Source organism: Tursiops truncatus, chromosome 3 (genome assembly GCF_011762595.2).
Source record: "Tursiops truncatus isolate mTurTru1 chromosome 3, mTurTru1.mat.Y, whole genome shotgun sequence".
Classification (NCBI taxonomy): domain Eukaryota; kingdom Metazoa; phylum Chordata; class Mammalia; order Artiodactyla; family Delphinidae; genus Tursiops; species Tursiops truncatus.
The window spans coordinates 117,241,024-117,313,112 of NC_047036.1; the positions used below are offsets into that span (position 1 = coordinate 117,241,024).

At 41.8% G+C, this 72,089-nt stretch overlaps 1 protein-coding gene across 1 annotated transcript; it reads left to right on the plus strand.

The window, feature by feature from the left end:
* The first annotated feature begins 1,386 nt into the window (after positions 1–1,386).
* Positions 1,387–46,117, plus strand: PCDHAC2 (protocadherin alpha subfamily C, 2). The gene is made up of 4 exons (XM_019924565.3): positions 1,387–4,384; positions 12,883–12,941; positions 15,902–15,990; positions 43,448–46,117. The coding sequence occupies exons 1-4, from the start codon at positions 1,829–1,831 to the stop codon at positions 43,756–43,758; spliced, it is 3,015 nt and encodes a 1,004-aa protein (XP_019780124.1). The 5' UTR covers positions 1,387–1,828; the 3' UTR covers positions 43,759–46,117.
* The last annotated feature ends 25,972 nt before the right edge of the window (positions 46,118–72,089 follow it).

Consider the following 72,089-nt stretch of genomic DNA (forward strand, 5'->3'; position numbering starts at 1 on the left):
GTTGTGGAGTTGTCAGCTGCTGTACTTGGTAGGTGGGAGGAAGAGATGTGCTAGTCCAGGCCTTTGAAACCTGGGTGCCTTGGCCCCTTCAACTATGCCCTGAAGGAGGGAAGCGTGCCAAATGTCAGGTCTCCTTCTAGTTTTGTTCCAGTTCATAGCTAGAAAATGACAGCAGAAGATCTAGGGGTGAGAGGATGCTGAGAGAAAGAAGGAGAAAGAACACTTTAGTGAGTGCTTTTGTACAAGTGGGACAATGAATTTTAAACTCTTGTGGAATAGATGGGAGGGCCTGGGAACAGTGGATGTTCAAAACAGAGAAACAGAGGCAATGACACAGAACAGAAAGGCTTCCTCTGATCCTTCTGCCTTCTTGTTCACTGACAATTGGTTATCCTTTTGTTGCCTCTGCAGCAATACAAGGGGGAAGTCTTAGGGGAACAGAGACCCGGAGGGGTAAAGGAAACTTATATTTATGTAAGATGAGCTGCAGCCATTGAAATTGCTGGCTATGGTGAGATAAATCCCAGCCTTCCACATTTTGCTTAGTAACAGCAGACTTTTCACTGCAAGGCATCAATGGAGTCCAAATTCCAGCCAGGCTTGGGGAATCAAGAGTAACTCTCTTGATGTAATGGTTTTGCAGGCTCTTGAAGACATTGTCATCCGTTAAAGAAAAAAAATTAAATCACTCTTGAAAGAAAGAAAATGTCTTGGGTGATAAATGAAAAAATTTTTGAAGTAAAATGAGGAAAAGCTCGAGGGAAGAATCTCTTTAAAATTTTACCAGATTCTCCCCACTATGATCAAAAGGGGTTAAATAAGAGCTTAGCCTGCAGCTTCATGGAACCAATTTTTTAAAGAAAGAATATTAAAACCTGAAATATTGGTTATTTGCCAAGGCACACACTGGAAGTAAAAGCCACTTGGCTAGGAGCAGAATTGAGTGTTGGATCGCAGGATGCTAATTTTAGGCTTGCTCCGCGAAAGATGACAGCACTTGCCACCCCCCCTCCCTCCGCCCTAGAAGTTTCCGCAGTATTTAGGAGTATTCAGGGAAAATGTTGGTGTCAGGGAAATAATCCCCATCATCAGTAACCCCAGAGCGCCTCACTTGCGTTTGTTTCTTTGAACGTGGAGCCGCCGCCCAGATATCCGTAGTTAGCCAAGGCCCTCGGTGTATTTTCTTGACTTGCGCTTGGAAATCTTTTTCTGGGAGCTGAAAGCCCGAGTCCTAGAGACTTAACTGCTTTTCCTAGAATAATCTCCTTACAAGACCAGTTCAGCAGCCGAGGGACCGTGGAGACTGGCTGAACAGGACAGTGGGGGCAGGGAAAAAGGGAGTGGCCGTGTTCCCGGGGTCTGCTGGGATCCGGCCGGTCCGGGGCGAAGGAGCTGGGGCTGGAGTGGCTGGAGCGACTGGACAGTCCGGGTCGCCGTCCGCCACCTCGGTGCGGAATCGGAGCCGGACTTGCTGAGCATTCCTCCCCCTCCTCTTCTGCTTCCTCTTCCCTCCTCCTGGACCAGCGGCGGCGGCGGCGGCGGCGGCGGCGGCGGCGGCGGCGGCAGGAAACGAAGCCGGGCTGAGCGACTCCGAGGCGAGCGGAGGAGCTGGGATATGGGGAATCAGAGCGGGCGGCGGGGCCAGGAGCCCTCCGGAGGGCCCACGAGGGGAACGGCCCCGGTGTTTGCTCGCTCGTGAGGCGTGGGGGAGCGGGCGCAGGGCGGCACGAGCGGAGGCGGAGGCGGAGGCGCGGCCCCGGCGTGGAGCACGGCTGGGGAAGCTGCTGCCTCCGGCCCTGCCCGGCTGCCTCCGCTGCGGCCGGCGGCTATGGAGCTGGCGGGCACCAGACCTGGGGCGACAGAGCATCCCCGTTTCCGGACGCCCATGTTCTGGCTGCTGCTGCTTTCCCTGCTGCTACTGCTGCTGCCGGGCCCAGCGGCCTCCCAGCTGCGATACTCGGTGCCGGAGGAGCAGACACCTGGCGCGCTTGTGGGCAACGTGGCTCGCGCACTGGGGCTGGAGCTGCGGCGCTTGGGGCCGGGCTGCCTGCGTATCAACCACCTGGGTGCGCCCAGCCCGCGCTACCTGGAGCTGGACCTGACCAGTGGAGCTCTCTTCGTCAACGAGCGCATTGACCGGGAGGCGCTGTGTGAGCAGCGGCCTCGCTGCCTGCTCAGCCTGGAAGTGCTGGCGCACAGCCCCGTGGCGGTGAGTGCCGTGGAGGTGGAGGTACTGGACATAAACGACAACTCGCCGCGCTTCCCGCGGCCCGACTACCAGCTTCAGGTAAGCGAATCGGTGGCACCTGGAGCGCGCTTTCACATAGAGAGCGCGCAGGACCCCGACGTGGGCACCAACTCGGTGCAGACCTACGAGCTCAGCCCCAGCGAGCACTTCGAGCTGGACCTGAAACCCCTGCAGGAGAACAGTAAGGTGCTGGAGCTGGTGCTGCGTAAGGGCCTAGACCGCGAGCAGGCAGTCTTGCACCACCTGGTTCTCACAGCTGTGGACGGGGGCAGCCCAGCCCGCTCAGGCACCGCGCAGATCTCTGTGCTTGTCCTGGACACTAACGACAATTCTCCCGCCTTCGACCAGTCCACCTACCGCGTCCAGCTTCGGGAGGACGCTCCCCCAGGCACATTGGTGGTGAAGCTGAATGCCTCAGACCCGGATGAGGGCTCCAATGGCGAACTCACGTACTCCTTGAGCAGCTACACGTCGGACCGGGAGAGGCAGCTCTTCAGCATCGATGCCAGCACGGGGGAAGTGCGGGTAAGTGGAGAGCTGGATTATGAGGAGGCCTCTTCCTACCAGATCTATGTGCAGGCAACAGACCGGGGTCCAGTGCCCATGGTGGGTCACTGCAAGGTGCTGGTGGACATCGTGGATGTGAATGATAACGCACCAGAGGTGGTGCTCACGGACCTGTACAGCCCAGTGCCTGAAGATGCTGCGCCCAACACCGTTGTGGCCCTTCTCAGTGTCAATGACCAAGATTCAGGTCCCAACCGGAAAGTGAGCCTGGGCCTGGAGGCCACACTGCCTTTCCGACTGAATGGCTTTGGAAACTCCTACACACTGGTGGTGAGTGGGCCCCTGGACAGGGAGCAGGTGGCTGCCTACAACATCACAGTGACAGCCACTGATGGGGGAGTACCACAGCTCACATCCCAGCGGACACTGCAGGTTGAGATCTCTGACATCAATGACAATCCACCCAGCTTCCTGAAGGACTCCTACTCCATTTACATCGAGGAAAACAACTTGCCAGGGGTGTTGCTCTGCACTGTGCAAGCCACAGACCCAGATGAAAAGGAGAATTCGGAGGTGACCTACTCCCTCATGGAGAGGGAGATTCAAGGGCTGCCAGTCACCTCCTATGTCTCCATTAACAGTGCCAGTGGCAGCCTTTATGCTGTCAACTCCTTTGATTATGAGAAATTTCGGGAGTTCTTTGTGACTGTGGAGGCCCGGGACAAGGGGAGCCCACCACTGAGCAGCACTGTGACCACCAACGTGTATGTAGTGGACGTGAATGACCATGCCCCTCACATCCTATACCCTACCTCAACCAATTCGTCAGCAGCCATTGAAATGGTGCCTCGAACTGCCCCTGCTGGCTACCTGGTCACTAAAGTCATAGCCATGGACTCAGACTCTGGGCAGAATGCTTGGCTCTTTTACCATCTGGCCCAGATTTCTGACCTGGACCTCTTTAAGGTAGAGCTACATACAGGAGAAATTAGGACTACCAGGAAGATGGGAGATGAGAGTGGAACCACTTTCAACCTGACCGTGGTGGTCCGAGACAATGGAGAGCCATCGCTGTCAGCCTCTGTGGCCATTACAGTAGCTGTAGTGGATAGGGTTTCCAGAATCCTCCCTGACACTCAGAGACATGTGAGAAGTCCTCGGACATACTCTGAAATTACACTTTATCTAATAATAGCATTAAGCACAGTGTCTTTTATATTTCTTTTGACAATCATTGTTTTGAGCATCATCAAGTGCTACCGCTACACTGCTTATGGCACTGCGTGCTGTGGAGGCTTCTGTGGAGTGAGGGAGAGGTGCCCTGCAGAACTCTACAAACAGGCCAACAACAATATTGATGCCAGGTTACCACACGGCCTCAAAGTGCAGCCTCACTTCATTGAAGTGCGAGGGAACGGCTCCCTCACCAAGACCTACTGCTACAAGGCCTGTCTGACAGCAGGCTCAGGGAGTGACACTTTCATGTTTTACAACACAGGGGCGCAGACAGGACTGGGACCTGGGGGAGCCCAAGCAGCAGCAGGTGACAGCAGGCACCTCACAGGCCAAAGTGGGCAGAGTGCTGGGAACCTGATTATTCTAAAAAACGAAGCTGTTTCTCAAAATGAGGTGAGATAGTAGTCAAGGGGTCTTCCACAAAGTCATGCATTTTTCACATTCCCCCCGGCCCCCTCCCGGTATCATGTAGTTGGCTTTCTCGAGTTATTAACAATGACAAGGGTTATCTGGTAAACTGAGTGTGTGTGTGTGTGTGTGTGTGTGTGTGTGTGTGTGTGTGTGTGTGTGTGTGTGTGTGTGTATTACCTGTGATTGGATTATAATCTGCTATGTTTCCTCTCTAGAAAAATAGGACTAGAGAATTGTTTTACTTTCCATTTTCTTTTCAGATATATGAAACCTTGACCATAAAATTGTTTGAGAAATGAGGATTTGTCTTAATTATGTGGTGTTAAAGCACAGCTCTATAGAGAAATAGAATAGGCTTGAGAATAAGATGATGCTATAGAGGGTAACATTATGAGATTCAAGGAGAAATGGCCTGTGCTGTATCATCTACAGGGAAGGTTCCCTTTTGAAATCCTACAGGAGTGTTGTTTTTCAAAAGCTCTGAAACCTCTCGGGGCTGTAGTGGTCACCTCTGTATGCTGTCCCTGTTTATACCATGGACTATCTACAATGAAATGTATCCAGTTAATATTTCTGGTAATTGCATTGAACTAATATGATGAGATCTGCTAGAAATTCATGTCAGAGGTGATAAAGCCATAGAATGTGGACCTCACTCTGAAGACAAAGTTTGATTTGGCTGTTTGCTGTGGTAACTATTCTGTTGGGGCTGTCGGAGGAGATGAATGATGGCATCCAAGAACCAATTTGTCTGCTTGGGCCAGGGAGATGGTAGAATGAGTGGATTAGGGATGTGGGGGATATGGTGAAGACCAGGACAAGCTGGGGTTGGGGAGAAAGAATTCTACCACTAGTTATCTTTTTTGGCCTTGTGTGAACTCCTTGTAAGAGGATTTCCCTGCGTTTAGCATAAATGTAATCTTCTGATTTCCTCTTGAGAATTCCTAAGGTTTTGATGAGACGTGAAGCAGCCTCTTCAAGCCCTTCATGTCCTTAAGTTAAATGACAGTACTTTAAATGGTACTTCAACATGCTCCAAAGCACGCATTTAATTTCTGGATCTAGCTACAAAAGCCTTGGAAAGTGGATGGCTTACTGTACATGAGAGACAGAGAGACAGGTGTTAGTAGAGACACTGGTTTTAAGTAGGTGTAAGGCCAGTTTGCTCAGTATATGAAGGATGTATATAAATTGTTGGACACAGTGCCTGTGTTTGTGTAGTGTGTTTGTCTCCATATGCATGCTTGAAATAATAGAACCCTGCTTTGTGATACTTTAAACTTGGATTTCAGAAGCCAAAATTTTGTCCCATAAAAAGTGATGAGTTGTTTCTTCCCAAACAACTACTTTGTAGCTAGGACTTTCAGAGGTCCTACAAAATGAGTTAATAATATTTGTCCCTCCTATATTTTTGTGATGTGTTTTCACTGACATATTGTTGTCTTTTTATTAACGTCCATAGTTTCACATTCTAAATTCATGCTCATCTTCAGGAAATTAATGCATAAGCACAGAAAAGAACAGAGATGGATTGAGAGAATTTCCATGTACATTGTAGGTAGATTTATCAGAAGAGCCTGATGTTAGTCAATGCTGAGCAGCCGCGGGAGGCAGATTGCAGATTAAGAAGAACGGGGTGGGGGAGGGGAAATCAAAGAGCTTCCAGAATTCTTTAGATCATAGCTTTTGGCAGCATGTAGAAAGGCTTAATTTTAAATAAGGATGCTGTAGACATTTGCTGAACAAATTACTGTTAAGTCCTTTTGGGCCTGGGGTGGGCTGCAGGTGGTAAAGAGGCACAGAGAGCAGGCCAGGCAAGCTTGCAACCAGCTGTGAGCCGGAAGCGCAGGCGAGTGACACTCACCCTCTCTCTCCTGACTCAAAGCTTGGGACAATTTGATACGTGAACTATTTCTGTCTTATACTGACCTGTGTGTTAATATGTGCTTTGGTTCACAAACCTTTAATTTAGGGAGAAAATTATGTCAGAAAAGGGCTTGCTTTTGTGGGATTTTGCCAGGAGAGTACATGATTTTAATAAAGGCAGATTTTTGCCAGACACTTTTGGAAATCCAGTGAAGAGAGCCCTAAGATCCACAGCTCCTGGAATTATTGCGGTTATAGGTAGAGAGTGAGTCACGTTGTCATAGCATGGCAAAATGGGGACAAAAATCACTCAACTCTGAAAGTCATCACTGCTAGATCAACCTGTTAAATTCTCACGTTAGGCTTTCTTTCTTCCCTACCCACTCACTGCACATGACAGGAGAATCCTGGGGTGCAATTGATTCCATGTGCCTACATTAAAATTAGATGGGGATCGGAAAGGATGAGTAAGGGAATTTGCGCTCACCGACCACCCTGCTATACAAAAATATTCTGCACTGCAATATATGTATGGTTTCATTACCTGTAAGTCATACATTAAATATTTATCAACAACTAGCACACGAGGAAACAAGCTCAGAGAGGTTAAGTAACACACACAGTCACTCTGCTAGTGGTATTTTAAGTCATATCTGTCTGACTCCAAAGACTGTGCTTCTGAAACAGTATGAGTAGATAGAAATCCCAATGTTTATATTCCTTTTGATATGGGATACTCAGGCATTCAGGCTACCACTGATTCACCTAGTGGTGTCAATTAACTGCTCTGGAAAAAGAGGAATTCTTTGCATAGAAGTAGGTCACCAATGGGAGGATCAATGAGTAAAAACGTTACCACCAAGATAGGATATTTTTATTTGTTCTACCATTGGCCAAACCTGTTCAGATCTTATATCTTTGTTCTCTCTCTAATTTCTCTCTTGTTGCTTATTAAATATCAGTATTTAACATCAGGCTAATCTTTTGGTAAATTTTACCCCCAATGAGTTTATTTCATGCGCCACTTGTGCAGTGAGGTTTTTGAAGTAACTGTTTAGCAGTGGGGCAGAATTTCTCTTTGGAGACTTCTGAAAACCTGGTGTTGAATGTGGTTGGCACCCTCTTCAGAATCTCCAAGAAAAGGAACCAAATCTTAAGGTGGTTTCTGTGCATCTGTGGTCCTGTGACTGCTGATGAGTCACTTTGAGTGCTCTGGGCAGATTTGTCCAACTGCACCTCAGTGGGACCAGTTAGCACAAGATGTGGAAATCACAAAAGGGTATAGCAGAAATGAGTTAAGTTTACATTCACTTCACTTATTTTAAAGCAAGTTGTAGTCACCAAATCTTCAGTTATTTTTGCCACTGTGTGTACATACTCACTCTAATTCCACTTGTGGTAACTTCGAAGGGTGAACCCTTCTTTCAGTGGCACCTAATTTATTTCTTGCAGGACTGACTTTTCTAGCTGGTGACTGACTCTGTCCTGGATCAGAACTTAACACTTAGTGTAAAGTGCTATCATGGTGAATTGATAAAAACTGCACAGTGGTCAGAATAGGCAAAGAAATTGTATCTGAACTTCCAGCCTCTGATGGTCACTTTTGAATGGGTGGGGCTCTTTTGTTTTGCCATTTCTGTATTGGTTATAGGACTGTTCTTTTGAGAAAAGGTTTATTTCATTTGGTCTGAGAATACATTAATTTCTTCAAATTACCCCCTTCCTCCCCTCTTCTACAGATCTGCTGAGCCAGATGGAATAATGGCTGAGCTCCTCTCTGTCTCTTTATCTTGCACATATTCTGACTGATGGAGAAAGCTATTTATTGTAGCTTGAATGTCATTGGCCTACCCTTTGGTCTGACCCAGGACTGAGCCTGCACATGGGCATCTGGTCTGACTCAGAACACTCTGCAGGGACACAGCCTGGCATATTACAAATTGTCTACTGGCATGCTGTTTGCTTGACAGAATAGCAGAGTTGGTTCTGGATACTTGCCTTGGTTGGCCACCAATTTTTGCTCTCAATGAGAGGTCAGGATGCTGTCTGTTTGCAAACGTTTGATGAAAAATTACCATCATCAAGCCCAGAGGTTTAGCTGAATTGAATGGGGATTTACAGGTGTCTTTGAATATGAGTTTTGTAAATTTCACCTGGCTCCGTGTTCCTGGGCATATTACAGTATGAATATAAATTTGGCTTATTCGTATGATAATATTTTGAGTACTCTAAAAGCATGATTTCAAAAATCAAAGGTCAAGAGAATTCCTTAGCAGTGTTTTAAATCTGCTAGCCTAAAAATTACACAAGTTTTTGTCTTTCGAGGATTTGAACTTGACAAATGCAGAGAAATCTCCAACATGGCGAAAATCGAAGAAAAATGTTAGTCCCTTGGCACATAAGCAACATCAGTTGCTTTCTGGCCTTGCAGGGTCAGAACTCTGGGCTCCAGGGAAGTAAAACTGTGGGGGAGAGAGTAACTGCTGCACTAGCAGGCTGTGCATCCAGAATTAAGCAAACCTAGCATTTTCTGTTGTACCAGAGCCCATTAGGTGTGTTTTAAAGTTATGCGTATTTTATTTTACTGCTCTGTGGATTTAGGATTATAAATGACTGTTTTTAGAAGTAAGTGTTCACCTAGACTTCTCATATTTATCATCTTTTCATTTTGATTTACTAGAAGACTAACATGTAACATAACAATGATTATTTTAAATGTTAGATTCCTTTTTGCCTTCATGACCCACAGTTTATGTGTTCATTTTCTATTGCTTTGTAACAAATCACCACAAATTAGTGGTTAAAAACAACACTCGTTTATTACCTGCACACTGTGACTGGATTCTCTGCTCAGGTTTTCCGCAAGGCTGAAATCAACATGCTGGCCAGGCTGAGTTCTCTCTTGGAGGCTCTGGGGAAGAATCTGCTTTCAAGTTCATTCAAGCTGTTGGCAGAATCCAGTTCCATGAGGACTGAGCTCCCCGTTTTCTTACTTACTGTTGGCTGGAGGTCACTCTCAGCTCCTAGAAGTTGCTCTCAGGTCCTTACCAGTATTTTAACAGTGGAGAATATTTTCTCACATGGAATTCCTCTCATGCTTCAGATCTCTCTGATTTCTGTCTCTGACCTCTAGACCCAGATTTAAAAGACTCGTATAATTAGGTCATTCCCACCCAGATAATCTCCCTTTTTCAAAGCCAGCTGTGCCGTATAATATAACTTAATCATGGAGTAAGACCCATCATATTTGGAGATTATACAGGGCATTTACAGTAGGGTATAGGGATCTTGAAGGCCATTTTAGGATTTTGCCTATCATAATTTATATCAGTGTTCACAAAATATCACTGAAAAATTTGCAGTGGATACATCTTTAATAGATTCCTACTAGGAAGGAAAAGGAGATGCCACACGTAGTCTTGTTTCTCAGAGGATCATTTATTGATAGCTTCATGGATTTCCATGATAAGAAGATAGCATATTACTTCACTGAGTAGTCCTGTGATTTTATGAATGACATAGGGTATTTTAAACCTATTTTATTTCAAATTTGTCTTGGAAGAGGTGATTCACCCTTTTGTAGCTCAAATATTCCATAGTATAAATAATACCATTACAGAATAAATCAAGTCTTAGCTATAATTTTGATAGAAACAAATGGATTCTTGTTCTTCAATAATACTACATCACCCACGTGGACTACCTAATTCAGTTTTTCCACATCTGGAATTTCATGACTTATTCTACTGAAGGACTATGCTTTGAAACAACAGAACATACTGGGCTTTTCACCAACAGAAATTAAGCAAAGCCCAGGGATGTACCATCCAAGTACTAGAGAACTAAACGTATGTCTCATTATATTAGGTATATCAGCAGTCAACCTGTCAGCTTCAATTTTTCCAAGTTTAATCAGTTTTTCCAAGTTCACATGAAACCCACGTACATTTTATTACATTTAATTTTGTATCACTTTAAAATAAATCAATCTGGGAAAGTCAGAAGTAAAAAAGAGAAAAATATATATCTGTCATTCCATGCAAATTTATTTAAAACACAGACTTTCGCGTTAGGGGTACCTAAACATGACTCTCAGGCAAACCTACCTATCAGGCAGGTAATCTAATCTCTCTAAAGTTCCAGATTTCTAATTTTTGTAATTTAAGTACGATAGTATTACCCTTGCACGGTAGTTAATTTATTCGAAAGCCTTTAAAAAACCTATCAAATACCTGAACCCTGCTAGCTTCTGAAGCTATAGCTATGTATTATGAATATTTGAGAATATCAGTATGTTTTATAAACAAAATATAATCCCTTTCATAAAGTTTATGGTCTAACAAAGGTGTTAGGATAAATGCAGTAATATGTATAAAGTGCTTATTCCATTGCCTAGTATTGTGTGGCTACATAAAACATATTAATTACTTTCTTCCTTACCTTTTCCCTGCCTGATCTCACTGCCATAAGATGTCTCATAACTATGATTTTGGCAAATAAATCTCAGGAGCATCTTGTTGCTGAGGGACTATTATAGAAAATAGCAGCATGACAAATTACGTGTCGTTGAGGAAGTGAGATTATGTAATGGACTGAGTTTCCTGGTCAGTCCTGCTAGAACTGTGCCTTTCTGCAAAATAGAGTTGGTGATTTCATTCACCAGATCAAGTTGCAGCAGTTTTCATTATGGATGTTACCCAGTCATAGAAAAATTGGCAGCATTTGCTCAACAGACGTCAGAGTCTTTCTTGAAGGAGGGTTCTTACAGCTAACAAGCTGACACCAATGCTGCTGATGATATGATTAATAAAAAGTATTTCAGTCATATTTTCAGGTTTACCAAATGGTTTGCAAATATTTTCTCTTTTGCTCCCTCTACTACCCCTGATAGAAAATGGGAGCCCCTTCATTTCATCTGTAGATAGTTTTATGGTACTTTATGAGGAACATCAATAGCATTTTGTGAATTTGAGAACCAAGGATGAAGCAGCTTGTATGTTCATATCTTGCCAACAGAATGGAAGGGACCGGAGAGAGCAGTTAGTGTATGGGGACATTTGAGGTAAAGTATCCTAGAGTTGTAGCTTTTTCTGGGCCTTGACTCGGCTAAATTGTTGAATATCATCTAACCATCCCAAAGTCTGTCTGGAAGTTGAGATGCTGATCACTTCTTCTCTGGATCTTGTGAAGAAGTATGTTTATGAAATACTGTGCATCCCTTGAATGAACTATAAGAATGACAGGAACAAACTTATTGACATTTTGAAATGTCAATTGGCATTACAGTAATTGGCATTACTGTGGCCTTGTGTCTACCAAATATGATAATTATAGTCCAGAGGAAAATGCAGAATACAACCTCCATCTCTTCATCTTTCCATTCAAATAGGCCTCAATATTCAGTGACAGGACCACTTTAATCTCTGCCCATGAAAACACATCGAGAGGAACATCTGTCATGGGTTTTTCGTAATAACATTTTTGCTAATTGATAACAAGATAGTGATGGTGATTGATTTTGTCCCCAGTGATTCCTGAGTAGCTTCTACTCTGCACATAACTTCCAGAACAGTGTCTAGGTGCCCACATTTCCCTTGGCGTCCCCTCCACTTTGAATTGAGTTTGAAGACACAGGGCAATGCATCTTTCCAACACATAGGTGGTGCAAGTCAGGTTCTTCTTAGGTTTCAGCTGCTCCCTGTTAAACAGAGCTTAGCAAACAGTAATTGAATAAGAAGGCAAAGCCCTCAGAGGAGCAGGAAACAAGTACAATTTTATGAAAAGGATTATGCAGCACAACAAGGTCAAACCCAGCGGTGGTTTGTTTTCCTCTCCCTTGTATTCCTCTTCAATCAGCAGAAGAGGTTGTTATCAGTTGCTGGCATTATGACTGGGCACATCCGCCCAGAGTCAAACATGCTGCAGTCTGCAAAGTCAGCAGCAGATTGCAGTGCTCTGCAGTCCAGCCAGAACAGCAGAATTTGTGTAGCTGTGTTCCCTGTTATAGCTAGAATACCAAATTGGGGATGTTCCCTTAAAGGGGCATTTGAGGGCAAAAACAATGAAAGCTTTTCCTGTTTCAGAATAGACTGTCCTTCCACTAGTGCTGCTTTAGGAACATAGACCTGTTTTGTTTTGTTTTTTAATTGAAGTATAGTTGATTTACAATATTGTGTTGGTTTCAGGGGTACAGAGATTCAGTTATATATATTCTTTTTCAGATTCTTTTCCATAGTAGGTTGTTACAAGATACTGAATAGAGTTCCTTTGTGCTATATAGTAAGCCCTTGTTTATGTACTTCATATATAGTAGTGTGTATCTTAATACATAGACCTGTTTTGAGCAAGGCAAGCCAAAGCCGGTCCTCACAGCATCATTAAACCCAGTTTTCCATGGTATTTAATCTGTGCAAGGACCCTGATGAGCTAATTTAATTTTCTCCTGAAGTGCTATATATATGTGAACATCATCTTAGAGATGCATATGAAATGGCTTCTTCCATACTTTTAATAGCTACATGGAAATATTTAAGAAACAACTCATCGGTGAACATCGTCACTAGGAGATCATCGTTTTTGCCATATTAACAAAAACTCCCTTTGTGATTTTGCAGCCCCGACAACCCAACCCTGACTGGCGTTACTCTGCCTCCCTGAGAGCAGGAATGCACAGGTATGGCTTTCCCTCCTCATTTCACTCAGAAGTTACTGCAACTGTTTGACTCAGATAAACTGTCTTCATAGGCCGGAAGCAGCTGTCAAAACTGAGAAGCTTAGATACTTTGCCAGGGGAATGCAGTTGTTTATATGTCTCCGTGTCTATTCCTTGAAACATTAGAAGTGGTCAGTGCCAAATGCTTATCAAGTGCCGGCAAATAAGAATCTCCTGTAAAATCACAGATACAGGCGACTGTTTACTTTCTCTCATTAAAATTTCCTTAAGGAAGTAGCTTCAACTTCTTTCATCCCTTCCCCATCTGTACTTTCTGTCCTTCCCTTAAAATTATAATGAATACTGATGCTTTCAGACTTGAGTACATTGTGTAATATATATGCACTTGTTGTCTACCTTGGTTTTCCATCACACATTGACTGTTATATCCTGTTAACCACAGTAATTGTTGTTCATGTTCACCCCTATTAGAGTCTCCTTATCTTTTCCATCTTGTTGCTATCTTATTGCCTGCCCTCAGTGGCAAGAGTTGTTCAGAGGATGAGCCATGTGAAGGGCTTTTATTGAATATCTGGAGACCAAATCTAGCTTACTTTTAAATTAACCTAGAGCAATAACATTACTTTAAAACTCAGATTAAATATAATTTTGCCTTCTCTATTTTGTCTCTTTGACAGTAATTGATTAACTACCATTATTCCCAGACCTGATCTAGTATTCATGCCACCGGGCCAAATAAAAGATTCATTGTTTGTGAGTGTCTTTGGGAAACCAAATGGAGAGAGCCAAGCAACTAGTGTTCACTACCACCAAAATAACTTAGTTTTAAAGAAGAAATAAACTCCAGACTTAAGCCCCTCAAAATATCTGGGCAACTCTTGAGTAGATCGTCACCAAACCTTGATCAATTTCTAAAGAGAGAGCTTACAGAGTATGTATTGAGTTAATGAAAAATTAGTTTTAGCCTGTTAAAAACACATTAAATCAAAATAAATCAACATATTCCCAAACATTACATTACAAATTGAGCAGAAATCATTATAATGGATGCTCTTTCTGAACGAGAAGCAATCAGTGAAAACTGAAGATCAGTAGTTGGCTTGGTGGGACATCACATTGGAATCTGGTCATAACTTTAGGCCAGAAACACTTATGCAGATGCCAGAATACTAGGTTTCAGAAAGATTCTTCTTATTTGTTAGAAACCAGCTTATGGTTTTGCCTGCACCTGAGCTATTGTGGTGGACTATATGATAGGAAAAAATATGGTTTACAATACCAACTTCTTTTGTCACAGTTGAATTAGTGCTTTACTTGAAAAGTACCAAAGCTATAAGATGCACCTTTAAAACTATATTAAAATAAAATACTAAACTATATCAGTTCCTTATTCCATTTTCAAATGAAAAAAAAAGAAGCCACATGTGTTTCTATTCAGGATTCAATTAAGATATTATGAGATTCAAGTAGGATAAGAAATGAAACAAAAATTAAAACTAAATGTTATTTATTCCTCACAGTGTAGTACATGGAACATATGTTAAAGTTGTGAACTTAAACAACACTCATCTTTTTCACACATACGCTTGGCTTCTTGGCCTTTCTAGCCTCAGATATCACGTGCCTGTTCCTTTGAAAATTCTGCTTTGAGCTGAGCTGGTTCCTAGGGTAGTTCCATCTTCAGAGTGAATCTAATTGAACCCATACAATTTGCTGGTAGAATCCACCAACACCCGAAGGATATTAATATTTGGAAAAAAGAGAAGATTCTAGGGTGTAGATGAAGGAAAGAACAGCAGTAGGGCAGAGCTTAATGAGTGAATTTCCACTAGATATGTTGTTTGAAGTCAAAGAGTAAGAGGATATTGGGAATTCCCTGGCAGTCCAGTGGTTCGGACTCTGTGCTTTCACTGACAAGGGTGCGGGTTCAATCCCTGGTCCGGGAACTAAGATCCCATAAGCCTTCTGGCACGGGCAAAAAAAAAAAAAAGAGTAAGAGAATATTGAACTTAGAGATGACCTTCCCCCACAATATTTCAAGTTTTCCTGCTCTGTTGAGTCACATGACTCCTTCAGGCAGTAGTACTCTAAGTTTTACTTTAGTAATTTAACTTCCGAGATGAACCAATGCCTAATTTCAAAGAGTCCTCTTATTTTGGTGAGGGTTTTCTTGGGTGATATTTACTCTTAGGGTCCCATTTGTTCCTTTCTTCATCCAGAAAATATTGAGGGTCTCATATCTGCTAACATTACACATACATAAAGAATATGATGTTCTCTCTGCCCTTGAACAATTTACGTTCTATCTCTACTTGCCTCTAAGGATCTCCCAGTTCATGTCTCACTCTCTGCAATATTTCATGATGAATTAATCTCTTCTGAACTGGGATCCATGAGTGCTGGTGATAAACTTCCTCTAGTCCCAGGAAATGTAGGGTGGGTTATCTATGAGGAAAAGATACAGAAAGAGTAAAACAGAAAATAAAGTTAAGAATTAATTGGGCCAAACTGGAATAATACTACAGTTACCAGCAAATGATGTTCGTGCTTTCCTCTTTCCTATGAGAACCCAGAAATAAGAGATCTAGCAAAAGAGGCTTAGGGCTTTTGAGAACAAGCTCTCCTCATCTGCTTTGACATTAAGACGATAAAATGTCATTAGCCTTCTGATGGGCTTCCTGTTAGATTTAATGAACACCACACAGCATTACTGAAAACCAAAATTGCTATAAAGATAAAACATGTTTATCGCCTGCATGGTGTAGCAGACAAGTAAGTCAGCAATGCTTTTACAGTTGATGTAAGGTGACTGCTCAGTGGTAATTGCTTCAGTTCAAGCATGAGTAAAAAGTGTTAGCTGCAGCCCTGCCTCCAGAGATGTGAGCACTTTCTGAGGGTGGAAGGAGAGCTGGAAAGGCATTTATGGTCTAACTATTATTTGGGTCTATGTGTTTACTCAGTTCTGTGCACCTGGAAGAGGCTGGCATTCTACGAGCTGGTCCAGGAGGGCCTGATCAGCAGTGGCCAACAGTATCCAGTGCGACACCAGGTAAAGACCCAGGGTCTCTCCCTTCTTGCTTGGATTCTGGAAAGCCATGAGATGACCTGTTTTTGTAAGACCAGGAATGTCAGTGGCTCTCTTTTTATTCTTACTTCTTTTTCTTACATGTGTGACTTCCTTGCTTACATGATTATGCAGGAGTATTTTGATTTTCCACTTAATGTACTTCAGCAGTTGAAAACAGATAACATAAGGGTGTGTGTGTGTGTGTGTGTGTGTGTGTGTGTGTGTGTGTGTGTAAAGTTATTTTCTGAAATAACTGGGTACATTTCAAATGCTTAGGCTGTCCGAACTACAACAGGCAAGATCTGGTGGCCTCATGCACAGAGATGACACTGTTAGCAAAGATCTTTTGGTTAAAGGTGATGGAAATCCACTCAAAGTAGTAAGCAGAAGGGAGACTGATAGATTGATTAACAGATAGATCGATGAAATGGAGTTTCTCATGGAAGTGGAAAAGTTGTCAGAACCAGGGCACCACTCTGGTTGACTTCAAGTCACAGTCAGGCCTCCTCCTTCCCTGACATGTACATCATTCTGCAGACTGAATTTTATTGCCTTGACATGCACATTGCCAAACATGACCAGTCTTGCAGTTTCTTAGTTCAGAGGACCAATGGGAACTGATTCCTAATCCAAACTTTCAAGAAAGAGAATCTGCCAGATTAAATCAAGAACCCAATGGCTGGGTGAGCATAAAAAACTTGCCTAAACTCATATTTCCTTATTCTTGCCCAATCACTGAAGCAGTGTCATATAATACAAATATGGCTTTGGAGGCCCATCCCTGTGGCAGTTATCAGAAAGGAAGGATTATAGAGACTGCAAATGTTGTCTACCATAATCCTCTATTAATAGAACATGATGATGATGGTAATAGTTACTAATAATTGAGCCACAATGTACCCAGACACTGTGCCTTGTGTGATCTCATTTATTCCTTGAGACAATCTTGCAAGGGATTTATTATCTCTATTTTACATGTGAGGAGCTAGAGACACAGAGAGACTAAGAAACATACCCAAGTTCACATAGTTTGTAAGTGGCAGAGGTAGGATTCAAACCCAAGTGTGTCTAGTTCCAAATCCAAGTGTATCTAGCTCTTATATTCATAGCATGGCTGGCTTGCAAGAATCCACCCAAATCCAAATGCATACATATATGCATACATAACAGATTACATAAGCGTATGTGTAAAAAGTTCTTTCCAAAAATAAGCTGGTGCCTTTCAAGTGATTAGGCTATGCAAGTAACATGTGCAGCTAAGGGCCCATTTTCGCTGGCAGCTCTAAGGGTTTTCGTTGATTCTAATCAGCCAGTATTTGCTATTTATGAATATTGTATAATTCAACTAAAAGTCACATTTGTTAAAAAAAAAACAAATGCTCGAGTTAAAGCAATTCATTAGAGAGCTAATATTGCCAGATGGCAAGGGGAAAAACATAAAATAGTTCATTGACAAATCTGCAACCCTAATGCCAGTGATGGTGTGAAGGAGCGATGGAGGAGGAAGTGGTTTTAGACTACCAAGTGCTGCAGGATGGGAGGCATCTGAAAGGTGAGAACTACTCAATCCTAGCAGCCCCATGAAATCATGCCCTCCTACCCTGCCTCCATTTCAGGGTTTTTTCTTGTTCTTATAGAGACTTTGTAGGTCAGGCTGGTGAGCCCAAAATTAACTTTGAATACATTCTCCCTTTCATCAGTGTTGCTGGTTGGTGTGTATTCCTAGGCCAGTGGGAAATAGGAACTGTTTACTGATTATTTTTATCTGCATCTGGCCCAGGGACTCTCCTTCAAATTCAAAAGAATGTTAAGAACACATCTTTTTAAAAAAATTTATTGAAGTATAATTGATTTACAATGTTGTGTTAGTTTTTGCTGTACAGCAAAGTGATTCAGATATATGTGTGTGTATATATACATATATACACTTATTCTTTTTTATATTCTTTTCCATTCTGGTTTATCATAGGACATTGAATACAGTTCCCTGTGCTACACAGTAGGACCTTGTTGTGTATCCATTCTCTATATAATAGTTTGCATCTGCTAATCCCAAACGTCCAATCCTTCCCTCCCCCACTCCCACTCCCCCTTGGCAACCACAGGTCTGTTCTCTTTGTCTATGAGTCTATATCTGTTTCATGGATGGGTTCCTTTGTGTTGCATTTTAGATTCCACACATAAGTGATATCATATGATATTTGTCTTTCTCTTTCTGACTTACTTCACTTAGTGGTAATTCCTAGGTTCATCCATGTTGCTGCAAGTGGCATTATTATAGCTGAGTGATATTCCATTGTGTATATTTACCACGTCTTCTTTATCCATTCATCTGTCAATGGACATTTAGGTTGCTTCCATGTCTTGGCTATTGTAAACAGTGCTGCTATGAACATAGGGGTGCATGTATCTTTTCGAATTGTAGTTTTGTTCGGATATATGCCCAGGAGCGGGATTGCTGGATCATATGGCGACTGTATTTATAGTTTTTTTGAGGAACCGCCATGCTGTTTTCCGTAATGGCTGCACCAATTTACATTCCCACCAACAGTGTAGGAGGGAGGAACCCATCTTTCTGACAGAAGAGAGGGAAGGAGTCGCCATCGCTCCACTGCCCAAATGTCCTAACTCCTCTTGTATAATCCCTTCTCTCCAGTACTATACCTGGCTGTTGAGTCATGAGTCACAGTTTTCATGGACTGAGCTGGACAGAGCTTATATCTTCCAGTTACTCTATGGGTGACCTAACCATACTTTTCAGCATACCTCTGCACCAGTGATAGGACATTAGAGAGATGTTCCTCTGTGTTCTGCTCTGTCCTTTTGGTACTTTAGGGTTTTAGGACTCAAAATATGTTCTGCAATGTTTGGAGGGAATATGGCATAAAGATGAAGATTATGGTTTAGAATCAGATCTGAATTGAATTCCACTTCAAACTTACTTGCTGGGTGAGCATAAGCAAATTGCTTAAATTCATGTTTTCTTAATTACCCCATCTGTAAATTGGGTATAATTATAACACCTATCTTATCTGGTTGCCATGATAACTAAAGAAGAAAGAGCTGAATATAGTGCTTGACATATAGTATTAATAAATGTCTATTTTTTTAAAATTATTTATTTGGCTGCGTCAGGTCTTAGTTGTGGCATGTGGAATTTTTCGTTGCGTTGTGCGGGCTTTTCATCGTGTCACACAAGCTTCTCTCTAGTTGTGGCACTCAGGCTCCAGAGCAGATGGGCTCAGTAGTTGCAGCATGCGGGCTCTCTAGTTGTGGCACATGGGCTCCAGAGCACGCAGGCTCAGTAGTTGCAGCTTGCGGGCTCGCTAGTTGTGGCTCATGGGCTCTAGAGTGCATGGGCTCGATAGTTGTGGTGTGTGGGCTCAGTAGTTATGGTGTGCGGGCTCAGTTGCCCCGCAGCATGTGGGATCTTAGTTCCCCAACCAGGGATCAAACCTGCGTCCCCTGCATTGGAAGGTGGATTCTTAACCACCGGACCACCAGGGAAGTCCCAAATGTCTAATCTTTTTATTCCTTTTTTTCTGGGATACTTTCGTTTCATGCAGTCTGTGTGGTGGCCTTCGCTGGTAGCATCGTAGCGAGAATTCAGTAGTTCTCATTTCTGAACCCAGATACAGACCCTCTAAGGTTGTCTGGGTCATCCTGACATCTGTACAGTCCTGTCACCCCCAGCCACCCTCCTGGAGATGGCATGAGGAGAATTTATCAGTTCTGCCTGAGAAAAAGGAAAAAAACTTGGTTGCTTTCATTCCCAAGTAGAGCCTGCCTTTCACTGATTCTGTTGCCCTTAGTGTTTCATGACGAAAGTGCAGTTGCTTCCAAAAGGCTTCCTAGTGGCGCCTGAGTCTCCTTTCACTTGTGTCTGAGACCTTCTCAGGAACCAGCACCTTCTGACACCAACACCTGCAACAGTGGCAGCCATGGGAATAGAGAGAGGCCTGCTGTGACCGATCCCCCCTCACATGTGTTCTTTGTAGTTGTTTTTCCCTACTGATGAATTCTTTGGCTTTGTCCCCACACTTTGTCCCCATTCATTTTCACAGTCCACAGAAGCCTAGGCTAAGATGCCACGCTCTGAAGGGATCAATGGGGACATCACCAGGTGATGTTTCCTGCAGGATAAACAAGTCGGGCATTAAGTCTGTTAATCCCAATTGTTGGCCACTTTCTCCAGCCTTGCCTCTGTGTGAGCAGACCTGGACCACAGGCTTCTTATTTCCTCGGCAGCTCAGTGAGACTGAACAGGGAAAGAAAAGGAGCTGAGTAGGGAGTGCACAGCACACAGTCATCCTTCAGATGGAGGAGTGTGTTGCGGGGCTGAGGGCATTAAAGGGCCAGTCATTCGTGCTTACAACTCTTCTAACGTTCTCAGTGTGCAAGCTCTGAACAGGGCTTAATGAGTGCCCTCTTGTGACAGTTCCTAGAGAGAATCCCAAGAGGTTATAGAAAGACTGTCCCTGCCTTCAAGAGAGCTAGTCTGGCTTCAGGGCCCCTGGCTGCTTTGCTATCTTGACTGGTCCTTCCAGGCTCCTCTTTCTACACTTCATGGGATCTCAGGACTTACCTAAGGCAGCAGTAAATTAATTTTAGAGTGAGAGATATTCGCTATTTTCAGAAGAGCTCAGAATTCAAAAGAGCTCAGAGCTCAGCCAAAGAATTCATCAGTGGAGGAATTCCGAAATGCACAACACTGCCAAAGATAACATTCTAGCTTTTCAAGGAACACCCCAGAGGATCTGGGGCTGAAGTGTGAAAGGTTAATTAGGTAGGTGAGGCAACTAAGGCCATGAGGTTTCCTTAGAGAAGCTTAGTTTATTTTTTTATTTTATTTTTGGGGGGGGGGGCTTTCATTCTTCTGTGTTGTTGCCTGCATTATCTCTGTCTCTTTTTTTTATGGGGGTATAGTTGTTTTACAATGTTGTGTTAGTTTCTACTGTACAGTGAAGTAGAGTTCCCTGTGCCATACAGCAGGTTCTCATTAGTTATCCATTTTATACATATTAGTTAGTATATATATGTCAGTCCCAATCTCCCAATTCAGCCCACCCCCGATTTCCCCCCTTGGTGTCCATACGTTTGTTTTCTACGTCTGTGTCTCTATTTCTGGCTTGCAAACAGGTTCATCTGTATAGAGAAGCTTAGTTTAGAGTGACTGCACAGGGGTTCTCAAGGTATGGTTCCCAGAGCCACAATGACAATACGTATCAAATCTGCAATTCTCGGGCTGGGGCCCGGCCATCTGTGCTTTAAGGAGGCCTCCAAGTGATCCTGATGAACCCTAAGGTTATAGAGTTGAGAGTAAATATTTCTGAGATTGTCTGATACCTTTGGAGGCTCAGAAACCATGCAGGGAAGCCATCTGTTTATGATTCTTACAGGAAGCCCAGCAATTGTATGTTCCTGGGACCATTACATAACTTTTCTGAGTCCCAGTTTCTTTCTCTGTAAAATGGAGATAGTAGTAGTGTCTACCTTACAGCGTTGTTGGCAAGAATTAAATGAGATAATACACACAGCCTGGAGAACACTGTTTAGTAAATGGTAGTTATTTTTATGATTTTTCAAGGTATGAGTCTATCCTTCAGCTTCAGAATTTAGGTCTGAGTTGTTCTGAGTAGTCTCTGTGGGAAGGCTTTATTATAGAGCAGATTTTTTTAAAAGCGCCTTTTTGTGTCCTCGGGGGATTGTTTTTGCCCTGGTTTGCTGCATCTCTTTACTCTGTGGAAGACGGACAGTTTATGTGCCCTAGTTTTATAGGGAGATTCATGCTCTTATTTGTCTTAGGGATTCCTACCTCCCTGACTAAATCACCTCCCCACGGAGGGGCTCCATGGAGACTCCATCTCTGATTCTCCCCCAGAAAGAAGCCATGATCCTTAAATTTGGGGGAATCCATATAGGAGTACCGTCAACATGAATTTTTCCACATCATGAGTGACTGCAGCCTCAGGCCTTGTTTGAGAATTTAGAAAGCATGCCGTTCCACTAACCTGCTCACCCTCAACTTCTGCTGTTGTCATGGCAACGATAGTCCTGGGAGATGTGTGCATATCTTTATCAGGAAAAAAAAAATAAGATCTGCGATCTATGTGGGTGGAGCAGCTCCCTCCCGTCAGTATCCTCCACTCTCACCTTGCATCTCACAGCCCAGGAGTGCCAGCTTGCCGTAGTTGTGTCTAGTAGCTGAGGAAAGTAAGTCCTTGTGTAAGATACACTTTTACCTTCCGGGGGCGTGGAGCTCATCATGTCTGTTGGAGTTCTCTATGTAGCTTATCTTGTGTGTTCTGACCTGGCCTGGAGGGAGAGAGGGAGGTGGTGTGAGAAGGGGAATTAGAATTCTCTACCCAGGAGAAGCCAGGAAGTTTAAGTCTCTGCTGGCTCCATCCGTGACTTTCTTCAACTCCTTCTTAGGAGAACTCTCTGCACCTCTATTTTTAATGGTCATGTAAATAAAAAACTAGAATGAAGAATTCCTGCTTTTCCTGAAATCAAAAGTTTCTGTTGAGTAAATAGATTCTGAGATATTTCTTTCCCTCCACCCTGTATTCCCTGCACCTCTCTCATTTTTCCTACACCCATTCTTCCAGGTTCGGTAGCCCTGGGCAGGATACAGTCAGGATTGGGGCCATGATACATAGTAAAAGAATTTCTTCTATGTCAGAGACCCACAACAGATCATGTGCCTCCTGAAAATCGAATCCCTTGTGCACTCAGACGTGTGCTCCTGGGCATACATTTTGGAGAGGAGAATGTAGTGAGGAGAGAGGAGGGGCAGGAGCTGTTCTCTTAGGCTGCAGTTTCCTTCAAATCCCACAGATGCAGAGAAGCAGCTAATGCAGGGTCAGGAAATGGAGACTCATTACAGTCCCTCTGGTTATCATTGATCCACCTAATGAGCCACTGGAGCAGTACAGTCTGGCCCCTGCAAACTTCATCATGAGAAACAACTTCTGCGTATGTCTTAGGAAAATAATACACTTCATTCTTCTTTTGTTTGAGTGTCGCTTGGGACAGGAGAGTTTCTGAATAACCCTCCCTTCTAGCTTTCTCTACACACCGTCCATTTTTTTGGCGGGGGGGGGGACAAAATTTTATTCCAAAATGCTGGAATAGATTTTCTTCTTCTTCTTTTTTTTTTAACATCTTTATTGGGGTATAATTGCTTTACAATGGTGTGTTAGTTTCTGCTTTATAACAAAGTGAATCAGCTATACATATACATATATCCCCATATCTCTTCCCTCTTGCGTCTCCCTCCCTCCCATCCTCCCTATCCCACCCCTCTAGGTGGACACAAAGCACCGAGCTGATCTCCCTGTGCAGTGCGGCTGCTTCCCACTAGCTATCTGCCTTACGTTTGGTAGTGTATATATGTCCATGCCTCTCTCTCGCTTTGTCACAGCTCACCCTTCCCCCTCCCCATATCCTGAAGTCCGTTCTCTAGTAGGTCTGTGTCTTTATTCCTGTCTTACCCCTAGGTTCTTCATGACATTTTTTTCCCTTAAATTCCATATATATGTGTTAGCATACGGTATTTGTCTCTCTTTCTGACTTACTTCACTCTGTATGACAGACTCTAGGTCTATCCACCTCATTACAAATAGCTCAATTTCATTTCTTTTTATGGCTGAGTAATATTCCATTGTATATACGTGCCACATCTTCCTTATCCATTCATCCGATGATGGGCACTTAGGTTGTTTCCATCTCCGGGCTGTTTTAAATAGAGCTGCAATGAACATTTTGGTACATGACTCCTTTTGAATTATGGTTTTCTCAGGGTATATGCCCAGTAGTGGGATTGCTGGGTCATATGGTAGTTCTATTTGTAGTTTTTTAAGGAACCTCCATACTGTTCTCCATAGTGGCTGTACTGTAGCTGAATTTTTAAGCCCCTTATCGAAAGGGAAATTCAAGTTTCTGTTGGGGAGATCCTAGGGTCTCAGGGACCAAGGAAGGGTGTGTGTGTGTGTGTTACCAACTCTGCTACCTGACTTGGCTCAAAAACAACAGGGCACCTGTATGTTTGAGAGCTTTGTGGGGAAGCGGAAGTGGCGGGTGAGGGTCAGCAGTTCATTCTGTGGGAAAGAGTGCTTGGGTTGTATAGAATTGGTGGGCTTGGAGCACCTCCCTGGGAGGTGCTTGGACAAGAAAGACCTATTTATGGCCTGGTTTGAGGGCAGAGGGGTAGTGATAACTTGTAATGCCTTTAAGCTTTGCAGCTCCAGCAGGCGTTGCCCTCAGCCTCACTGATTCTAGTAAACTAGAAACGAGAGCTGGCCCCCAGCAACAGCAAGGATCTTTAATGACAAATATTTTCAGAGCAACTCAGTCCAGATTCCAAAAGAACTTAAAAAGTTCTTTTTCTCAGAGGCAGTTAGCTTTGCAGTTGAGAAGGTCATTGCCTAACCTGGAGAAACATATTCAGGTCAAGCACTGGCTGGAGACTAGGGGCCTCTAGGGGAGGGTCATAAGAGAGCTCAGTCAGTGCCAGGAGGCCTGGAAATGAGCCTGTGGGTTGGAGAGGAGCCTCTCTCTGCCTCAGCACTTGGAGCTTGTTACCCACAGTTATAGAAAGGACAGGGAGAAGAGATGGATACTGTTCCACTCTCATCTCAGTGAGACCAAGAGCTTCCCCAGCAGTACGCTGCCTGGAAAGGTCTAACTCCAAGGCAGTGGGCTAGGTGAAGGATGGGAGAAGGCAGTCCTGAGGATGGCAGTACCAAAGGAAATAAAGGGGAAAAAAGGATGTTTTTGCATAGTTTTAAAATAGGAAATGGAGAGCTTTGTAGAAGTCAGACTCAAGAGATTAACTACAGAAGGTTAGGGTGTGAAAAGGTAACTTTCAGGAACCAAATTTGCATCCACAAGACAACAGGAATGATGGGAAGTTTATTGTTGCTAGAGTCGTGTCCCTGGGCTGCTGAATCCCAAGCAGAGTACCCTAAGCCTCCCGATTCTAGCTGCGATTGCGTGTGAAAAACAACCAAACAAACTTTAAAAAGAAGGAAAGCCTGTCCTGTACAGAAAGTCTGAACAAACAAGTTTGTTGTTGATGGTCCAAGAAAGCCTGCCAGCTTGGGTTTACTTCCAACATTGGCCCAATCCCGTGTCCAGAGCTGTTGCTCTAGGTGACATCGTGGGCCAAGCTGAGTAGTGAGGTGACATTCCCCAAGTCACCTCTCTTATTTTCTTTGACTCTGCGTCATAGATACTGTCTTACCCAAGCACACATATGTCATATGTCTGTTTCCATAGTCACCTGGTGTCACCCAAAGGTCTGTGACAAAGCTAGAAGCTTCAGCCAGTGTAAATGACTTATGTTAGATGCACACCAAGCTCCATGTCAGAGTTTTGGGGGGAGAAGGGCATCACCAGACGTGTAAACAGCCCTGAGATGGATGCCCTTGAGCCTGTGAGGCTGGCTCTGTGTGTGATGATGAGCAAGGAATATTAGAAGTTAGCAGAAGTTCCCTTCTCTCAGCTAATGCCTATTAGTAGGGAGGTGTGTGTGTCAGTTGGAGGGTCTTTGTCGTTGAAGTTTCAAAGTTTTTGAATCCTGTGCTGTTGCCCCCCTGGGTTGTAGAAATAGTATTTTAGAACAAGAGAAAGGAAGACTATATAATAGCTGTTATTTATGGAGAACTGTGATAAGGACTTTACATGTATTGCGTCTTTAAACAAGAGAGAAGTGATTATTATTCCCGTGTTCTAGATTAGGAAAATTGAGGCTCCCAGGAATTAAATGACTTCCTTACAGTCATCCTTCCTTACATCTAGTTGGTGTTTTTTGCTCACTATTATATTCCCAGTATTGAGGCAGCTGTCTAGTACATGATGGTGCTTAATAAATATTTGTTGAACTCGTCAGGGAATAGCAATGGCTGAGGCTATATTTGAACCCATGTCTGCCTGCTGCTGAACTCTATGCATTTAAATAATACACAACTTTGTCCCACTTGCCAGGTGAAGCGAATAGTTGGGTAACTAGGAGAAGACTATTCACTGTCTGAGTTCCAGGCTGACTGTAGGGGTCTATAGTATTTCCCCATTCCTGCTGTAATCAGTTTCTGCAAACTTTGTGACTTAAAGCAATACAGATTTATTATGTTACAGTTCTAGAGGTCAGAAGTACAAAATGGGTTTTACTGCTGGCTAAAATGTAGGTAGGTTCCTGCCACTATGTAACAAGGATCCACTTTCCTTCAATTTCCAATAACATGTTGCTCATTTCCATCTGAGCCCTCCCTGGCAGCACCTTTAATGTCCATATTTCTACAACAGTCTGTTCATGACAAGTTAGGTATTCCCCAAGACAATATATGTTTTCTCTACCATACTCCTCACTTCTGAGTCCTCTCTGGCAGAGTCATTAATATCCATATTTCTACTAACAGTCTTTTCAAGGTAATCCAGGCAATTTCTTCATGCTCCTCAAAGCCCTCCAGTCTCTGCCCACTGCCCAATTCCAAAGCCACTTTTACATTTTTACTTATTTGTAACAGCAACACTCCACTTCCAGATACCAAAATCTGTATCAGTTTCTAGGGCTGCCATAATGAATGACCACGAACTGGGTGATTGAAAACAATACAAATTTATTACCTTATAGTTCTGGAAACCAGAAGTCCAAAATGGGTTTCTCTGGGTTAAAAATCAGCATGTTGGGGCTTCCCTGGTGGCACAGTGGTTAAGAATCCGCCTGCCAATGAGGGGGACACAGGTTCGAGCCCTGGTCCGGGAAGATCCCACATACCGCGCCCGTGTGCCACAACTACTGAGCCTGCGCTCTAGGGCCTGCGAGCCACAATTGCTGAGGCCCGCGTGCCTAGAGCCTGAGCTCTGCTACAAGAGAAGCCACCGCAGTGAGAAGCCTGCACACCACAACGAAGAGTAGCCCCCGCTCACTGCAACTAGAGAAAGCCCACGTGCAGTAACGAAGACCCACCCAAAAAGCAGCCAAAAAAAAAAAAAAAAATCAGTGTGTTGGAAGGGCTGCATTCCTTCTGGAGGCTCTAGGGGAGGACCTTTTTCCTTGTCTTCCAGCTCTCAGGCTGCCTTCATTTCTGGGCTTAGTGGCTCCTTGCTCCATCTTCAAAGCCAGCTACGTAGCATCTGCTAATCTCACTCTGACTCCCCTGCCTCCCTCTTTCCCTCGTAAGGACCCTTGCGATTACATTGGGCCCACCTAGATAATCCAGGATAATCACTCTAGCACAAGATCCTTAATTTAATCACATCTGCAAAGTCTTTTTTTACCATGTAACATAACATATTCACAGGTTTCAGGAGTTCCTAGGACCTGGGCATCTCTGGGGCACCATTATCCTGCCTACCTCAGAGTCATTTATGTGCAGGCAGCAGTATCTGTGTGTGTCTGTGTGTAAATTTCAGTAGAGACGAAGGTAAAATAAGGTGCATATTAGGACCCTGAAGAGGGTGTAGTCAGTGTGGACTAGACTCTAAAAGCCTTTTAAAAGCTATTAATTGCCAGAAGTTTGCTGGAGACATATCCATCACCCGCTTTCTCTCCAGACCTTAGCTAATTAGGAATCGATGCATGGGGCCACCTGAGGAAATCAAAGTTCAGAATCAGGCTTATTGTTGGTAAAGAAGTTCTGGAGAATACCACAGGGCCTCTAGCAATGCAAGGGAAGAATACCACAGGGCCTCTAGCAATGCAAGGGAAGAAAATCAAGAATGGCAGACCTCTCCCTTAGTGAGGAAGGGGAACTGTCCTGGTTTGATTGGCTGAGCTAGAGCAGAGAAAGAGAATTAATTAGGTAAGAGGTATGTCATGAAAGAACAGTAACTGTTGATCCTAATTTGGCGCAGTCAGGAAACACAATCCAGGGAATTCCCTGGCAGTCCAGTGGTTAGGACTCCATGCTTCAAATGCAGGGGTGGGGGGGTGGGGGGCGGGTTTGATCCCTGGTCATGGAACTAAGATCCCACATGCCACGCGGCGCAACCAAAAAATTAAATATTTTAAAATAAAATAAATAAATGAATAAAGGGCATGGTAGCTAGCAAAAAAGTCAGTCACTATTTCTAAATCTCACTTTTCCTCAGGGATGCCTCCTGTGTCAGGGGCAGGGTGGTGGTAGGCCAATTCTGTGGATACACATGATTTGTTTGTTTGATTTTTAGGAGCATTTTGCCTAACAAACCTATTCTCACACTAGCTACCTCCTTGAGATCCTAACAGGCTAAGCACTTCCAAAGCCTGGAGCATCTCAGCACTCTCAGCAGCTCTGACTGGAGACTAAATCACCCTCTTGCCTCTGACAGTGACTAGCCATGAGACCCATGGAAGGTTCTCCTTGGAGGCCAGCATCCCCTAAAGGCTCCTTGTGTCACTAAGATGTCGATCCGACTGCTGTCCCTCAATCTGCAGCCAGTGGAGTTGTGTTTAGTCAATGATCAGTGTCATGTCAATTTCCCTTTGTTGGACCAAGTATAAATTGATTCTAAATACCTGTCTTGGGGAGATTTCTGTAGGGAAGATGAGCTTTTCAGTGTGCTGTCTCTAATTCTGGGCACTTAGAGATATAAATTAGTTTCCTTGGTCTTTTCACACTCAGGGTCACAACCTTGCCTCCAAGATACTAGCCTTCTTTTTTTTTTTTTTTTTTTTGTGGTTCGCGGGCCTCTCGCTGTTGTGGCCTCTCCCGTTGCAGAGCACAGGCTCTGGACGCGCAGGCTCAGCGGCCATGGCTCACGGGCCCAGCCGCTCCGCGGCATGTGGGATCTTCCTGGACTGGGGCATGAACCTGTGTCCCCCGCATCGGCAGGTGGACTCTCAACCACTGCGCCACCAGGGAAGCCCAGATACTAGCCTTCTAAATGGTTGTGATTTGAAGGGCACTAGGAAGATCATCACAAAACTCACCTAACAGGCAGGTCCCTAGAACTTTACCATTAACCACCACCACTAGAAGCATTCTCTTTTAAAATACCCCTTCATTCATTCATATCCTCTCTCTTCCTCCCTCCTTCCCTCTCCCTCTCTCTGTCTCTCTCACACGCACACACATACACACACACACACACACACAAAGTATTAGACTATCCCGTCCAAGGGTGCTCTCCTTGGCTTGGCTTCAGTGTAGAATTTGGTTGGAGCTTCCTATAGTCATTAAACAAACATTTGTTAAGTACCTACTTATAGCCAGTCTTTGTTCTAGGTGATGCGAATACGATACTAAATATAACACAGTCCTGTCATCATCTAGTGGGGGAGACAGAAATGTAAAGAAATAAGGTGGAAATATTACAGTGTCAGGACCGTAATAGTGCCATGTATAGGCAGGTCCAATAAGGAAGCTTGTCGGTCTGGAATGGGACCCAGAGTCTATCTATGTTGTAATCCATGCAAACCCCATGTAAATATGGTCAGCTGGTTCATCTTTCCTGATAAGGACCTCTTTAATTGTTTTCACAGGGCTCAAACCCTCCCTCAGCAACCATGAATGTTAGATATTGTGGGAGCCCAGAAGATGGAATTGGGAATTTAGGGGACCAGATCAAAGAGTATGTGGCATTCAATACTGGGTATTGAAGGATGGTACATAGAATGCGGGAAGAAAGAGAGTTCCAGACAAAGGGAACAATACATGCGCGTGTGTGAGCCTTAAACCCAGAAGGCATATTCTGGGTGAACAGAATGAGTGCATTTGATGGGCGGGGTAAGGTGGAGGACTGTTGGGAAATGAGATCAGAAAGCTGGACTGGTGTCAGATTTTGTTGGGCTTTAACAATCCTGCTAAAGAATTAGAACTTTCATTCAGTTGCTGGCAATGGAGAGCCACCAGGTTTGTTTGTTTGTTTTTAAGAAAGGAGCCTCTATTGAGCCTCCTTAGCTCTACTGAATCTGCAAAAATCATCCTGTAATGTGTCAAGACAAATTCATAAGCTATCAACCTAGTGTTTTCCTCCACCTAAATCAGGGATTAGAAATGGTGAGTGTCTAGAAATGTGGGACCAAGAGGGTGATGAATGCAGCATTTTTGTAAAAAGGCGTGGCCTTGGAAATGTTCTTAGGTAACTCTGCTGGACTTGGTTTGATCGTGTCTAAGAAAATGTGGAGCGTGAAGGGAAGACTTGTTTAAATTTTGCCTGTGTTAGCTTTTTAAGGGAGGTAGCATGGCATTGCACACTGCCTGAGCTCCCTGTGGTACAGCTGCATCACTGTGCCTCAGATTTATTATTGTGTATAAAAGGAAAGACTGAAGGCTGCTGTAAGGATTAAGTGAGGCGATGCCTGTGAAATGCTTAGCACAATGCTTAGCTCACGTTACTATTTTCTCAGTTTAATACACCTGGCACTTAGCACAATACCTGGCACACAGTATACAGGATTCACAACGTCTTTGCTAGATGAAATGGAATGGTCTTAGGGTGCACAGAGTTGTAGGGTGGTGGTGGTGGAGAGGGTTCTCCCCGACGACACTCATTCTCCTGCCCTCCGCCCTGCAGTATTCTGACAGCACCTCCGTTTTACACCCTCAGTGCAGAGATACCACGGTTTGTCTAGAAATGGTTGCTCAAGGCTGCGAAGGGACACAGCAACGGAGAGCCTGGGATTGCTGCTAAATCTTAAGAAGAGCAGATTGTGACAAAGTACGGGGTGGGGGGGAAGACAGAGAAGAGAAAATGTGAAAACCTAACGAAAACCAGACGCAGTGCTCTCACTGAGTGACATGGTGATGCCTCACCCAGTTTCACGTGGGACAGGCAGGGTGAGACCACTGTGAAGAGTCACTGTCAGGTTGCGGTACTGAAGGAGGAGCCTGGCGGTGGGCTCTGGGGTCCAGGCAAGGCTGCTGCATGGGGCCTGGCACTTGGAAAATGCCCTGTTTGGTTTAATACTATGCTCTCACCGCCTTGAAGTTCTTAATCATTTTTTACAAGGGGCCCCCCATTTTCATTTTGTAGTGGACCCTGCAAATTACATAGCTGGTCCTGGGTGCAGGCTACCTGGGGCAGTGACATTTTGCCTCAGCTAGTTTTTGAGCTAGTTTTTTTGTTGTTGTTGTTGTTTTTGTGGGATGCGTGCCTCTCACTGTTGTGGCCTCTCCCGTTGTGGAGCACAGGCTCCAGACGCGCGGGCTCAGCGGCCATGGCTCACGGACCCAGCCGCTCCGCGGCATGTGGGATCCTCCCGGACCGGGGCACGAACCCGTGTCCCCTGCATCGGGAGGCAGACTCTCAACAGCTGCGCCACCAGGGAAGCCCATAATTAATTAATTTAAAAAATGGGTAGCACCTTCCTCCCTTACTTCAGTCATCCACTACCAAGAGCTTAGTGTGTATCCCCCGGATTTTTTGTACTGTAAAGTTTAAAGTACTGTATTATAAAATAATACGCAGTTACATTGTTGATGTAAATATTAAACAGTACAGCATCATTTATGTGAAAATATTCAAGTTTTTCTCCTTTCCACTCCCCTTTAGTGAGGCAACCACCATTAACAGTTTTGTCTGTATGCTTCAAATATTTTTTTAATTAATAAACTTTATTTCTTTAGAGCAGTTTTCGGTTCATAGCAAAATGGAGTGGAAAGTACAGAGAGTTCCCGTAAGCTCCTGTCCTCACACCTGCCCAGGCTCCACCACTATTGTTAACCAGCACCAGAGAGTGCATTTGTTACAGCTGATGAATCTATGCTGACATCACTGTCACCCAGAGTCCAGAGTTTACACCAGGGTTCACTCTTCCAAATATTTTTCAAATTAATTTTTAATTATGTAATTGATGTATGAATGTTTTTTCTATGTCTATTAAAAATATGTAGGCTTTCAAAAAGCAAAATGGGATAATATCATGCATATTAGTATATAGCTTGTTTTTATTTTTTAACAAATACCTTTCCAAGTCACTACATATAGACCTGCCTCATTCTTCTTTAATAAGGGCATACAGTGTTGTATGTCTATATTATGTTATTTATCCAGTTTCCCATTGGTATATATGGTTTTTAAAAAATATTTGTTTGGCTGCATCAGGCCTTAGTTGCGGCACGCAGGATCTTTCGTTGTGGCGCGCAGGCTCTTCCTTGTGGCACGCGGGCCTCTCTCTAGTTGAGAGGCGGCACACGGTCTCAGTAGTTGCGGTGTGCGGGCTCTCTAATTGTGACAGGCAGGTTTAGTTTCCCCGCAGCACGTGGGATCTTCGTTCCCTGACCAGAGATCGACCCCACGTTCCCTGCATTGGAAGGCAGATTCTTAACCACTGGACCACCAGGGAAGTCCCTATTCGTTTTTTAAACAACTTACACATTCTTTTTTCTTTATTATTTAAACATTTATTTATTTATTTAGGCTGTGCCTGGTCTTTGTTGCCGCACGCGGGATCTTTAGTTGCTGGCATGAGGAATCTCTTAGTTGCGGCGTGCATGCGAGACCTAGTTCCCCAACCAGGGATTGATCCCGGGCCCCCTGCATTGGGAGCATGGAGTCTTACCCACTGGACCACCAGGAAGTCCCCACATTCTTATACATATATATTTTGCACTCCTAGTATTACATAGAATAAATTTTCAGAAGTGGGATTATTGGTTATAGGGTATGAACATATCAGATTGGCGCTCTCTTATCTGGGGTTGACTGCACTTGTTATACACTCCCTCTAACCCCCACCTCTCTGTCACTTAAACACAGTGACACCATCTTCAAGGGACTTAGCCCTCAGGGTTGAGAATACTGGAGCATGGAAAGGAGAGAATTTACTTGTGAATAATAACAGTAATAGCTCACCTGCATTGAGCACTTAAACCATGTTTTGTGCACTCAAGCCAAGTATTGTTCTAAACACTTTACATGTATTAACTCCTTTAATCTGTATAACCACCCACAGAGATAAGTCTATTCTTATACCCATTTTAATGCTTAGGAAACTGAGACACCTAGGGTTAAGTAAGGTCACACATCTGTCTAGTAAATGTTGGGGCCAGGATCTGAAGCAAGGCTCTTGTGCTCTTAACCTCTGCACACACTCTCTAGAGAGTTTAATGCCATAAAGATGTCAGAGTTTCTCTACCTTGTTTATTCCTTAAAACAATATTGTATTTATTCATTTACTTGTCTTTTTCTACACTGTAACTCTTTGAGGGCAGGGTACCTGTCCAAGTATTCTTCATAACCCTATACCCTAATTCCTAGCACCATGTCTGATTTATTGTACATAATAAATAAATTTAGTTGAATGGATAACAATGCCTCTGGGAGGTAGCTACTATATCCATTTTACAGATGAAGAAACTACAAGTCACTGTCACCCAAACGCTGCAGTAGAAAAGACTAGTAAGCGGAATCGTGGAGCGGCAATTTGAACCCATGGCTTTTGATACCTAATCCAGGGTGCCGTCCACCTTGCCTGAGCTGCCTCCTTCCTGCGTGTTTCTGAGGGCTCTGGAGCATAGCTCCCTACCTAGCAACTGTTTCTAAGCTGGAAGACTCACAGCTAGCCAGTTTTAATGATCCCTGGGAGGGGCAGAGCCTGATGGGAGGAGGGCCCCTGGAAAGTAGTTTCTGGAAGTACTGCAACCAGGAATCAGTTGTTAGAGGAGTCAGGTTCCTTAGAGGACTACCGCGTAGTAATAATACGTATGCTCTGTTGGCTTCTGCATGCCAAATGTTATTCTGTGTAATTTATGAGCATTGTCTCTTTTTAATGATTGCAGTCCCATTAGATGGATATTGTTATCTTTGTTTTACATGTGAAAGAATACTGAGAGGCCGAGTGACTTGCTCAAAGTTACACAACAAATAAGTGCTAAGGCTGAGATCCAACTCAAAATGTGTGACCCCCAAACGTTCATTTTAAGCATTCTGCTACCCCAGCTTATAACAGCAGCTGGGGCGGAAGAAATTGCCCTCCCAAGACCCTGGAGGACTTTAGTGACGAGTAGGTAGAGAAATAAGGTAGAGAAAATAAGGTAGAGAAAACCATGCAGCCTGAGCCCTCCTAGGTGATGGGGTCACAGAAAGAAGAAATGTTATTTTATTTTGTTTTTTTAGCTGGCTGTGGGAGCTAGGAAGATTTGAGACCAGCCATTCCAATTTTTGAATCTGGGTTCTCAGCACGTGGTGTCTTTATAGTCAACCTAGAAATGGCAGAGTTATTTTGGGCACAAAGCAAGAGCTGTGGCTTTAAAAATATGCCACTGTATTTATCTCTTCCGCTCCAAGATTACTGAAAATTAGCCCAGCTGTGGCCTGAGGCACCAGACAGCCACACAGTCTTCTTCCAGCTCACTCAGCCCACCCTAAGCGGGTGAAACACCCAGAAGTGGCAGCCTCTGGGGAGTGGCTATCGGATTAGTTCCCCATCACCAAGCCTACCTTCTGATCACACACACATACCATCCCTTCCCGGCTACTGTAGGGATCAGGATGCTAGGCCTGTGAATCAGCTCAGCTCTGTCTTCTCCCCCATCCCCAAGGCTTCAATAGAAGTAAAAAAAAAGTCATAATTCTAATATTGAGCTGAGGAGTCAGTACAAGAATAATTTTTCAGCTGTATTACCAAGTCACTGTTTGATTCAGGGCAGACAATCTTGTGGTAATTTAAGCCTTCACTTTCCTTATCTATAAAATGGAAATCTTAAAAATATATTTTTTTATATATATATAAAATATATGTATATGCAAAGTGCTTAATAAAGTGCCTAAGAAAGTACCTGGCCCATAATAAGCAATCGATTGATATTCCTTAAACTAGTGAATCTTCTGCTACTCTGATCTTACTAACAGGTAAAATGTGGTGAGCTTTTACTTCATGTTAGGCACTGTGTTATATGCTCTCTAAGGATAATTACATTTAATCCTGTAACAACCCTATGAGGTGGATGGTATTATTCCTTTACACATGAAAACTGAGGCCCAGAGATAATTAATTTGCTAAACATCACGTAATTTACATGATGTAGCCAGATTTAAGCCTAGTATTCTGATTATAGGACCTAAAGTCTTAAAGAGAACAGGGAGTATATTTTTACATTCCCCTGTTTCCATGGAAAATTCTTTCCACTGTCAACTGAAGGACTAAGAAGCAGTGGGGAAATGCCCAGGTGGTTTTAGCTTTCTTTCCCTGTCTCTGATCCTGGACAGGATTTGGGTTTCCAGCCATCATTCTCCTGTGTTTTGTGGGCTGTAATTACTCAGATTTACTTTGCCCAGTTCATAAAGGATCGAGTGAGGGAGAGGAGGCGGAGCTTGTCCAAGCAGTCCACAAACCATACAGATGGTGGGATAGGGGGTGGGGAGGGAGCAAGATATGTTTTACATCCTGGTCTTTCAGTGGGTTTGATGGCAGATGCTTTTTGCGTTTTGGTCTGAGCGTGTATAATTCTACAATCTGCCAAGTTCTGGTAGAGAAAGAGAGGGAGAGACAGAGAGAGAAAGACACACACACACAGAAGAAATGGTTGCTCAAAGCCACAGAAGGCTCAAATGAAATTGGAGCTGCTTGAAGGGCCGCAGTGGCTGGCGGGGTGGGAAAGGAGTCCAGGACAAGCGAGGTGTCCCTGTGCAGAAAGCCTGGGTGGTCACTTGCAAACCCAGAATCTGCACAGCCTTCCGTGCCCTGACCCTCCCCTGAGCGGCCAGAGGCAGCAGCAGAAGCAGCAGCCCGCGCCGGAGAACAAGCAGTCCAGGGGAGCTGTCTGGTGGGGCCGGAAACGGCTGTAATCATTTAATAGCCTTTGCTGGCTGCACGAACCTAGCGGAGTGGGCGGTAGGCAGGCTCCAGAGTGCTGTCTGGCAAGATGGTCCCCCGCTTTAATCAAAATGATGGGTTTTCTGGAAGCTCTTTATTAACCTCAGCACCAGAATCCCAGAGATGGTAACAAAGGGATGAATGGGGAGCGAAAGGGAGGGCTGCAACCTGCCGGCTGGGCTGCGATTTTCCAGAGCTGAGCACTCACTCCCGCAGCCCCACCCCTCCCCCCACCTCCACACTTCTTTCTATTGATTCTTTCTTAGAGGCTCCTGCCTGCATCGCCGTCTCCCAAATGATGACTAAACAGATGTAGCCAGAGCCATTGCTATATTTGTATAATGCTTCAGGGTTTTCAAAGGGCCTTCATATACAGCTCAGGATGTGGGTCTCGTTGGTAACTGGAGTGAGACTACCTAGATTTGAGTCCCAGACTCCACCAGTTAGTAACCCTGTGACGATTGGTCCTCAGTCTCTTCATTTATAAAACCAACATATCTATAAAGCAGACATGGATATTGGCAATATCTACTTCCTATGGTTCTTGTGAGGAGTAAAAATTATATAGCATATGCAGATCTGCTTAGCCCAGTGCCTAGCACATAGGAAGGCAGAGTAAATGTTAACTAATTCATAACCCTGTTGAAGACAGGAAGGTGATCACCTCCATTTTATGCCTGAGGCAACTGAGGCTCAGAGTCGTTTATGTAAATTGCCCAGGACTATGTACCATTAAGTGACAGAACCAGGGCAAGCCCTCAAGTTCAGAAGAGCAAAGCGAGAGGAGGAGAGGAAAAGAAGATTAAAAATCCTCCAACATTCTCCAGCCTTGCCCCTCTAAAAACTTTCCTGAAAGTACTATTCTTGGTCAAAATGACTTTGGGTGGTTTTGTTAGGGGAAGTCTGTGTAAATCAGATAAACCTCTCCTGGCCTTAGCTGATTGTCAGGAGCAGATTAGAATAGGGGTTGGGGGTAGGTTTACAAGTCTGGCATTTGCTTCACAATCTTCAGGACCTTCCCTGGCATCTGCACTGGCAAAGCCTCCAGCTCAATTGTTCCCAGTCACTGAGGCTAAACTCCATCCAGAGTTCGTTTAGAATGAAAGAAGAAAGTAGGGAATGTTGCCCAAAAGACCCTGGGCAGTGTGTAAGGGAAGTGCCTAAAGTGGGTTATTGGATTAGGTGAAGTGGTCAGCTACCCCCATAGGGCAGTTTTTAAAGCTGGAGATCTGTATGCCTTTGTAAAACAAAAAGTGTATGTTGTTCATATTTTTACATGTATACCTACTGTGGAGAAACCAGCCAATTAAAAAAAAAGGCAAAACCTTTTACTATAATTATGATCATACTCTATTAAACTTTCGAATTCCATTGGGTTGTAGTCTGAATGTCAGGGAAGGGCTGATCCTCCGCCGCTTGATGTCTCTCAGAAGTCTTCTTTCCAGGCTGTAATAGATCCATTCATTTGGGTCATGGCTGCATCTCAGTCTCGTCTTTGTGAGCCAGTGAGCTGGGTCCCTGGGAGCAGAGGGGAGGGGACCTGTGGGAGGTCCCAGGAGCGGGAGAGGGAGACAGCACTGAAAGAAGAAACATTCCCTTGACTGACCTGAGACTGGCCCTGGGCTGGGGTTAGGGGTAGAAAAGGTGCATCTTCCTTTCTCATCTTTTCCTCATCTTCCTTTTTCATCTTTCTCATGAGATACTCACATCAAGGAGTATCTCCTTGATTCTGCCCCAAAGTCACAGCATTTTATAAGCGAAGCTGGCCAAGGGCTTCAGTGCTCTTGGCCAAAAGGGACTCAGATTTCGGAGGTCAGTAAATGTTGTTTGTCACAGCCTTAAGATATTATTTCACCTGAATGAACCCTCAGAGATGTTCGCACACACATCAGCCAGAACAGGTTGGGTACAAGGATCCGGGAGGCACTGGGGAAACCAGATCTTGTTCTGCTCTGCAGAAGCTGAATATGAGGAGGATGCACCTGAATTCTCCTTGGAGTGGAGGCTGAATCAGACCCAACCTAGACTCCCAGCCAAGGCCGAGGAAGCTCAGTGACATGTAAAAGAACTCATCAACTCTTAGGGATCCTGCTGTGAGAGGCTCCCTCCGCCTACAGGCACGGCCATTAAGGTCCTTTAACTCTGCAAGATAAAAATATCTCTGAATTCTGCATTTCCAGATGACAGTCCTAAAGGCCTCATACAGAGTCCTGGCTGTGGTCAGAAAATTTTCCATCCTGGACTCTGTGAGAGCAACTAAAGGACTCCAGAGTGGTGTTGAAACCCAGTTCTCCTAGACGCCAAGTCAGAGGCTTTTAATTGCATTTCTCACTTTTGTCTCAGTCTCTCAGGGGCAGGGCCTGTATTTGAAAGGTCAACAGGCAGATTCTGGCTGAGGTCAATTGCAGATTTGATTATCTTAGACGAATCAAAGAAATCAGTCTCAGAGAAAAAATATCTATAGCCCTATGTCCAAAGAGCTATAGTGTTAGCTCTGCCAGGGGAAGCATGGTATAGCAAAGGGGTTTATGAGAGAAAAGAAACTCTCTTACTCCCTTTCCCTACAGTCTGCTGGTATTTGGACTAAATTTGCAATATCCTTACCCTGCCGTCCTAGCCCTGAGAGCTGCGCGATGTATAGTTGCCCATGTGTGATTCCATTTATTGAGCTCTTTCATTGTGCTGGAGTCAGTCTCAGCACTTCACATGCATTTCCTGGTTGTCTTTAGGGACTCCAAAGTGCGGCAATGGAAACTCATTTGATCTGCTAAGGAGTGGGCACCACTTCCATTTCTCACATCAGTCCTTTCATTCATCCATCCAGCAAGTATTTATCAAACACCTGTTATGGGCCAGGAATTGTGCTAGACACTGGCTACGCATTGGTGAATAAAACAGTTATATTTTCTTATAGAATAGATTACTAAAAAGAACGTGCTGTATAGCACAGGGAACGTACTCAGTACTCTGGCGTATATGGGAAAAGAATCCGAAAAAAAAAAATGAGTGGATATATGTGTATGTATAACTGATTCACTTTGCCGTACACCTGAAACACAACACTGTAAATCAACTGTACTCCAGTAAAAATTTTTTTAAACATTCAAAAATAAATACATATTTTCTGCTTCTCTGGACCTTACAGTGATAGAGATAGAGGTGAAGGGGGTGCTGCTTGGCTAGGATGGTCATAGAATACCTCTCTGAAGAGGTTTCAATTAAGCACAGACTTGAAGAATGAGGAGTCATGCTAAGCATGGAGGGGAGACCATTCTAGGCAAAAAGAAGCCGTATGTGTACAGATTTTGAGGCAAAAACAATCCCAAGGGGTGTTGAGGAATTGAAAGAAAACCTGTGTGGCTGGAGGATAGTGGTAAGAGAGACACTTGTAGGTGAAATTGGAGAATAAAAGATAACAGGCTATTGAAGGGCTTTGTATACCATGTTAAGGAGTTTGATTTTTTTTTTTTTCCTCTCAAGGCAATAGAAAACCTTCAAATAATTTTAAGCAAGGGGAGTGATATAAAATAATTTCTATTTTTTAAAGGATTTTTACTGTGTGCATGTTATACTTCAGTATTTTAAAAACGGAGAAAGACTTTAAGGAATAAAGATGACTCTGGCTATATGTGGAAGGTTAGAGAGAGGCAAAAGTAGAAGCAGGCTGAACAAGGAAGAGGCTATTGTTGTAATTCACATACAAGATAATCGTGTCCTGAAAAAAGGTAGCAGCAGTGAAAATGGGGAGAAGAGGACAAAGTTTAGGAGGCTGAAATGACAGGTGTTGGTATATTATAAATGAAGAATAGAGAAAAATGAATAATGGCTCTGAAGCTTCTGCCTTGAGCATTGGAGTGAATGGCATATCATCGATTGAGATGAGAGATTTAGAAGGGAACAGAGGAGAGGAATCATGAGTTTGATTTCAGATTCCTTCAGTTTGAGTTGCCCATGAGACTGCCAAGAGGAGATACCAGATAGGCAGTTGGATACATGAGATTGGAGAGACCTATGGGCTTTAAGTATACATTTGTATCTCATCAGCATATTTAGATGGTATGTTTACCCATGGACAGGCTGAGATTCCAAAAGGAGACAGTGAAGAAAAAGAAGAAGAAAAGGTCTAGGGCCAAACCCAAGGAAGCTGCAATACATAGGTAAAGAGGATCCTGCGAGGAAACTGACAAAGAACAGCCAGAGAGAGTGGTCAGGAGAATGGTTTGATACGGAACTCATAAAAAAATAAGTGTTTCAAGAAGGGGATTATTATTATTATTATTATTATTATTTTTTTTTTTTTTTTTTCTTTTTTACGGTACGCGGGCCTCTCACTGTTGTGGCCTCTCCTGTTGCGGAGCACAGGCTCCGGACGCGCAGGCTCAGCGGCCATGGCTCACGGGCCCAGCCGCTCTGCGGCATGTGGGATCTTCCCAGACCGGGGCACGAACCCGCGTCCCCTGCATCGGCAGGCGGACTCTCAACCACTGCGCCACCAGGGGAGCCCAAGAAGGGGATTATTAATGCTGCTGAGAAGTTCAATAAGATGAAGACTAAAATGTGACCACTGGCTTTGGAAGTAATATAATCAGTGAGCTTGCCATGAACAATGTTAGCAAAGTAGTGCTCAAGGATACCAAATTAGAGGAGATTGAGAAGTGGTGGAAGGTAAGGAGATGGAAGTAGCAAATGTAGAGAATCCCAAACTACAATCAAACGTAAACTGTTTATCTGGCAGAACTTTCCATGGCTCCACCGAACACTGCTGTGATGCCAAAAGGTTTCAATGTCATGGCCACTGGGATCACTTCGCTCAGACAGACCATTACTCTTCTTCTCTAGCTCTGACCTCTACTTTTCTAGAAGTCATTGGTATACTTTATGGTGTGTCTTCCAACTAGACTCTTGGGAAAGTCTTGCACTGGAAACCCCTATGGATGCATAATCATTTTCTCAAGTCTCAGCGTAAATTTCACCTCTCTTGGAATCTCAATTGACTTTCTCAAGTGTAGTTAATAATTTTTGCCTCTCGGTCCTATAATACTTTACATGTACCTATATATATCTTATCTTTTATTTTTAATTGAGATATAATTGACACATAATAGTTCCAGGTGTACAACATGATTTACTATTTGTATACATAGTAAAATTATCACAATAAGACTAGCTAACATCTCTCACTATATATAGTTACAAAAAAATTTTTTATTATGATGAGAACTTTTAAGATCTATTCTCTTAGCAGCTTTCAAATATGCAATACAGTATTATTAACTGTAGTTACCGTACTGTACATTACATCCCATGACTTATTTATTTTATAACTGTAAGTCTGTACCTTTTGGCACCCTTCAGTACCACCACCACCATCTAGCAACCACCAATCTGTTTTCTGTATCTATAAGCTTGTTTTTTTGTTTGTTTTTTTAGATTCCACATATAAGTGAAATCATGTGATATTTGTCTTTCTCGGTGTTATTTTGTCAAATATTTAAATATTGACTTATTTCACTTAGCATAATGCCCTTGAGGTCCACTCATGTTGTCACAAATGGCAAGATGTCTTTCTTTTTTATGGCTGAATTATATATATATATAAAATTCAGCTCTGTGTGTGTGTGTGTGTGTGTGTGTGTGTGTGTATCACATTTTCTTTATCCATTCATCCATCGATGAACACTTAAATTGCTTCCATATCTTTGCTATTGTAAATAATGCTGCAGTGAACATGGGGGTACATATATCTTTTCAAGATAGTGTTTTTGCTTTCTTTAGATACATACCCAGAAGTGGAATTGCTGGATCATATGCTAGCTCTATTTTTAATATTTTGAGGAACCTCCATACTCTTTTCCATAGTGGCTACACCAATTTATATTCCCACCAACAGTGGACAAGGGATCCCTTTTCTCCATACCCTCACCAACACTTTCTATTTCTAGTTTTTTTTTTTTTTTTTTTTTTTTTTTTGCGGTATGCGGGCCTCTCACTGTTGTGGCCTCTCCCGTTGCGGAGCACAGGATCCGGACGCACAGGCTCAGCGGCCATGGCTCACGGACCCAGCCGCTCCGCAGCATGTGGGATCTTCCCAGACCGGGGCACGAACCCGTGTCCCCTGCATCAGTAGGCGGACTCTCAACCACTGCGCCACCAGGGAAGCCCTATTTCTAGTTTTTTTGATAACAGCCATTCTAACAGGTGTGAGGTGATGGCTCATTGTGGGTTTGATTTGTATTTCTCTGATGATTAGTGACATTGAGCACCTTTTCACATACCTGTTGGCCATCTGTATGTCTTCTTTGGAAAAATGTCTATTCAGATCTTCTTTCCATTTTTCAATCAGATTGTTTGGAGTTTTTTTAATATTGAATTCTATGACTTCTTTATATATTTTGGATACTAACCCCTTATAAGATATAGGATTTGAAAATATTTTCTCCCATTCTGTAGGTTGCCTTTTCATTTCGTTGGTTTCCTTCTTTTTGCAGCAGCTTTTTAGTTTGATGTAGTATCATTTGTTTATTTTTGCTTTTGTTGCTTTTGTTATCAGATTCAAAAAAATCATTGCTAAGACTGATGGTAAAGAGCTTACTGCTTATGATCTCTTCTAGGAGTTCTATGGTTTCAGGTCTTATGTTCAAGTTTGCAACCCATTTTGAGTTAATTTTTGTGTATGGTGTAAGATAGAGGCCCAGTTTCATTCTCTTATATGTGGCTGTCCATTTCTTCTAACATCATTTATTGAAGACACTGTCCTTTTCCCATTGTATGTTCTTGGCTTGTTTGCCATAAATTAACTGACCATTTTTGCATGAGTTTATTTTTGGGCTCTGTATTCTCTTCCATGATTTGTGTGTCTTTTTATGCCATACTGTTTTGATTACTATAGCTTTGTAATATATTTTAGAAGCTTGGTGCCTCCACCTTTGTTCTTCTTTCTCAAGAATTCTTTGGCTGGGGCTTCTCTGGTGGTCCAATGGTTAAGACTCCATGCTTCCACTGCAGAGGGCACAGGTTTGATCCCTGGTAGGGTAATTAAGATCCCACATGCCATGTGGCATGCATGCATGCATGCATAAATAAATAAATCTAAAAAATAAAATTAAAAAACGCTTTGGCTACTGGGTTCTTTTGTGGTTCCATACAAATTTTAGTATTGTTTGTTCTATTTCTGTGAAAAATGCCATTGGAATTTTGATAAGGATTGCATTGGATCTATAGATTGCTTTGGGTAGTATGGGCATTTTAACAATATTAATTCTTCCAATCCATGAGCATGGAATATCTTTCCATTTGTTTCTATCTCCTTCAATTTCTTTCATAAATGTCGTAAAGTTTCCAGTGTACGGGTCTTTCGTCTTCTTGGTTAAATTTATTCCTAGGTACTTTATCGCATATTCTGCTTTAATCCAGTACATTTCCTGCCCCACTCCCAGGCAGGGTAATCACAACCAGATATTCTTTAGAAAATTCTTCACAAAGAACCAAAAATATGTTACTAGAAACCTAGATTTCTGGACCCTCTGGTGAAAAAAATTGTTTCCAAACATTGGCCTTGCCCTAGGCTTGAAGAAATAACTCACGATTTCATGGGGGCCATGACCATCTGTGCAGCCTCTCCTGTGTTCAGGCTCCTGGTGTGGCATATGGAAAGCATATGTTGACTCTGTGACTGACTTGTGATGGTTTGTCTTGCAGAACCAGAGGCAGGAGAGGTGTCCCCTCCAGTCGGTGCTGGTGTCAACAGCAACAGCTGGACCTTTAAATACGGACCAGGCAACCCCAAACAATCTGGTCCCGGTGAGTTGCCAGACAAATTCATTATCCCAGGATCTCCTGCAATCATCTCCATCCGGCAGGAGCCTACTAACAGCCAAATTGACAAAAGTGACTTCATAACCTTCGGCAAAAAGGAGGAGACCAAGAAAAAGAAGAAAAAGAAGAAGGGTAACAAGACCCAGGAGAAAAAAGAGAAAGGGAACAGCACGACTGACAACAGTGACCAGTGAGGTCATATAATGGAAACAAGCCACTTAGCCAGTTTTTGTAATAATGGCAAATCTCTCCCATGTAGCAACTCCCTACTCCTTTTTCCTATCCACATGAGCCCTTTCTTATAGACCTCAGAAATCTGCAGAAAGTTCCCTATGTCTGTCTAGATCACATTTAACAAGTTTTGTCTTAAAAGCTTTACTAAGTCTGGTGTTAACTCTCTCTCTCCACTCTGGCTTGTTTTCAGAACCTAAAAAGCAGACCCAAGTCTCCTTTCTCCTCCGCCACAAAGGAGAGGCTTCCCAGCCCCGCCAGTGAGAGGTTGGACTCTCTGCCCTGTGCTCCGGGGATCCTGTCTTGATGACACTTTCAGGGCAGGCTGAAAGGTTTTGAGATTGAGCAGCTTGAGTGTCTGTGGCCACTGGGTATGTGTGGCCACCGGGGAATATGTTGGCTGGGATGGGCCAGATTAGACTAGGAGGGCTGGGAAACAAAGGCAAATCAACAATGGGAAATGTGAAACGAAAAGGTACCAGACTTTCTAAATCTTACAACTGAAGAGGCAGTGGCCACCCTCTAGCAGACAAAACTCCCCCCATTGACAAGGCTTTAGGAATCCCTAAGTCTCTTGGCTGTGGTGTCATTATACCTAAAACCTGCATTTTACCTACAAGCCAATAGTTCAGTGTTTAACAGGGGGCCAACCAGGGCAACAGAAGCAGATCTGATGTGTTTCCTGCATATGTCCTTGTGCTCACTTTATTAAAAATTCTTTTGCACACAATGTTATGAAAAGGTCAGATTCTTTTCCGACAACACATATGCAAAAGCAAAAGAAAACCCCAGCACCTCACTTTATGCTGTTTGTTGATAGATTTATTTAAAAAAGAGAATATCTATAACTATAAATCTTTAAAGAGAAATATGATGAATTCAATTCCCCTAAACTATCCTCGAAAGAGAATTCAGCCTACAGCCATTTAAATGATCATTGCTGCTACAGAAGTGCTTTAAGAGAATTGCCTGAAACATCTGTATTATACCGGCCACCTGCCAATCACAGCTTTACTCTTTCAGGTCACTCTGGGGCTGCCTCTTGCATGTATTAATTACTAAATAAAAGGATCTTTCGCTCTCTGTTTTCTAAGAAACAATTATGTGCACTTTGAATACACAACCTTCTCTAACCAACTGTATCAAGACCCAGAAATTGAAGAAAAATGTTGTTTTCTCATACATACAGTGAGCAGACTTTCCAATCCTCTAATTCTGTGATTTGTCTTGGTGTGATCGCCAACACCTTCTCTTTGGTTTAGTTTTCCTTTTCTATAACACTCTGAATTGCTAATCTTGCTAACACCTATGATGTTACCTGAGCTCAATCTCCCATATGTATGCTGTATGCTATTATAAGACCCCTGATATATATTTACTCTGTGCTTGTGTATGTGAATGTTACTGCAACTATTACCTAGAGTGAACTTTAAGCTTTATTGTTGAATGTAATTCCATTATATTTCCTTTTGTACACCTGTGAAAAAGTGCAGTAGAGTTTTTTTAACCATTGTTAATCAACTTTTATGTATGAAAGACACAGTAAAATTTCTTTCTTAAATCAAGATACTGGTGATTCAAGGAATTTTATTTATGGTCAGCCAAGAGCTGTCTCTTGCCAAGACTCTTGCTGGCAAGGGAATGGTTAAAGCTGTTTTTCTCTAGTAACAGTTCTGGAATGCATACTGAAGATATTTCCTGAGGGTGTGCAAGCACAAAATTTACCAATCTGACCTCTTTGAAGTTACAGAATACTTTGAAATTCTAACAATATCTGGAATATCAGCTCATAGAGAATAATAAAATTTACTGTCACCTTAAATAAGAAATTTTAATTTGTTAAAATGTACAATTTAGAAGTTTGATTAATTATATTATCTTTTAAAAGTTAACATAAAAGAGGTAGGAGTCTGTTATTAAAAGCATTAAATCTCAAAAAAAACTCAAACCTGTTTTGTCTACTTTTAGCTTCATTCTCCCATTTTTTGAAGGGTGTGTAACTTCAGCTCTGCAGGATTGCATGGGGTAAAACTTATTGCTAACACATGTGAACCATTGCTACATCATTGTAGGTTGTAATCATTTTGCCCCACTGAAACCCATGTATCTGACCTTACGTGCCTTTTGAATACTAGGAGAATCGGGCTAATTTATTAATGATGATAATTATAATGCATCTGTACAGCACTTTTACATTTGCAAAGTGCTTTCCAGTCCATGTTAGTTACTAGTTATTACAGCTGTAAGGATAAAACACGTCATATGGATTCATTTTTGATTGGTGCTATTGGTATTTCCTCTGTTATTGCTAATAAATGGAAAATGATGGTATGAAAGAAATGGTGGTCGTTTCTAAGAAGAAGAGTAGGAGAAAATAGAACACTGATTATTATTAGCTATTATGGTTGAAGAAGGTTGCAGTGTAAAACATACCGTATCATTCTCTGGCTGTCTCCCTGGCTATTATGTTCATTACTAAGGCATGACACCCAATGGAATCAAGAATCAAATTCCACAATATTACCAGAACGGGCAGCCAGGAGGTTTCTGGGTCACTTCCCAGTACACCATTTCAGTCTTCTCTAATAAGAATTGCAACAAACCAATTTTAATCACTAGAGCCCTCCAGTCATCTTGTTCATTGTTTGTTTAGCCCTTGTACCGCTCTACAATTGGGAAATCAAATAATGCCCCCAAGAAATTAACTTTTATTGAGTACAGGGTGTATGCCAGCTAGTGTAATAGGTAGGCTTATAGTACATGTTCTGTAGCAAATAGATGGTATTTTCCTTCTGGAGTTAAATTTTTGTGAGCATAGGCTTTAGATGCAGTAATTCTCAAGTAGGAACAACTTTGCCCCTCAGGGGACATTTGGCAACATCTGGATACATTTTTGTTTGTTATTTGGGTGGGGGGCTACTGGCATCTAGCGGGTAGAGGCCAGCAATGCTTCCAAACACCCATAATGCACAGGACAGCCCCTCACAACAGAGAATTTTCCAGCCCCCAAAAGCAATAGTACCAAGATTGGGAAATCTTGAGATGGAGCAGCTGTAAATTTGTCGTCAGGTTCATTTGTGAGATGGTAAGGGGACACCATTACTAATTACTTCAGGATACAAGATGTAAACTGGGACTAGCTCAGGCAAACTGGGATGTATGGTGAATCTACTTATAGAAAAAGATAAACTGGTATTAACTCTGTCACTTACTGGCTGGGGAACCTTGGACAAGCCACTACTCCTCTCAGTTCTTCAGCCTCCATTTCATCATGTACAAAATACGCATAATTATAATACAGACCTTATAGATTTGTGGGGAAGATTTAGCGAGATAATCTCAAAAAGGTTTCAGCACAATGTCTGGCACACCATAATGCTCAATGTATAGTTATTATTAAGAATCCTTTTCTTCCATCTCCTCATCCGTTTTTTGAAAGATTTAGCTATTACCCTCAGGACACTTTTCCTACTGATTAAAATGCAGATGGGGGATGGTAAAATAACATACTTGGCAATAAAAATATTTTTACTCCACTTTTTTGCTCACCCCTCATATTCAGCTTCTGCAGTGCAGAACAAAATTTGGTTCCTCCAGTGCCTCACAGACCATTGTACCCAATGCTTGATGAAACATTAAATCCTTAAGGTCTTTTCTCAAAAAAGTCTCTGAGCTTGTCTCTGAGCTTAAGCTCCTGTGAGAAAGACACTGATAAATTTGCTTCCATAAAATGTAGTCTAGAGTACATAAAGAAATGGGGAAAATTGGGTAGTGAAAAACATAAAGCCCAGCAATTTGGTAGGTTATGCAATTATCATGTGACTTGGGCATCATCAATCCACAAAGAACATGAACAATTTAGACAACCACTCAGCCAGTAGTTGTTCTTACAGCAGAGCTAAAAAAATTGACCTCTGATCCATAAACATTACTGAAGGGCTGATTAAACAGCCTCCATTTTTAACTTTTTTTTTTTTTTTTTTTTTTTTGCGGTACGCGGGCCCCTCACTGTTGTGGCCTCTCCAGCTGCAGAGCACAGTCATCCAGACGCACAGGCTCAGCGGCCATGGCTCACGGGCCCAGCCGCTCCGCGGCATGTGGGATCCTCCCGGACCGGGGCACAAACCCACGTCCCCTGCATCGGCAGCCGGACTCCCAACCACTGCACCACCAGGGAAGCCCAGCCTCCATTTTTAAGCTCTGCTTTTACTAGACTAATTTTATACATTGAATTTTTATTATAAAAGTAATACATGCTCTTTTTTTTTATAAATCAAAAGAATCCAGAGGCATATAAAGAAAAGTTAATTTCCTCGACCAGCTTCTTTCAATTCTCCCTCACACAGGTATCCACTGTTAACATTTTAAGGTATGCTTTTCCACATTTTTCTGTCTGCACACACATACCCACACAGAGACACTCCTATTATAATTAGGAAGGAGACTTTAGTCAGTGAGCATGGTGCTATTCTCCCTTTGAAGTTGTGTCTAAGAGTGGTATATAGCAACCTTACTGTCATAACCAGTGTCGGGAAGGGGAAAATGTCCCCCTCTACCTGCCTTGAGTTCTTGTGGCTGGACTAATATTAAAAATGACACAAGACAGATTAACAGGAGAGAAAGAAACAAATTTTATTTCACGCGCATGGAGGTCTTATAGAAATGGCACCTAAGAAGTGGCCAAAGCAGGCAGCTTTTGTACTTTCTAGACAAGGAAACAATAAATTAGTAAGGAATTGACAGGTCAAAGAAACAGGTTTGGGGTGATCAATTAGTGAAGAGTCTAAAAAGAATTTAGGCTTGGGGTAGTATTGATAAAGAAGTAACATGGTTTGTTTATAATAGGCTTCTGGGACTAAATACCCTGTCTCTGGGGATAAGGGCATCCTTCTACCTCCATACGCAGGGAATGCACTTTTCACACGGGAGATTTATTTCCTGCTTTCAGGGAGACAGAAAGGTGGGTCAGGGTGTCCCTTTTGCATTGGCCATTTCTTAAGTAACTTTAGTTCAAAATATGTGGCCTATTTTGGGACTGCCTGTCCTGAGCCCCAGCACCAGTTGGGTAAAACGTAGAGAATTAAACTTCTGTGTATGTGTATATATCACATACACATAAGTTTAATTGCTTTCTTTTTTAAGTAAACACAAGCTAATACCATACTCATTACCCTGAAGTTTTTGTTTTTTGTTTTTTTAACTTACAATAACATGGAGATTTCTCCAGGTCAACTCTAAATCATTCTTTTAAACTCCTGTACAAATCCCATATAATAGATCATAATGTCATAATGTACTCATTTTCCCTCTATTAATGGACAATTGGGTTATATCCAGATTTTTGCTACTATAAACAACAAAAAGCACTTACGTGCAGTGATAAATTCAGTTGCTGAGCTTTATAAAACCTGTTCTAGGTGTATCCCAAAGAGGAAATGTAGGGACTTCCCTGGTGGCATGGTGCTTAAGAATCTGCCTGCCAATGTAGGGAACACAGGTTCTAAGCCCTGGCCTGGGAAGATCCCACATGCCCTGGCAACGAGCAGTAGCTTCTGCTCGCCACAGCTAGAGAAAGCCCGCATGCAGCAGGGAAGGCCCAACACAGCCATAAATAAATAAGTAAATAAATTTTTTTTAAAAAAGAGGAAATGTAGAAGGCTTTTATGAACATTAAGTGACTCCCTCTGATAACCACAGTCCTCTATTTGAACTTACACTCATTTTTAGCGCTCAGCAGTCAATTATGGCTCTATTTATATAGATGAATGATGAAAAACAGAATAGACATTCACAAGAAAGACAGAAGTCAGAAAGATTTGTTTTCATTTACTTATCCAAAATCGTTTCCTAGGAGCTGCATTTCGCCCAAATACTTTTCCTCTTCCAATCACAGATTGAGATGCCTGTGTCCAGGAGGAAGAGATTTTTCCTCTGCTCTCTACATTCTTCTGGCTGTTCTAAGAATTAAATCCACACGAGACAGATTAACAGGAGAAAGTCAAGCAAAAGTTTAATAACATATATACCTGGGAGAGGCCAAGAAAACTAACTCACCCAAATAGCCAAAACCCTCACCTTAAACCCCGTCTTCAGCTAAAGACAAAAGAAGATGTTGGGGGTAGCAGTTTGGGACTTTTAAGGAGAGGAAGGCAATTCACATGGAGATGAAAAAGCAAATGTTTGGTAAACAGATGTTCGCTGGGCCTGCAGAGACAATGGGACACAGAGTGGATTCTGATCTCTAGGCCCTGCCCAATTCCCCCTATAACCCCTAGTTTTTCTTTGCTTATATCTGATGACAGCACTATTCTGCGAAGGGGCTCTTTATCTAAACTTTTTTTTTTAAATTGAAGTATAGTTGATTTACAATGTTGTGTCATATCCAAATTCTCTAGGCAGCTAAGTGGGAGGTAAAAAGACAGATTTCCTGAGTCTTCTGCTTCTTAAAAATAATTTTATCAGCCTAAACTAATCCTCATGCCAAAGAGAAACATTTTGGGTGGAAAATTTTGTCCCCTGCACCAGCTGTGGAACATTGGTGGGTGGTGCATGTGTTAGGGAGCGGTAGCTGGGATGGGCAGGGCTGGATAAAGCCTGGGGTTGCTCCTAGGGCGGGGACATGGCTTTCTGCAGGCTGAGTTTAAATCCAATAGAAATTTAGTTTCTTTGCATAGATTTGGAATGATAGGGCCAAGAGACTAAGGAACAGGTCTGTTTCTGCTGGCTAGATGTACATTGTAGAAAAGATTCTTTGATTGCAAGTTAAAGAGACCAACTCCCTCTAGCTTAAGCTAAGAAGGAATATCTATTATAAGGATACAAATTTGTCTCATTGAAACTAAGAATTGGAAGGCAGCTGGGCCTCCAGAAGGGACCAGAGACTAGAAAGCCAGAAGAAATCTTTTTTTTTTTGACTTTATCTTCTCTAGTTATTTTCCTTAGTCTGATTTATTCTTCCCCTATCTCTACAGGCCAGTTTTTTTTCTTTTCCACAGCTTCTAAATTCATTTACCCTTGATTCTAGTCCACAAAAACCTAACTTCTCTTTCTAAATCCCTATTCTAAATTCTTCATGGAGAGAAAAACTGTTTGGATCACCTTCAGTCAGGTGGCCACTTATGGTCCCATCAGCCATGGGCCAGTGGGCTATGGAGAGGAAAGAGAATTCCCAAAAAAGGGGAGTCAGACACTTAGAGACAACGTTAATAGACTGCTGACAGCTGATATTAATTACCCAAGTGTATACTAAACATCAGTGTATAGAATCTTAGAAAGTTAGGGCCTAAAGGAAACTTGTTTAACAAATGAGAAAACTGAAGAAGGAAATGACCCATTCAAGGTCACACAGCTAGTTAATGACAAAGCAAAGTCATTATCCTCTTACCATGGACTGCAAGACCAGAGGCCACCAGGAGTGAATAACAGTGTCTATTTCATTATATTCTTGACAGCCATAAGTAGTATAATTTAGGGAGGCCATGTTTATTTCACATAGAGAGTAGTATATCATTGTTACATATGTTCTATTCCTCTTTTTAATCAAAATGGAAATCAATATTGATTTCTCTTTATTGGTTCTGAAAGTAACACACGATTATATATACATATATTTTAAAAATAAAATATACAGAAGCCCAGAATTTAGAAAGTAGCAAGTAAAGTATCTACAGAGAGCACCATGGAGGAGTTTGGAATTTATTCTTCCATGCCTTTTTAGATGCATATCGGTACTTGAAAATACCCAATAAACAGCAGCTCTCTTCCTTGTCCAGAGTAATGAATAAATTGATAAACAAGACAAATAAATGGTATAAGAAGGCAAAAATGTTACTTTTATGAATGTAAAGATGAAATGGAGGATGTTGATTACTGTGAGTGCCAAAGTAGGGACTGCTAAATGAACTCCGGAATTATTCAGCGTTTCCCTCCCAGTATCAGGCAGGAAAGACAGCATGGAGGAGCAGAAAAGAGCTGGTATTCCCAGCAGGCAGTTCAATTCCAAGAAGAAAAGGGGCAGAGTGGGGTCAAGTATTGTAACGGAGCAGGATGTTATGGGGCCTTCCTAGGACAGACCCCACCATGTCCTCCACCTGCCTCTTGTTTGTAGAAAAGCTTTAATTTCCCAGTCCTCCCCTGAGTCATAAAAGGCTCAAGATTAATGATTGAAAGAATGTGAACATACAGTAACAACAAAAAATAGCAGTTGGGTCAGGAGAACTGGTAACTATTTAAACAGTAAATCAGGCGTGTTGCAGTCATAGAATCTTTAGGTCCTCCCTGAAGGACACAGATAACAGTCTGATGCACATTCCTGAGTTATTTTACGGATACTAAAACCGCCACCAGATGGAAGACGTTAACTGCATGATGACCATGAGCACATGGCCCTCAGACTGGTTGGAGCCAGAAGATTGATAATGTTAACACCTGTGACCACTCTGTAACCTCACCATCAACCAATTAGAGAATTGTGCACGAGCTGATCACGCACCCTGCAACTCCCCTCCTTCACCTTGCCTTTAAAAACTCTTCCCAGACTTCCCTGGTTGCGCAGTGGTTAAGAATCCGCCTGCCAGTGCAGCGGACACAGGTTGGAGCCCTGGTCCGGGAAGATCCCACATGCCGCGGAGCAACTAAGCCCGCGCGCCACAACTACTGAGCCTGCACTCTAGAGCCCACGAGCCACAACTACTGAAGCCCACGCGCCTAGAGCCCGTGCTCCGCAACAAGAGAAGCCACCGCAACGAGAAGCCTGCACACCGCAACGAAGAGTAGCCCCCGCTCGCCACAACTAGAGAAAGCCCGCGGGCAGCAACGAAGACCCAACGCAGCCAAAAATAAATAAATAAATAAGTAAATAAAGAAAATCTTCCCAGAAACCCATCTGGGAGTACTGTCTTTTGAGCATTAACCACACGGCCTCTTTTGCTGAGCACTGGACTGTCTTTCACCACAGCCTGACGTGAGTAGATTGGCTTTACTGCGCGTGGGCTACTGGACCAAAGTTTGATTTGGTAACGGTATGAACTGTGTATTCTTCCCCACATCGCCAATCAAATGGATCACTGAAATCTGTCGAGGCAGCGTGCATAAAGGAGTATAGAGAGGTAAGAGTGTGACTGATTTCCTTTTGCATAGACGGGAGCATTTAGAGCAAGAGATGGATTTTTTCCATAAATATGTACGTGTATTTTAAAGGGTTATACTAGTCTTACTTTCTGTAACTTGCTTTTTCCCACATATAAATTTTTTGAATTATTTGCATGTATTCCATGATATAATTACACTATAACCAGTTCCTGTTAATGGATATTAAAGTTTTTCTAAAGTTTTACTACTGTAAACAGCGCTATAATGAGCACTCTTTTGCCACATTCGGCATATTGTCCAATATTCCCTCAGGATAAGTTCCAAAAAGTAAAAAAGTAAAGTAAGTAATACGTTTTTATACGTCTTACAAAATTGGCCCCTGGAAATGCAATATACTCCTACCAACAGTTTATAAGAATTTCTACACCTTGCCTAATGTTGGATATTATCAGTCATTCTCATTTTTGAAAATAGAAGCAAAGCATTGTGGTTTAATCTGTATTTCTTTGATTACCATGAAGTTGCACACTTTTTCCCACCTCTTCTACCAGAAGATTATGATTTGACTGGTCTGATTTACAGTGTTGTAGTATAAACCCTGACAGCTGGCTTTTCCTTTTGTAATGCAAGTGCCTGCCTTAAGCTTTGATTGCCCGGGCTTTCCCTTTAAAGAGGCATCCACTTCAAAATGGGATCCCGAGTAAACACAGTGCCACTTGCCTAGATACAGTGACAGCCTACCTCGCATCTCTTTTGATTTCAATGTTGATAACTAACCGTTATTTCCCAATTTCCACACCACCATCACCACCCCCCGCCCCAACCCAGCAATTTAAATTCCCTCCCTTATGTTTTAAATTTACCAGTAGAGTGAGCTCAGAAACCGTAGGCCCCGATCCTCGAGTCTAGTAAGAGCAGAACCCTAGGGCCCACGCACGCTTTCGATCTCTCCCCTCCACCTCACTGTGTGGCCCCAGGTATGTTGTGTAATTTGCAGGATCTGTAAGTATTAGGCCTTTTTTTCCCCCGTTTCCTGATGGTTATTGTGGAGGGTGTCAATAATAAGAACCATAAGGGCTGGTCCGACCACAGCATTGGTTATTAATAGGCTGAGACCTGCATAAAACAGGTGTCAATTATTTACCAGAATACGAAATGCCTTTAAGTATCTGAGCAGCAAATTGGGCTTTAAAACAGTGTGAAAAATTGATGGTGTTATTTGGCCTAGTAGATGTATTAGGTAGATTACAATGTGTGATCTCAGAATCAATGTTCAGTCCATATATTTGTGCGATGGATAATTACTGTAATAAATGCAGACTTGACATTTCAGTAGAAGGAACATAGTGCATTAGGCCTGTGTCCCAGAGGGCTTGCTGGATCAGGAGGTTAGAAACCATCCAGAACAGTGGGCCAGTTGCCTTGCTTCCAGAACTCTACCCTTCAGTCCTCATAGTGACTGGAGACAAAACGAGAACATACAAAATTTTGTCTTCCCTTTTGCTGAAAAGGAGCCCACATATCATCGTTCCTGCTTCTCTGGGCACACTGATAGAAGTTTGACTAACTCCCAAATAGCAGACTTGGAGCCTGTTCTGTGTGGGTCTTAATGTAACCGGACAAAGCTGGTACCAAACCCAAGTTTGGCTGCTTGTCGCTGGAAAAGCCAATACTTGATAGACAAGTGTTAGTGGAAACAGAAAAGATGTTTTATTCGGGAGGCCAGCAACCTGGGAAGATGTGGACTAATGTCCTAAGATCATCTCCAAGTTGCCGGTTTGAGGACAAAGGTTTTAAAGGAGAGTTTCAGGGGTGTACAGGCAGGGGGCTATGTGCAGAACTGCAGCAATAATAATTATCTCAGAACTGGGCTTGGGGTGTTCTGGTCAACGGCATCTGGATGGTTTTATGCCCAATTAGTCTTCTACTCCAAGGCTGGTCTGCTCCCACCTCATTAAGGTCAGTCCCTAGAATTCTTAAGCAAGCAAGATTAATTCTCTCCTAGTTAGCTAGACATTATCTATAACTCAAAGACATGCCAGGGTCAGTAGGAAAGAAAAATGCATGTAAATTTTAAACTCTGTGCTGCTCAAGATAGAGCAGCTTATGCTATGGCTACATTCGATTTAACAATACCAACAAAAGCAAATTTAGACACTTAGGTCTAATCATACATCTGGAGAGATAACAGAGTTAAAAGAAAGAATGTGTGTAAAGATAGTAGAAAAAGCTCAGGCAGAGGAAGCATTTAATAAATGTGAAGCATTTTTTTTAACAGGTTGACGGTATGGAACCTGAGCCCATTTTGAATGACTGAGAATCAATTTTTTTCTTCCTTCTCTTTCTCCCTCCTCCCATCTGTCTAATTCATTCCTTTCCCTTTCCGCATGATTCTTTTCTGCTCCTTCTCACCATTTTTTCCTCTCCCCCATACCTTTCCTCTCCTCTTCTCCCTCCTTCTTCCCTCACTACCTCAATTAAACCCTTTTCTCATCTCATCTGCAGTGAGTCAGGCTATGATTGATCCTCTCAATGACAACTCAGAAAGTCAACAAACTACAAAAAATCAATTTACAGAAAGGGAATCTACCTAATGTTTAATTGGATTAAAATGTAATTTTTCCAATTCAATTTTTCCAATTTCATATGGGACATAGTCTTTTCTCATTTGCATGCTTTACAAGTAAGTTAAGTTGACATTCCCCTCCTTACATTTCAAGGGTTTCTACTGGATACTTTCAAAGTCACTTTAAATTTCAAGAAAACTGCGCATTTTAGACTAGTAGCCAGAAGGGGAAAGTGTCCAGAGAGAGTTGGCCACTTGCAGAGACAATTATTCCCTTCTAATTAATAAGACAAAAATCACATAATTTTGTACTTTTTCACTTCTTTCCCTCTTTGCTTGCCTACGGAGTGAGAAAGCAGAGGGCTAAAAGGAGGAAACTTGGAGAGGGGTTGAAGGCAGGCAAAAGGGTTTTCACCAACACTATACAACAAAACGTAAATGCCATTTGGATTGAGGAGTTAAATGTAACTGAAACTATAGAAGAACTAGACTAAAACAAAAGCTCATGTCCATTAAAGGCAATAAATTAAAGCATAAAAATAGATTTGACTATATGAATTTATCTTATATCCCTAAGTTAAAGCAAATGGACTGCCAAAAATATTAACAGAAAATAAACGATGATTTTTATTGTATAAAGAAATTATACAAATTAATAAGAAAAATGCTCAGGCTCCAAGAGATATGAACAGACCAGAGAATTTTAAAATACTTTGGAAAATGTTCAACTGTTCAATCTCATTAATAATCGAAGGTAAAAACTAAAACTATTAGTTACCATTTGTCATCTATTAAATTATTAAATTAAAAAAAATCCATAATTTCCGATCCTCACGAAGATGTGAGATGACACTTTTTCTCTACTCCTTCCTCCATTCTGGGGGAGCTCTAATGACTTGGTCCTTGCAGCCTTTACCCAATCCCTGACTCCTTAAGGGAAAAGATTTAGGAGAGTTTGAAAGGATAAACTGGTATGCAGAGACCATTCCTCTTCCTTTTTTTCCCTCGTGGATCAAACTCCTCCCCCTGAGCCTAAGTTCTACTCCAGTCCTACTGGTTTGAGAGATAGGCTACCACCTGTGTTTAATTCTAGAGATCAGACTAAGAACCAAATTTTCCTGAAGATAAAAGCATATTTCCCAACATCAGATTTAACAGTGATAAAGGGGGTATTTTCATCTCCATTATGTCTTGTTCCTTGTTTTATATCTCCATTGCTTTAGATATTGGCCACAAAGAAGAGTACTACTTACTGGGGCCTGTCAAAATTCAACACTTTATCACTGTGCACCCAAAGCTTTAAAGATGTTCAAAGCCTTTTATCCATTTCTGGAAATTACATTTAGATGAAGCTTTATGCACTAAGATCTTCATTATGGTTTTAAATTAATGATAAAATAATGGCTAGTGAACCAATGTTGTATCCACTAACAAAATTGCTACTAAAAGGCAAAAATCAAGATGTAAAAGAATGTATACACTTCATTCATTCAACTAATATTTTTTAGCTTGTACAATGAGCCGAGGACTTTGCTATGTAATTTACAAAGAAAAAAGCCTAGAAGGAAATACAGCAAAAATCTTAACAATGTTTATTTTTAAGTAGTAAGATGAAGACTGATACCCCTTTCTGATTGTATGTTTCTTTGTGTCTTTTTAAATTGGCATGTGCTACTTTTATGACTTTATAAAATTATGCACACCAAAATAAATTCAAGCTGGAGAGACAGAAATAATATGTTAAAAGCAAACATGATGCATCAGTTAGGTTTAGGTTAGTATATTTCTAAAAGACTCAAAAGTGATGGAAAGTATGTCTCTTTCATAAAAAGTCTGGAGATAGTCAAAGCTAATAGGGTAGCTTTATTATGTCATTAGGGACCTAGGGTCATATCTTCTGCTCTGCCATGAGATTCTGCTTCCTTGTTATCAAGGTATCCCACATAATTCAATATGGCTGCTAGATCTCCAGCCATTTCAAGAACAAGAAGGAGGTAGGGAAGTCTTTTAAGAAGGTTTCCCAGAAGTCCCATCTAACATTTCTGTTTACATCTTGCTGGCAAATCAATCAATCACATGGTCAAAACTAGATGCAAGAATGTGACCACTTAAAAACAGGGTTCTCTGTTTAAAGAGAAGAGAATTTGGGGGCTGTAGCCTCTGCCACAAAATGGATGATTTTTAAAAAATCTCAAAATGGGGAAAGATTTTATAAGTATGACAGAATACTAAGAAGACAGAAAAATATTTTGTATAGACAATTTTTAAAAATGCACTGTGAAAACCACTGAACAAAATCAGAAGATAAAATATCTTTTCATTAATGTCATAGAAAAGGGCTAATTTCTATACATATAACTCCTACACATTAATAGATAAAAGCCCTCAAAACCAATAGAAACATGTGCAAAGGACATATCACAGAAAATGAAAATACAGATGTTTTGAACATGGTTCAACAAAGTCAAAACAGAACTCCAGTGAGATATCATTTTTTCACCTATTGATTAGAAATGGTTAAGACATTTAATGACACATTGTTGATAAGGGTGCAAGTCCTATGCCACGTATCAGATGCTTCTTGTGCCTCACCTCACAGCCTCTAAACTTCACCTCTGATTCCAGCTGTTGCTGCAGAAAAAAAAAAAAAATCCTCTGTGAGCTTAGACTCATTCTGGCTGACAGTGTCTTGCCTCAAGCATGCATCCAAGTCTTTTTGCTTTCTCTCCTAGAGCTTTTCTGATATCTCATTCACGGGTCACTGGTGGTTGAAGGTACAGGTTTATTCTAGAAGTATGGGACTTAATTCCTCTGGGCTAACCTTCAATGAGGTTAGATGAGGACTGACGGACACATGTTTTTCCCTGTTGACCCTTGTGTGAACAATTACAAGAGGCATCTTATAGCCTCCTCTGAAGTTCCTGGCTGGCTGGAACCCCAGTTCCCTACAGTGATGATCTCGATAATGCATCCCTGCATTGGCTCTTCTCCATTTCACTTTTCTTGGTCCTTCACTTCTCCTTTAGATCACCTCTGTATGATCAGGCCACTCAAGATGGCAGTTCTCTTGCTCTCTGCACATCCCCTGCTCAACCATTCCTTGCTTCACCTGTACCCTACTCACATGACTGACTTTCCCTCTTAATCATAGAACTTAATCAGTGTTTGTCCCCTGCCTCAGCTGGTGATTGTTCTAATCCTGAGACCAGGATAATGATCATAATGATCGTTAACCTGAGGGGCTGTAAGGGGTGGGCTCCTCAGCTGGTTTCCATGGTAACTGATGAGCCAACCTGACTTCAATTCCCCCTATAAATGGTAACCTCTTTCTTTCTCCCCAGCAGCCATCTTTGTTGCCATGTCCTGCCTGCCCGTCTGCTGCACACGGTGGGGTGTTGCTCCAGGACTTTGCTTCTGACTTGTAAGTTTCCCTATCCAACAAGTTGTTGATGTCTCTGTCACTGCCTCCAGGCATTTTCTTTGGTCTTGTGGCTGGGCAAGTACAAGGCTTGGAGGCATTCGGGGTGCAGCCCACAAATCTCCTAAACTAGTTACCTATCACAACCCTGCCGGAGGGTTTGCTTTTGAAAGTAATTTGAGCTCAGACGTGTTGCTAATGGGATATAAGTTGGTAAAAGTAATTTGACAGTATTTACTACAAGTTTTGCAGAAAGTAATTTGACAGTATTTACTACAACTGAAAAAATACTGGTCAGGGGCTTCCTTGGTGGCGCAGTGGTTGAGAGTCTGCCTGCCGATGCAGGGGACACGGGTTCGAAGCCTGGTCTAGGAAGATCACATATGCCGCAGAGCAGCTGAGCCTGTGCTCTGGAGCCCGCGTGCTGCAACTACTGAAGCCCACGCACCTAGAGCCCGTGCTCAGCAACAGGAGAAGCCACCGCAATGGGAGGCCCTTGCACTGCAACGGAGAGTGGCCCCTGCTCGCTGCAACTGGAGAGGGCCTGCGCGCAACAACGAAGACCCAACACAGCCAAAACTAAATAAATTAATTTATTTTTTAAAAAATTAAGATATTAGCATGGGTGAAATGATGGCTGCAAAAGAATATGCACTGCAGCATTGTATACCAGCCAGGAATTTAAAAAAAACAAACACTAAATTCCCCCAAATATGGGCTTGCTTAAATAAATGCCAGTGTATCTATACAATGGAATAGTATGCAGGCAGTAAATGAGTTACATATATATGGAAAGATCTTTAAAAACTGTTGTAGAGGGCTTCCCTGGTGGCGCAGTGGTTTAAGAATCCGCCTGCCAATGCAGGGGACACGGGTTCGAGCCTTGGTCCGGGGAGATTCCACATGCTGTGGAGCAACTAAGCCCGTGTGACACAACTACCGAGCCTGTTCTCTAGAGCCTGCAGGCCACAACTACTGAGCCCACGTGCCACAACTACTGAAGCCCACGTGCCTAGAGCCCTGCTCCGCAACAAGAGAAGCCACTGCAATGAGAAGCCCGCGTGGTGCAACGAAGAGTAGCCCCTGCTTGATGCCAACTAAAGCAAGACCGGGTGCAGCAATGAAAACCTAATGCAGCCAAAAATAAATAAATAAATAAATAAAAAACAGTCATTTTTTAAAATAAACAAACTGGTGTAGATCAGCAAATATAAGCTACCATTTGTAATAGATATGTGTGTGCATATACATGTATGCTGGTGTATGTATAGAACCTCCCTGGGCAGAGACATAAGAACTTGACATCAGTGGGATATCTCTGAAGAGAACTTGGTGGTTTGGTAACTGTGAAAGAGAGAGACCTGTCTTTGTTTTGTATAATTTTATAGTTTCAAAATACTGTGCCATGGGAATACATTACTTATTCAATTTTGTCAAGCAATTTTTTTCTTTTGGTTATTAATATGACATGATTTAGTGTTAATTTGCTATGTAGAATACGGGACCCTGTCTGAAGGCCTATCTGAAATATCTATTACATTAATATTTTTTTAAATTTCCCAGGTCAGAACCACCTAATTCACAGCTAGGATTAAGATACACTTCTCTAGAGAATGCTAATTTTATATGAATTAATTAGGCAAGTTGGCATCAGGAGATTTTTTAAATTTATTTATTTTTTTGTATTTGACTGTGTTGTGTCTTTGTTGCTGCGTGGGCTTTCTCTAGTTGTGGCGAGTAGGGGCTACTCTTTGCGGTGCGCGGGCTTCTCGTTGTGGTGGCTTCTCTCGTTGCGGAGCACCAGCCCTAGGCGCGCAGGCTCAGTAGTTGTGGCGCACGGGCTTAGTTGCTCCACGGCATGTGGGATCTTCCCGGACCAGGGCTACAACCTGTGTCCCCTGCACTTGCAGAAGGGGCATCAGGAGATTTGACTTTAGGTGAAATGGCATCAGGTGAACTAAATTCCCATCACCACCTTTGCATGTTACTTACAAAGATTGTCCATTCCCCTTGGGCATTATGTCTTTCTAAATACCTAATTCATTTTATAGACAATTACTCACAGGGTCCCACTTTAAATTTGGCATCTGCCTCTGGCTCTCCTCTTTGCTTACGTGAGGTCTCTCCTGAGAAGAGCAGTTTGCATCTCTTGCCTATTAGCTAAAGTCTGGAACTGAAGATGTGAACGTTCTCTCCAAATTTCAGGTTGAAACACCCTGGTCTCAAGTCAACGATGGCTCAGAAATCCCCTCTGACACTCTAAGGCAGTTTTATTTTTCATTTGCAAATGGAGAAACTATAAGTAAGAGTAAGTTTGTAACATGTTAAGTGTTAGGGACATAACCAGAGGCAAACTCCAGAATCCTAACTCCTACTTGAGTTAACTTAAGAAAAGATGTCACAGTGAAATTCTCCAATTTTGCTTAGTATTGCTCAGAAAAACAGATCAGACTTTAACATTTCCAGACTTTTTCCAAAACAAATAGTCACCTGAAATCTTTGTCTCTGTAGCTAAGGTGCTATCTGTCTCCCTCATCAGCTCCCAAGAACCACTGTGGCAGAGAAGAATGGGCTGTTATTTGATGCCAAATTGAATCTGCAGAGATTCAGTGAACCAAGGCTAGAGAATTATTACAGTGACTCAGTATGGTGTGTCTATTTGTGATTTTTAACATTGATAGCAAGCAAGACTTACTTTTAATTTCCTCTTAAATATTACAATGTTTCAAAATGCCCACAGTTACTGATTAGGCCATTGTGTTTCTGATCTTGGTGATAGAAAGTAGCCAACTTTTAAACTTAAAAAAAAAAAAAAAAAGACTTCTGGGAGGCTCTGACTGAACTTCCCATTTTTCAAGATTACCCATCCTTGCCATACAGAAACATGAATACCTGTCAGCTTAGTGCTACTTTTTAGACATTCTCATTGCGCTTTGGTTCTCACAGGCCATTGTCCTATGTGGGAAGAATTGGCAGCATTAGCAGCACAATTGTCATCACAATGCTCTGATCTCCTGAAAAGCAAGGGCTTCAGGAATGGATTTGTCTTCAGAAAAGGGTAGAAAGCCAGAACCTTGATTCCTCCTGCTATGAATAATATCCAAGGCTATCATATGGTAGCTCTATTTTTAGGTTTTTAAGGAACCTCCATACTGTTTTCCAGTGGCTGCACCAGTTTACATTCCCACTAACAGTGTAGGGGGTCCCTTTGCCCCACACCCTCTCCAGTATTTATTATTTGTAGACTTTTTGATGACAGTCATTCTGACCAGTTTGAGGTTATACCTCATTATTGCTTTGATTTGCATTTCTCTAATAATTAGCGATGCTGAGCATCTTTTCATGTGTCTGTTGGCCATCTGTATGTCTTCTCTGGAAAATTGTCTATTTAGGTCTTCTCATGTTTTTGATTGGATTGTTTTGTTTTTTCAATATTGAGTTGTATGAGCTGTTTGTATAACTTGAATATTAACTACTTGCCGGCTGTATCATTTGCAAATATTTTATTCCATTTCATAAGTTGTCTTCATTTTGTTGACATTTTCTTTTGCTGTACAAAGCTTTGAAGTTTGTTAAAAGCTTTTGTTTAGTTTGATTAGGTCCCATTTGTTTTTTGCTTTTACTTCTTTTGCCTTGGGAGGAGGATCTAAGAAAATACTGCTACAATTTATGTCAGAGAATGTTTTGCCTATGTTCTCTTCTAGGAGTTTTATGGTGTCATGTCTTATATTTAAGTCTTTGAACCATTTTGAGTTTATTTTTGTGTATGGTGGGAGGGAGTTTCTAACTTCATTGATTTACATGTGGCTGTACAGATTTCCCAATACCACTTGTTGAAGAGACTGTCTTTTCTCCATTATATATTCTTGCCTCCTTTGTCGAAGATTAATTGACTGTAGGTGTGTGGATTTATTTCTGGGCTCTTTATTCTGTTCCATTGATCTATATGTCTGTTTTTGTGCTGATACCACACTGTTTTTTAAAAAATTTATTTTACTGAAGAGTTGATTTACAATGTTGAGTTAATTTCATCTGTATAGCACAGTGATTTAGTCTTACATATATATAGATTCTTTTTCATATTCTTTTCTGTAAGTTTATCATAGGATATTGAATATAGTTCCCTGTACTATACAGCAGGACCTTCTTGTTTATCCATTCTTTATATAATAGTTTGCATCTGCTAATCCCAAACTCCCAATTCATCCCTTCTCTCACTCCATCCCTCCCCAAGTCCCTATCCCCCTGGGCAACCACAGGTCTGTTCTCTGTGTCTGGGAGATGGATTCTGTTTTGTAGATAAGTTCATTTGTGTCATATTTGAGATTCTACATATAAGTGATATCATATGGTATTTGTCTTTCTCTTTCTGACTTTCTGCACTTAGTATGATAATCTCTAGGTCCATCCATGTTGCTGCAAATGGCATTATTTCATTCTTTTTTATGGCTAAGTACTACTCCATTGTATATATGTACCACACCTTCTTGATCCATTCATCTGTCGATAGACATTTAGGTTGTTTCCATGTCTTGGCTATTGTGAATAGTGCTGCTATAAACATAGAGGTGTATGAACATAGGGGTGTATGAATCTCTTTGAATTATAGTTTTGTCTGGATATATGCCTAGGAGTGGAATTGCTGTATCATATGGTAACTCTATTTTTAGCTTTTGAGGAACCTCCATACTGTTTTCCATAATTTTTTTTTTTGGCGGTACGTGGACCTCTCACTGTTGTGGCCTCTCCCGTTGCGGAGCACAGGCTCCGAACGTGCAGGCTCAGTGGCCATGGTGCACGGGTCCAGCTGCTCCGCGGCATGTGGGATCTTCCTGGACCAGGGCACAAACCCGTGTTCCCTGCATCGGCAGGCGGACTCTCAACCACTGTGCCACAAGGGAAGCCAATTTACTTCCCACCAACAGTGCGTGGGGGGCTTCCCTTTGCTCCACACCCTCTCCAGACTTCTTGATGGTAGCCATTCTGACCAGTGTGAGGTTATATCTCATTGTGGTTTTGACTTGCATTTCTCTAATAATTAGCGATGTTGAGCATCTCTTCATGTGTCTGTTGGCCATCTGTATGTCTTCTTTGGAAAATTGTCTATTTAGGTCTTCTGCCCATTTTTTGATTGGGTTTGTTGTTTTTTTTTGATATTGAGTTGTATGAGCTGTTTGTATATTTTAGAAACTAAGCCCTTGTTGGTTGTATCGTTGGCAAACATTTTCTTCCATTCCATAGGTTGTCTTTTTGTTTTGTTGATGAATTCCTTTGCTGTGCAAAAGCTTAAAAGTTTGATTAGGTCCCATGTGTTTGTTTTTGCTTTTACTTCTTTGACCTTGGGAGACTGATCTAAGAAAATATTGCTACAATTTGTCAGAGAATGATTTACCTATGTTCTCTTCTCGGAATTTTATGGTGTTATGTCATATATTTAAGTCTTTGAGCCATTTTGAGTTTATTTTCATGTGTGGTGTGAGGGTATGTTCATAATTTCATTGAACGTGCAGATGTCTAGCTTTCCTAACACTACTTTTTTTTTTTTTTTTTTTTTTTTTGAGGTACGCAGGCCTCTCACTGTTGTGGCCTCTCCCGTTGCGGAGCACAGGCTCCGGACGCGCAGGCTCAGCGGCCATGGCTCACGGGCCCTGCCGCTCCGCGGCATGTGGGATCCTCCCAGACCGGGTCACGAACCCGTGTCCCCTGCAGCGGCAGGCGGACTCTCAACCACTGCGCCATCTGGGAAGCCCCCCTAACACTACTTTTTGACGAGACTGTCTCTTCTCCATTGTATATCCTTGCCTCCTTTGTCATAGATTCACTGTAGCCATGTGGATTTATTTCTGGGCTCTCCAGTCTGTGCCATTGATCTATATGTTTCTTTTTGTGCCAATACCACATTGTTTTGATACTGTATCTTTTTTTTTTTTTTTTTTTTTTTTTTTTTTGCCGTATGCGGGCCTCTCACTGTTGTGGCCTTTTCCGTTGCGGAGCACAGGCTCCGGACGCGCAGGCTCAGCGGCCATGGCTCACGGGCCCAGCTGCTCTGCGGCATGTGGGATCTTCCCAGACCGGGGCACGAACCTGTGTCCCCTGCATCGGCAGGCGGACTCTCAACCACTGCGTCACCAGGGAAGCCCGATTACTGTATCTTTGTAGTATAGTCTGGAGTCTAGAAGGGTTATACCTCCTGCTTTGTTCTTTTCCTTCAGGATTGCTTTGGCAATTTGGGTCTTTTGTGGTTCCATATAAATTTTAGGATTATTTGTTCTAGTTCTGTGAAAAATGGCATGGGTAATTTGATAGGGATCGTATTAAGTGTGTAGATTGCTTTGGGGGGTATGGCCATTTGAACAATATTAATTCTTCCAATCTGAGAGCATGGGATGTCTTTGCATTTCTTGGAATCATATTCAGTTTCCTTTATCGGTGTTTTATTGTCCTCAGTGTATAGGTCTTTCACCTCCTTGGTCAGGTTTATTCCTAGATATTTTGGTTTTTTTGACTCGATTTTAAACAGGATTTTTTTTGCTTCCTCTTTCTGATATTTCATTGTTAGTATAAAGAAATGCAACAGATTTCTGTATATTAATCTTGTATCCTGCTACCTTGCTGAATTCATTCACTAGTCTTAATAGTTTTTGTTGTAAATGTCTTTTATTTTGTTGTGATATGTTCCCTCTATAGTCACTTTGGTGAGATTTTTAAATCTTGAATGGATGTTGAATTTTGTCAAATGCTTTTTCTGTGTCTGTTGAGATGATCTTGTGGCTTTGGTCTTTCCTTTTGATAATGTGGTGTATCACACCGATTTGTGTATGTTGAACCATCTTTGCGACCCTGGAATGAATCCAACTTGATCACGGTATATGATTATGTATTTTTGGATTTAGTTTCCTAATATATTTTTGAGGATTTCTGCATCCATACTCATCAAAGATATTGGCCTGTAATTTTCTTTTTTTGTAGTGACTCTGCCTGGTTTTGGTATCCGGGTGGTGGTGGCCTCATAGAATGAATTTGTGAGTGTTCCCTCTTCGGTTTTTTGGAATAGTTTGAGAGAGATAGTTACAAGTTCTTCTTTGTGTGTGTGGAAGAATTCCCCAGTGAAGCCATCTAGTACTGGACTTGTCCTTGCCAGGAGGTTTTTTCTGTTTTTCTGGGTTGTTGGGTTTTTTTTAATTACAGATTTTATTTCACTTCTAGTGATCGGTGTGTTCAAATTACCTGCTTCTTCTCAACTCAGTTTTAGCTGGTTGTATGTTTCTAGAAACCAGTCCATTTCTTCTAGGTTGTCCAATTTGTTGGCATATAATTGTTCATAGTATTCTCCTGATTTTTTGTATTTCTGTTGTTTCAGTTCTCCTCTTTCACTTCCTTTTTTAAAAATTTTTATTGGAGTATAGTTGATTTACAATGTTGTTAGTTTCAGGTGCATAGTAAAGTGACTCTGTTATACATATATCCATTTTTTTTAGATTCTTTTTCCATATAGGCCAACAGAGAGTATTGAATAGAGTTCCCTGTGCTATAAGTTATCTATTTTATATATAGTAGTGTGTATATGTCAATCCCAATGTCCCAATTTACCCCTCCCCCCCTTTCCCCCAGTAACTATAAGTTTGTTTTCTATATCTGTGACTCTATCTCTGTTTAGTAAATAAGTTCGTTTGTACCATTTTTTAAGATTCCACTTATAAGTGATATCATATGATATTTGTCTTTCTCTGTCTGACTTCATTCAGTATGACAGTCTCTAGGTCCATCCATGTTGCTGCAAATGGCATTATTTTATTCTTTTTATGGCTGAATAATACTCCATTGTATATATGTACCACATCTTCTTTATCCATTCCTCTGTTGATGGACATTTAGGTTGCTTCCATGTCCTGGCTATTGTAAATAGTGCTGCAATGAACATTGGGGTGCATGTACCTTTTTGAATTATGGTTTTCTCCAGATATATGCTCAGGAGTGGGATTGCTGGATCATATGGTAGCTCTATTTTTCGTTTTTTAAGGAAGCTCCTCTTTCTTTCTTACTTTGTTTATTTGGGTCTCTTTTCTTCTTGGTGAGCCTGGCTAGAGGTTTGTCAATTTTTACCTTTTTAGAAAAACAGCTCTTGGTTTTGTTGATCTTTTCCATTGTTTTTTGATACCTATTTTATTTATTTCCTCTCTGATCTTTATTATTTCCTTCCTTCTGCTGACTTTGGATTTTGTTTGTTCTTTTTCTAATTCTTTTAGGTGGTAGGTTAGGTTGTTATTTGAGATTTTTCTTATTTTTTGAGGAAGGCCTGTATTTCAATCTATGTGTGTCCTTTGCCATCCCCTCACTTTCAGTTTGTTTGTGTCTTTCACCTTGGAGTGAGTCTCTTGTAGGCAGCATATTATAGGTTATTGTTTTTTAATTCAGTTTGCCACAGTATATCTTTTGATTAGAGCATTTAGTCCATTGACATTTAAAGTAATTAAAGGTATATAATTATTGCCATTTTAATTCTTATTTTCCAGTTGTTTTTGTAGTGCTTTGTTCATTTCTTCTTCTTTCCTTCTGTGGTTTGATTTTCTTTTGTAGTATGCTTTTGGCTTTTGGTTTTATGCTTTTTGGTTTTTGTGGATATGTTCTATGTTTTTGATTTGTAGTTACCATTGGAGTTCAAGTATGTTGATCCATAACTATATCTACTTGCTTTAAAGTGTAAGTCATTCAAGTTAAAACACATTCTAACAAATCTACATTTTTATACTCCCCTCCCCCACATTTTGTGATTTTGATGTCCTATTTCACATTTTCATGCTTATCCTTTTACTGTTTGTTGTAGTTGTAATTGCTTTTTTTATATTGACCATTTTATATGTCTTTATTGAATTTGTTACAATATTGCTTCTGTTTTATGTTTTGGTTTTTTGGCTCTGAGGCATGTGGGATCTTAGCTCCCTGACCAGGGATCGAACCTGCACCTCCTACATTGGAAGGTGATGTCTTAACCACCGTACCACGAGGGAAGTCCCTGTAATCGCTTTTAATAATTAAAAAATATTTTAAATCTATATACTGGCTTATATAAGCGATCTTAACTTTCCTTTTGTGTTTTTTCCCCTTTCCTATAGATTCTTGCTTCTTTTCTATTTAGAGAACAACCTTCAAAGTCTCTTTCAGGGTTAGGTTTAGTGTTGCTTTATTCTTTCAGTTCTTGCTTATCTGAGAAGTGTTTCTCTCACCTATTCTAAATGATGATCTTGCTGTGTAGAGTATCCTAGGTTGCAGGCTTTTCCCTTTCAGGACATTGAATATATTATGCCACACCCTTCCAGCCTGCAAAGTTGCTGCAGGGAAATCAGCTGATAGCCTTATGGGGGTTCTCTTGTAACTGAGTCTGTTCCCCCCCCACCCCCCGCTGCCTTTAGAATCCTCTCTTTAACTTTTTCCCACTTAATTTTTTTAATTAATTAATTTGGCTGTGTTGGATCTTAGTTGCAGTGCACGGGATCTTAGTTGCGGCATGCGGGCTTCTCTCTAGTTGTGGCATGCGGGCTCCAGAGCGTGCAGCCTCAGTAGTTGCAGCACAAAGGCTTAGTTGCCCTGTGGCATGGGGGATCTTAGTTCCCTGACCAGGGATTGAACCCATGTCCCCTGCATTGGAAGGCAGATTCTTAACCACTGGATGACCAGAGAAGTCCCTCTCATTTTAATTATGATATGTCTTGGTGTTGGTCTGTTTAGGTTCATCTTGTTTGGGAGTGACTGTGCTTCCTGTACATGGATATGTGTTTCCTTCTTTTGGTTTGGAAGTTTTCAGCCATAATTTCTTCAAATACGTTTTTTATCACCTTTTCTCTTTGTTCTCCTTCTGGAATCCCTATTATGCGTAGTTCGGCATGCTTTATATTATCCCATATATCTCAAGTGTTGCTTTCATTTTTCTTTTTTATATGTCTTTCCGTCTGCTGTCTGATTGGGTGATTTCCATTATTCTATCTTCCAGATCACTTATTTGTTCTTCTGGGTCATTTAGTCTATTGATTGCTTTGAGATTTTTTTTTTAACATCTTTATTGGAGTATAATTGTTTTACAATGGTGTGTTAGTTTCTGCTTTATAACAAAGTGAGTCAGCTATACATATACATATATCCCCATATCGCCTGCCTCTTGCGCCTCCCTTCCACTCTCCTTATCCCACCCGTCTAGGTGGTCACAAAGCACCAAGATTATCTACCTGTGCTATGTGGCTGCTTCTCACTAGCTATCTATTTTATTTGGTAGTATATATAAGTCCATACACTCTCTTACTTCATCCCAGCTTACCCTTGCCCTTCCCCATGTGCTCAAGTCCATTCTCTACATCTGCGTCTTTATTCTGTCCTGCCCCTAGGTTCTTCATAACCTTTTTTTTGTTTTTTAGATTTCATATATATGTGTTAGCATATGGTATTTATTTTTTTCTTTCTGACTTACTTCACTCTGTATAACAGACTCTAGGTCCATCCACCTCACTACAAATAACTCAATTTCGTTTCTTTTATGCCTGAGTAATATTCCATTGTATATATGTGCCACATCTGCTTTATCCATTCATCTGTCGTTGGACACTTAGGTTGCTTCCGTGTCCTGCCTATTGTATATTGAGCTGCAATGAACATTGAGGTACATGACTCTTTTTGATTATAGTTTTCTCAGGGTATATGCCCAGTAGTGGAATTGCTGAGTCGTATGGTAGTTCTGTTTTTAGGTTTTTAAGGAACGTCTATAGTGTTCTCCATAGTGGCTGTATCAATTCACATTCCCACGAACAGTGCAAGAGGTTTCCCTTTCCTCCACACCCTCTCCGGCATTTATTGTTTGTAGATTCTTTAATGATGGCTATGCTGACTGGTGTGAGGTGATACCTCATTGTAGTTTTGATTTGCATTTCTCTAATGATTACTGATGTTGAGCATTCTTTCATGTGTTTGTTGGCAATCTGTATATCTTCTTTGGAGAAATGTCCATTTAGGTCTTCTGCCCATTTTTGGATTGGGTTGTTTGTTTTTTTTGATATTGAGCTGCTTGTAAATTTTAGAGATTAATCCTTTGTCAGTGGCTTCATTTGCAAATATTTTCTCGCATTCTGAGGGTTGTCTTTTCATCTTGTTTATGGTTTCCCTTGCTGTGCAAAAGCTTTTAAATTTCATTAGGTCCCATTTGTTTATTTTTGTTTTTATTTCCATTTCTTCAGGAGGTGGGTCAAAAAGGATCTTGCTGTGATTTATGTCGTAGAGTGTACTGCCTATGTTTTCCTCTAAGAGTTTTATACTGTCCGGCCTTACATTTAGGTCTTTATTCCATTTTGAGTTTATTTTTGTGTATGGTGTTAGGGAGTGTCCTAATTTCATTCTTTTTCATGTAGCCGTCCAGTTTCCCCAGCACCACTTATTGAAGAGGCTGTCTTTCCTCCATTGTATACTCTTGCCTCCTTTATCAAAGATAAGGTGACCATATGTGCATGGGTTTATCTCTGGGCTTTCTATCCTATTCCATTGATCTATATTTCTGTTTTTGTGCCAGTACCATACTGTCTTGATTACTGTAGCTTTGTAGTATAGTCTGAAGTCTGGGAGTCTGATTCCTCCAGCTCCGTTTTTCATTCTCAAGATTGCTTTGGCTAATCGGGGTCTTTTGTGTTTCCATATAAATTGTGAAATTTTTTGTTTTAGTTCTGTGAAAAATGCCATTGGTAGTTTGATAGGGGTTGCATTGAATCTGTAGATTGCTATGGGTAGTATAGTCATTTTCACAGTGTTGATTCTTCCAATCCAAGAACATGGTATATCTCTCCATCTGTTTGTATCATCTTTAATTTCTTTCATCAGTGTCTTATAGTTTTCTGCATACAGGCTTTTGTCTCCTTAGGTAGGTTTATTCCTAGGTATTTTATTCGTTTTGTTGCAATGGTAAATGGGAGTGTTTCCTTAATTTCTCTTTCAGATGTTCATCATTAGTGTATAGGAATGCAAGAGATTTCTGTGCATTAATTTTGTATCCTGCTTTACCAAATTCATTGATTAGCTCTAGTAGTTTTCTGGTAGCATCTTTAGGATTCTCTATGTATAGTATCATGTCATCTGCAAACAGTGACAGTTTTACTTCTTCTTTTCTGATTTGGATTCCTTTTTTTTTGTTTTTTTACATCTTTATGGAGTATAATTGCTTTACAATGGTGTGTTAGTTTCTGCTTTATAACAGAGTGAATCAGTTATACATATACATATGTTCCCATGTATCTTCCTTCTTACATCTCCCTCCCTCCCACCCTCCCTATCCCACCCCTCCAGGCAGTCACAAAGCACCGAGCTGATCTCCCTGTGCTATGTGGCTGCTTCCCACTAGCTATCTACCTTATGTTTGGTAGTGTATATATGTCCATGCCTCTCTTGCTTTGTCACAGCTTACCCTTCCCCCTCCCCTTATTCTCAAGTCCATTCTCTTGTAGGTCTGTGTCTTTATTCTTGTCTTACCCCTAGGTTCTTCATTACATTTTTTTTCTTAAATTCCATATATATGTGTTAGCATATGGTATTTGTCTTTCTCTTTCTGACTTACTTCACTCTGTATGACAGACTCTAGGTCTATCCACTTCATTACAAATAGCTCAATTTCGTTTCTTTTTATGGCTGAGTAATATTCCAATGTATATATGTGCCACATCTTCTTTATCCATTCATCTGATGATGGACACTTAGGTTGTTTCCATCTCTGGGCTATTGTAAATAGAGCTGCAATGAACATTTTGGTACATGACTCTTTTTGAATTATGGTTTTCTCAGGGTATATGCCCAGTAGTGGGATTGCTGGGTCATATGGTAGTTCCATTTGTAGTTTTTTAAGGAACCTCCATACTGTTCTCCATAGTGGCTGTACCAATTCACATTCCCACCAGCAGTGCAAGAGGGCTCCCTTTTCTCCACACCCTCTCCAGCATTTATTGTTTCTAGATTTTTTGATGATAGCCATTCTGACTGGTGTGTGATATCTCATTGTAGTTTTGATTTGCATTTCTCTAATGATTAATGATGTTGAGCATTCTTTCATGTGTTTGTTGGCAGTCTGTATGTCTTCTTTGGAGAACTGTCTATTTAGGTCTTCTGCCCATTTTTGGATTGGGTTGTTTGTTTTTTTGATATTGAGCTGCTTGTAAATTTTAGAGATTAATCCTTTGTCACTTGCTTCATTTGCAAAT

Excerpts from the sequence above, each read along its gene's own strand:
- PCDHAC2 (XM_019924565.3), top strand. The coding sequence starts at position 1,829 with ATGGAGCTGGCGGGCACCAGACCTGGGGCGACAGAGCATCCCCGTTTC. Across the intron at positions 4,385-12,882 it reads AAGCTGTTTCTCAAAATGAG|CCCCGACAACCCAACCCTGA; the intron begins GTGAGATAGTAG and ends GTGATTTTGCAG. Across the intron at positions 15,991-43,447 it reads AGTATCCAGTGCGACACCAG|AACCAGAGGCAGGAGAGGTG; the intron begins GTAAAGACCCAG and ends TTTGTCTTGCAG.